Here is a 72089-nt window from a genome sequence, read left to right on the forward strand (position 1 = left end):
AACTGTGAAGTTGACCCTGTGTAGGAGAATTTGTTCAAAAACTCACAGAGTTTCCTGTGCCATTTTTTGCAGGATCTCCTCATTGGCCACCCTCATATCCTATATCTCTTTCTCATATTTCTTCTTTTCTTCACTCCACTCTTTGTTGTCACCTGTTTTATCAATTTGCTTTGAAGGGGCATGCATATGCAAAATGATTGCCTTATTTTCATTGTTAGGCTAACCTTCCAGCTTTCCTCTCAACGTAGAATTCTCAATATATATCCTATTTATTTCATCATTCATATCCTTTTGCCCAGCCTCTAGTTCATGTAACTTTCCTTCCATTTCCTTTACTGCATCCCTCGTAAACATTGCAGATTGCATGGTCATTGTAGCGGCCTCTAATGGAGATGTTTCTTTTTATGGATTTAAAAAGTGCTACCCCCTAAGTTTCCTTTACCAAATCAACCAACTTCGGCTTACGAGTACTTTTTGAGCTCTCCCATAAGGCTAATATCTCAATTTTGGGATTATACCCTCTTCCACTCACCCCTTCATCTGAATCAAATTCAACAATTAGCATGGGATCATCCTGTTGCCTGACCTGATCCAAAAAGAATGTTTGTTTCATGGTCATTCTCGGAATTATGAGCATGCTACTGTTTAAAACCATTTCTCTTGCTTCTGCAAGGGTCAAGTCTATTTCATCCAATCTCATTTCTTTCAAAGTTTGAGAAATCACCTCTTCATGTTTCGTTTCCTCTACTCCCTTGAGGTTCACTTGTTTCCTCTCTTCAAATTCCTTCATTTTTGTCCTTAATCAGAAATCTTTTAAATTCTTGACTATGGATGAAATTGTCATCATCAAGGAACCTCATTGACATGGCCACTCTTTCATCGCTAGTATTAACAAGCTTTGCCTCTTTTGTTACTTGGGCCTCATAGCCATGTACCTCTTCCTGGTACCTAGGTGGAACCATATTTGATTGATCAAATGGCTCCTCTGTCCTTGGGGCCCTCAATGCAGCAACAACTTCAAGTCTATCGTCCTACTCTTCATGCACTTCTCCCATGGATTTGTTATCCATTACCTCTTGAATTGTAACCCCTATGGGTTTCTTTGGTGGACCCTTGACCTTATATGGTGGGGCTTCCACACCTGATGATTTTCCATATATCTTTTCAAAATTTTGGAAACACGATTCTATTCTCTCCAACCCATCAGTCACACCAACATAGAACCTAGGGAAATATGGATCCTTTTGTTTCTTTTCCTCTTTTACTCTTGCTATGATTTCCCACTTCTTCCTTCTATTCATAATTTCTCCATTTGATGTGAGATTTCTGATCAGGTCTTTTTCTCTCAATAATTCATGTGAAACTAACTTAATAACACAACCGATGTGATTTTCAGGATCACACATTCTTTCCTTGCCATGTTTTAGCTTGAAATTGATGTTTAAGTAATTTTGTAACTTTTCGAGCATGTTGGGTCCAATTGAGAATCCACCAAATGTCACATGATGAGGCATAAATGACTCATTCCTCCTTCGAACAATCAACTCTCTTTCCAACCATAACATCTGCCATATAAATTCCAAAATTGCAAGCCTATCCGGTACAAAAATGGGCAGCAAATGGGGACTCTGAGGACAACCATCGACCCTAATAATAGTATATTCCCCCATGTAAAACCAATCTGCAAACTTGTGAGTGTGACCCTTCTTAGGGTCATGGGCCAAAGGTCTCAATACTTTCCTTATTCCAAGAGACAATCTATCAACCACTATGTAGAAAATAACAACAATACTACAAACAAAGGAGTCGTAGAAGACCTTGTAATCTGAATCCCTGCATCTCTTATCCCACATGTAACACCAAAGTTGAATTGGGAGCCTGTATCCATTTTCGTTCACTATTCCTAATTTCAATCTTTCTACAAATGCCTGCCCTTTTTGAAACAAGATAAGATGACATAATAAGGAATAGTGGTGGAAATCACTGCTTTTCTTCTCCTTCCACGCCACCATCTGCCCTCCTATTCTCCTCTTAATTTCTGAAGCAAAATCAAACTCTAGATTGACATCCGAGTTTTGAATTCTCATAGCCATGTACATAAAACTCACTAGCATCCTAGGACTCACGTCCTCCCTAGAATTCGACACAAGCCAAAGTAGGTTTTCTGGAAATAACCAAGGAAATCATCGATGGGGAATGGCTCGCTCCCTGTAACCATCAACTGTTGGTTGTTGACACCCCTTCTCCTATGATATGGGAGCTCATCTTTCCTGTATGTCCTCAAAAACTTTTCATAGCCCATTTTAAATTGTTCTAGGTCTACCTTAGTGAGGGGTTCTTTGTTCAATGTGAAACAATCAATAATCCTAGACCTAGTAATTACCACCAAAGGTTTCCCACTCGGCATCCTCACAATATTAGTGATAGGGTCATACTTTTCAGCTAATACCCGAATCAACTCATGGTCTACAAACACATTTAGCATGATTAATTTGGCTACATCGTATGTCCAAGCGTTTGATATTGGAATTTTCTCATTTATGTTTTTTATAGAAAAACCAAAACAGGTCTTTTTCCAGAAACTGGGATTAAAGCATCTCTGCAACCCTCTAAAGTGTCTTTAAAAACACACTTAGCTGATTTATCTGCAAAACCAGGCAATGCATCTAACCATGATTTTCGCATAGGCCTCTTGGCCGGGTTTACCATCCTAGGTTTTTTTTTCTAGGTTGACCTCCCATTTTGGACTTTGTCCGTACTCGGTTTTCCCTTTTCATTTAGGCATTTTTTCTCCGTATTTCTTACTTGCAAACACATGTCTACAGATATCAGGTTGAGGAAGAGACTGTATACTTACTTGCAAGTCACCACTGAATTTTGTCCCCGAATTCTATCGCCAACCCTGACTCGTGAATTTCCGCCCTCAAATGAGAATTTGAAGCTGAAAATAGGGTTTTAAATTGTCAATTTTTAAGTTGTGTTATCGATTACTTATGAAATTTTTAAGTTGTGTTGTCAATCACTTACGAAAGGTCTGTGTCAGCTATAACATGGCGTGTTATGCACCTTCACTGATTCACGGATTGCGTGGCTGACATTTTCTTTGGCATCATGAAATGGCAAAAGCGTTTAATATAGCGTGTTATGTGCCTTTGCTGACTCACGAACTATGTGGCTGGCTTTTTCTTTGGCTTTGTGAAACGGCGAAAGTGACTAACATGGTGTGTTATGTGCCTTTGTTGATTTGTGGACTGCGTGGCTTGATTTTTATTTGGCCTCATGAAATGGCGAAAGCGACTAACATGGCGTGTTATGTGGCTTCGTTGTTTTGTGGACTGCGTGGCCGCCATTTCCTTTAGCCCCGCGAAACGGTGAAAGCAATTAACATAGCATGTTATGCAGCTTTGCTGATTCGCGGATTATGTGACCGCCATTTCCTTTATCCCCATGAAATGGTGAATTCGACTAACATGGTGTGTTATGCGGCTTCACTATTTCATAGACCACGTGACTGCCATTTCCATTATCCCCATGAAACGACGAATTCAACTAACATGTCATGTTATGCACCTTCGCTATTTCGCGGATTGTGTGGCCGACATTTTATTTGGTCTCACGAAACGGTGCATGGGACTAACATAATGTGTTAAGCTCCTTCATTGTTTTGCGGACTGTGTGGCCAACATCTTGTTGGTCCCATCTTGTTTAGCATGTTTGAGAACTTTGTCTATAATTTCTACTATATGTAATTTATATTCAATTTTTAAGTTGCGTTGTCGATCACTTATGAAATTATTTTATAGTATGTGCTTGTATTATACTCAGAGTCTAGTTCTCTCTGTTAGCACATAATTTTTCAAATTATTTATGCTATTGAGATACTATTTGCTTATGTTTTAAACAAGCATTTTTTTATCATGAGAATAGTTACTGCTGAAATTTTATGTGCAGGAGTAATCCTACAACATCAATTCCCATCCATCTGTGATCTATCTCTAGAGAGTCAACCATCAGTCAAGCAATTAGCGGGTGGCACTAAGTAAAGATAAGGTTTTCACTTTGACAAATTTAGCCAAAGAAGCAAGATCTATGTAATATCTCAGAGGTTGAGATTGTGTAAGGTTTTGTTCAGTTTATATATAAGAAATCATAAACATGTGTATTTCATTAAGGGGAGCACATTTTATAAGCATATCAAACCATCGGTGTTTCTTACCTTGAACAAATCACCTTAGCAAAGTCAAAGGTCATCGGGAAGTGATTAATTATCGCAAGAAGGGGATAGGAGGTATCTCGATACCCGATAGACACGTCGAGAGGATATACACCGACTTAGTAATTACTAAAGTATCATCAGTGTATCTTTCACTATTGGAACATGCGAATTAGTATTTTGCCGATAGTCGATAAGGCTATCAGTAAAACTTACACTGATAGGAAGAGAGACATTAGTTATCAGCATAACTTAAAGAGATCGGGATGTATCATTTCAAGCTATCTCGATACCCGATGGAAATAATAAAGTAGGAGGTTCATCAGAGAAAAAATAACTATCGACATAAGCTATTCAAGGTTATACTGATACCCAATGGAGGCATCAGGAAGACACACGATGATAAACAACAAAGTAACTTAAGGAATGAAACATTGCTGATGGTGCCAAGGGAGTAATTCATCGGGAAAGCAAATACCGATGAGCTGTTACATATGCAATTCAAAACTAAAACCAAAGCAGCCTATGTTTAGTGCTTATAATTGAGTAGATTGATGGCTCACATGAGGCGATTTAAGAACCAAATTCAGACTGCATCTTAGTAAAAAACACGCAAGGTGAGAATTATTGCTCACAGTTCTTCACGCATCATGGAAGCTTCAAGTTCATCAGGAAGAAAGAGGAGTGCTAAGGGCTTGGAATCCACATCTAAAAAATAAAAAATAACAGAAATCCCTCCGCACGGAAACTGAATCAAGACATTATTGATCAATTGCAGTCTCTAGGTCCAAAATCAAGAAGGTTGAAACAACATTTGCCCATAAAAGACCAGCTTGAAGACAACTTTAAAGGGGTTGGAGACGTATGGAAAAATGTGAGGGGTTATGAACTCTTCCTATTTCATTTTCTGAGAAAAGACAGAGAAGTACCAATTTATAACCCATGGATAACCAACTTAGGTAAACTGGTTGCTCCAAATGTTTTCGTAAATATCAGACTGATGGAAGTCTTGGTCAAAAATTATAATTATGTGAAGAGATGCATTCAGTTTCCAAATGGCGAGGTGTTTATCAGATTTAGCCGTGGCACCATAAATGAGGTTTTTAGCTTAGATCCTAATCGTGATGTGCCCTTGTCATTTGAAGAACTAGAAGAAGAGTTTGTTAAAATGGATACTACTTATAAAGGGTGGAACTTAGCCTTCCACGGGGTTGAGAAGGGCATTCTGACCGAAGAGGATGGTCCCCCATTTAATATGGATATGTTCAGACACTACTTACAATACACCTATATGTCATGTGAATAGGTTGGAGGTATAGAGGTCCTTGATGTAGCTAATATCGGGCTACTGGTGTTGGCAACAAATGTACAAATGTATGAGCTGAGACCCTTTGATTATGCTAATTATCTTGTAGAGAAATTACATGAGGGTTTCTTGAACCTCAGAGATAACAGGGAGCCCACTTTTAAATTTTACTCATTGTTGATGCATTTGACTTTATTTTATGGAAGATTTCGGGGCATGTGGCCAATGAGTTTAAAATTAAACATAGTGGACAGAGTAGGTAAAGAACAACTAGTGCAAATATGGACATCAATTTGGGACTCACGATATGTGAAGTCAAACTACATTAAGTTTGAAGAGATAATAGTAAAGCCACCATACCAGATGTATGGTGTCTCGTGTGAAGGATCTATTTCCACTAAAGTTAAAAGATTTCAGAGACTTGTTGCTTTTGATGAGAGAGGTATTCTCAATCACAACTGGGGTGATTGGTTTGTTCATAAGGATTTTACTTGCTTCAGGATTTATGGTTTTGAAGGAACCCCATATGTGTTGCCAAAATTTGTGCCAGACAGGATTGCTTATCTAGAGATTGTAAGACAGTTAAGTGTTTCAAATGCCAAACATTTTGGAGACATGCGTAAGCAAACTTTCCTGCCTGGGACTCTTAGTTTTGGCGATTTTACCATTGTATCCACAAAAAGGCTTATGAAGCCATTGATAGGAAATTGATTGAAGAATACAATTTGTTCAAATATGCTGCTAGGGTCAATTATGACCCTAAAGGATATGCTCACAATTGTAAGAAAAGTCAAAATCTGGGAGATTATTTTCATGTTTACTTGGAAGCAGAGGATATGTTTAGAAACATGGAGGAGGAAGAGGCTTAGTTGGCCATTGATGAATTAAACAAAAAATTGGAAGAAAAGAAAAAGAGATTGCAAGAAATGGAAACCGAAGAAGAGGAGAGTGAAGGAGAGTCAGAAGAAGTTGAGATAATATCTAGGCATCAAGCACCGGACACAGTAGAAGAGTATGACTTACAAGAACAAATTGTTGCTAGGATAAACATCCATAGTGATGCAAGATACGATGAGTATTATGCCTTTGTGTCTGATGATGTTTTTATTAAGTCAGAAGAATTTAAATCCTTTTTATATAATTTCAAAGGTAAAAAATTGAGAGACTCTATCCCAAACATAACCCCTGAAAAAGAATTAGAACTGTTGGAGAAACTAAAGGAAGAAATCAGTTTAGAATTGACCATTATAACCCCTCAAAGGGGAAGACAAATTTTTAGTGAAGCAGGCATCATCATCTTTCTAGGATGGGATATGAGTGCATCATTTATTTTTGATAGCATGTTACATCATGAGAATAAGGAATTAAAATTGGATATTCATGGAGTGAATGATGTGTATATCGGCTCTAGATTTGACCAGAATGAAGAGGCTTTTCTTTTTGTGGGCTCTTTACCCTCCATATAAGAGGTCGAAAATCATTGATGTGGACAAAGCTTTTCGTCACTTGATGAAATTAAAAGTGGGTGAAGTGGATCTTATTGTTACTACTGACATGGGCATTGATATTTCAAAATTTAATAAAGCACAATTAGTCAAAGTGATTGGAGAAAGAGATCAGTACAAGGGACTATATGAAGAGTTTCTAACAAGAGGAGGACAACATGTGCCACAAATCCATGATGGGTCCCAATGGAAAAAGAAATGTGAAGAAGTGTAATTGGAAAATAAAAGGTTAAAAAAGAAAATGTAGAGTGTGAGGGTTGATGCAGCCTCTGTTTTACTGACCAAAAGATTTGAAAAGTTGTAGGGTCTCCTTGAAGATTTTTGGGTTGTTTATCAGAAGAATATGGATAATGTAGTATCCCACAACCGGATTTATAGCAGACTAGGAACTCTATTGCATGATAAGACAATGGCCAATGCAGATGCTAAAATTATTGAGGGAATACAAAGGCTGTTAAAAAGGCATGAAGACTTTGACACATAATTGCAAAATGATTTTGATGAATGTAAGGAAATAGTACAACATGGTTTTCCAGAGATTGAAGATTAGAATGGATAGATTAAGGATAAGGATAAATGGATTGTGGAATGCCAAAGTCTTCTCAGTGCTTCCCTTAACATTGCTTGATTTGATGGACTTGACATGACAGAGACAATTGAGCACATGGAAAACTTTGTCACTCTAGAGATTGTGGTCAGAGATATTATCTACGATGAAGATACCTACAAATCAGAGGGATAGTTGAAGCACAATTAGAAGTGTGATCAGATGCTTGGAGACCAACCATAGATATCAAAAGATGTTCAGAGATGTGATTGTGTATTTTATAGTTTCTAGTTTGTTAGGACAATTTCTAGGTAGTTAGTGTCTAGGTAGTTTTTGTTAGTTTTAGTTTTAATGAAAGGGTATGCCCTTTCATTTTCAAAGTGAATCCTCATCTATATATAGTGGATCTTTTAGGAAAGACATCTCTCTCAAAAGTTTGTATAGTTTTACATCAAGACAAATCTTTTATGCATTTCTTATGAACTTGTTGTCTAGAAGTACCAAGTTGATGGACGATATGCACTGAAATCAACCGGTTTAAGCATTTTATTTTCAATATAAAGATTCAAGTGTTTTTTATTCATGATGGTATTTATCTTTTCAATGGATTGATCAGTTCCCTAGATAAATCTATTTATATAGATTATTTCATTGTGCAATCTTATGTTGTTGTAATTAAGATTGATTTGCAGTTTGAATATCAGTTTGAAGGATTGGTTGGCAAACTTTGAATTGTCTTATTGGTCTTTCAAAGTAAAGCTAAATTCAGTAAGACTAACTGGATGTTACATTTTAATTGCAATTCATATGGAAGCCTTTGAGATGATAGTCTTGTTTCGTTAACAAGTTATTAAAATTGTCTCTAAGGTTAAACGTAGGATTTTTCATTTGACCTCGTTCACAATTTCGCGCATGACCTCTTCGATGCATTCTCTACTACTGCAAAACAACGATGAAGACTAACACCGTGTGTGATACGCTTTCACAATTTTGTGACTTCATGGGTCAATGCCATTTGTTGACCTGTGAGACAACTATTGCGACAAACACACTGTGTTAGCTGATTTCGCACTTTTGGACAAGACCTGTTAAACGCGACTTTATGTTGGCGACTTCTAACCCTAACGCGACCAATCGAAAACCTAATACGACTTCTAACCCTAACACGACTTCTAACCCTAACGCTGCTAACCCTAACCCAACTTCTAACCCTAACGCAACTAAACCTAACGTGACTTCTAACCCTAACGTGGATTCTAACCCTAACACGACCAATCGAAAACCTAATGCAGCTTCTAACCGTGGGGCGGCTTCTAACCCAATCCCAATCGTCTAATCGAAAATCTACGATTACAAAGATGGGACTAACATCATGTGTTAGTCCCAATTGGTTCACTACTTCGCGGATTAAGCCCAACATGTTAACTCGCGAAACGGCGATAACGTGATCTATTCTAAATCTAACCCTAACCCGACCAATCAATGACTGCGTCTATTATGGCTTCAAAATAGACTAGGATTGTCTATTATGGTACTTAATGCGGAAACCTATGGTTCAAAAGGGGCGACCGACTACCATCGCTTGTTAGTCGAGAGTCGTGACGTAAGGTTTTTTAGAGCCATCATACACGCGTCTCGAGCGGTCTCTAACCCTAACGCGATGGTACGCATATATTTTGGCTCCAAAACAGGCAAATATTCGACATAGGTTGAAGCTATTCTGGCTACATATAGAGGCAAACAAGAAACACAAACAAACAATGCAAACCCTGATGATTTTAAACAAAATCCAAACCAAAATAGGAAAAATATGAGTTATAGAGGCGGATTTCAACATACCTCACGTCTTGCTGCCTCTCCCACGAAATGCTTGTCCAACCCAAGCCGCAGCATGACACAGAAAACTGCAGTCCCAGAAATCTGCCCTCCACTGTTGTGAAATCGGATGCCCTTCAACAGTCAACTTGTTTTGTGCTTCAACAATAATGTTTTCATTTGCGCATTAGTCTTCCTTTTTCCACGTTAGGGAGATAAAAATGGCACCATGTTTGACTATCATTTGATGAAGGTACATTTTTTAAAGCCCACGCCCTCTTTTTCCCATCGGTATGTCGTCCAAATGCGGTTTCTTCAATCATCAGCATTTTTAATTTATTTTCTGCCTTTTTTTCCTGTCGGTATGTCGTCCAAATGCGGTTTCTTCATTCGTCGGCAGGGTTTTTTTCGCTTTTAATGTGCATGTTATGCACAAAAAACCACCGCTAACCACCAAGTGAGCTGGGACCGTCCTCCGGCATGTCCACGTAATTTCGCGTGGGCCCCAAAGATTGAAACCGACCAATCCACGACAACTCCGCGTCACATACCGTGGGTCCGGTCGCTGCAAAAAAATGGCATGGTATGCATGTCTCAGACATGTATGTCGATGCATGTCATTGGTACGACAAGTCCCTTTTAGAGCCATAATAGATGCATCCTAAAAATTGATGTTTGTGATTACCATCCACATGCTAAATGCTGACCAGTCAAGACACCCATGCAAATTCTTCCTTTGAAACAAAATAGAACTTGGAACTCACACCCATGCAAATTCTTCCTTTGAAACAAAATAGAACTTGGAACTCATTTGAGTTTCTTTTGTGATCTGTACAAATAATACACTCCCTATATTGCTATTAATTTCCCAAACCCATGCAACTGTTTCCTTATGAAATGGAGGTAACATGTAACTTTAAGAAAAATAGAACTCAGAAGTCGTTTGACTTTCTTTTGGCATCCTACAAATAACTCACTTCCCATATTGCTATCAAGTCCCCAAACTAGACTATGAACTATTTTTGACATTATTATTTAGACTTCAAATCAATTTAGAAACCCCTCATTATGAGATTAAAATTTGTGCTAAACCCAAGACTTCATAGAACCCCAGTCAACATTTTTATTATGCCAAAACTTGGCATCGCGTAAACATTGCTATGGAGATCCACATAGTACTTAACTCTAAATCACAATTCTTACACTGTAACCTGCTCCTTCAATTTCAACTATGGCATTGTAACCTCAGAAAGGCAAATCACAATTAAAATACCTTTTAAAGACATCATTCATGGCTGCAAAGGAAATTTGTTATCACCGCATCAAGTTAAAAAAAGGGGTCAAAATATCCAATCTCAGACTTTCCCCATTTGTGCCAACATTCTCCCGTTTTAGGATATATAAAGATTCCCTATCATTCTATCCATAGAGTGCGAATTGGGCATCAACATTGCCTTGATGAGAAATTTGATGCTTGCAAGAAAGTAAGAAACTGCGTCTCATTCTGTTTACTATATATCCACTATTTTCTTCGGATTGGCTTTATCAAATGGTGCCTAATTGCCCATTAATTTCTTATAGTTCATTTCAAGCTTTAATCTAACTATATGAGACTTCAACTAATTTGCATTCTAATTTAACACTCACCATTCACAAATAACATATTCAATTATCAATATGGTTTTCAATTTCTATATCTTTATGGTTATCATTTGAATGTCTGTGTAGCATATCTCACTGGATTTATATAATTTCTGTTTGGATGGAGTATACTTCCTAATTTTGTAAGCCTTGGAATGCAATATTTAAATTTTTTTGTTGTTGTTGCTTTCATTTTTTTAAGATAATGCTATTCGGGAGTAGACCATATTCAGATGCCTTAACTTCTAATGAATTGAATGTATTTTAAATGAAACAGGGTACTGAATTTTCTGCAGATGAATAGTTTGCTCTTCCTATAACTAAGATGAATACTTTGCTTTTCCTATAACTGAGTTGTGTATGCACTGCATGCATAAATTATTTGGAAGGTATAAGTACTTGACTGTCGTGTGGACTACTTAGGGCTTAAATTGTTCTTCTTGTGCATAAATTAATATGTTTTGAGTTTTGACCCTTCCCAATCACCAAGAGATATATTTTGCATTAATTAATATGTTTTGAATTTTGACCTTTTGGCTAACGGGTGGATGCTCTTGCTGAATGGTATATATTATAATCCAAACTGTTTCAACAAAATCTTGTTTGTGTATGTCATTTTGTAGTGTGTGGCTGCCAGTGCATATGATATAATTTTATTGCAATGATGAATCTTTTTTTCAAGATAATTTTAAATCTTCAAGTTGACCAAAATTTTATTGCAGCGTTGAATCTGCTTTTCCCAGATACAGTGTCCTAATTGCTTCTTCATTGCGAATACCTAGGAGACTCGCTTATCAGCTAAGCTCTAAAGTTTGTTGTTTGCCACATTTGTTACTAAATATGTTGATCCTTCTTATTCTTTTTGTCAAAAATAGTTAGTCTGTCACTCTTTATGAGTGTAGGACTTTAAGGTTTGAAGGATAACACCATTTTAGAATCTTTCTTTTTTTTTAAATTTCTTTGTTTCTTTCATCAAATGTATGCATATTTTTTCTTTTTTTCTTTCATTTTTTTAGATTGCAGGAATCGAGTATAGCATCTCTCTATAAACTGCAGTGCGTTGGGTAAACTTAAACTGCAGTGCGTTGGGTAAACTTTTTAACGTGACATGTGACGTTGGCGCTACACGTCCTCTGATACCATTTGGACTGGGGGGACTAGACCTCGTGACCTCATGCTTCACTACTAAAAGCTCTCATCAATCGAACTAAGCCCCCAACCCCAATGCACGCATATACTTGGGACTGAATGATTTTGTAGATTCTATGCATTGAATATAGATTTTCATGAGTTCATTTCAAGCTTGACCTGCTTACTCTGCTCCACAGAAGTAGGCACAAAGTGGCTTCAATCCTGTTCTATACAAGTTCTAACTCCACAAGGACCTTCTGTCGCCATGGTTGCTGCATTTAAAAGAGACATTTTGACTCTAGTGGCAACACAATGTAATGGTTTGTAACATTTTCTCTTGTGAGCAATATTTTTATTGCATGAATTTTGACTCTCGAAACTTTAAACTTGTAAGACTTCAACACGAGAATGTCTTATTTTACCATCTAATGGATGCATGTTTCCAAGTTATTAGCATGATTATCATAGAGGTGTATTAAGTGATATGGTTTCCTGGCTATTAAAGTTGTAATCAATTGGATAGTATCAGTTCTATGGTTAAATGGTCATCTCTCTGTGAACAGATATTAGGATGGAAATTTTTTTTCTTTCTAGTTACCTTTACCTACATGTTTTTCAATTTACTTTTTGCAGGTAAAGATGAAAATAGCAGGGACTACATGCATTTATTTTATTTTACCATTACCATTCATGGTTAAGAAACCAGTCTCTGGTGAAGCGTCTAAAGACCTCTTTGATAATTTTTTTCTCTTACTAAAAATAATGATAAGTTTGATAAGATCACTTTTAATTGTTAACTCTTTTGCAGATGCACACGACACCAAAGAAAACATTCGAAGTGTTGTACAGAAAGATTGCTTTAATTGTCTTCATAAAATCCTTAAAATTCGACTGTACAGGTATGTTTTGAATTCCTCTGCATTTTTAAAAGACGCAAAAAATATAATTCAATATTTGACGGGATTAATGTACTCTAATTTTTAAAGGTTGATTGCATTGAGAAGGATTCCGCAAATGGGTATGCATTGAGAATGATACTGCAAAAAGTTGTTAAAGGAGAGTCCCAAGAGTAACAACCGCACGCAATCCCTAATTTTTGAAGGTTGATTGCATTGAGAATGATGCTTCTGATGTTTTCTCCGTACTACAAATTTTAACACAGGTAGTGATGAAGTGAGGCATTTCTTTTTTAGATTTACAATTGAGATTTAAAGTTTCGATAAAGAAATCTAATTTGGCTTAGGTATTTTGTTCTTTTTGAATTCATTTTTTTTGAATTTATATTTTTCTGATGTAAGTTATAATTGCAAGTAAAGTAAGTTTGGTTGTGGCTTATTTTCAACTCTCTCTTTTAAGTCTTACTCTACAGATACTTGAGACTCCTAGTCTGGCTCTGACAGCTCATATAGACCAGTTAGGACTTGAATTTAGGATCTCTTCCATTTGCAGTTGGAGAGCTCTCTTCATTTGTAGTTGGAGAGCTCTCTCAACTAAAGTACTGATCCCTCTTTGATCAGGCCATCGTTGAATCGAGCATGACTTATTTTCAACAGAAATTTAGATGCTATTCAATTTAATATTGAAGAGGTTAAGCTATATAATATTAGTGCAATTTATTTTTGGCTCATATGGATCAGTTAGTACTCGAACCTAGGACCTTTTGTTTGCTATTGAAGTTCTTCACCAATTTTGCTATTGGCCCATTTTTGGCTTATATTGTTTTTTTCTCCACAGTCTTGAAATTTAAACTTTGAGTAAGAAGGTATGCAATATTTGTAGCATTTGTGGACCATCCAGGAAACACAAGTAGGGAAAAAAATAGTTTTCCATTGTATCATGGTGATATCAATGACAAACACACTAAACACATGCACATCAGAATTCTAGAAACTAAATAACACAACACACATAAAAATCAATATAATTGATCTCTAAAAACTTGAACTGCAAACTTAACAAGCATACATGTTCAAAATAAACATAGGAAATTATATATATGCAAATACATACATACATGTGAATCTCCCACATAGCTTACATCTAGATTGACATAAACTATACAAACATCATTTTTTTTTTTTCATAGTTTTGAAATCAAAAGTTTGTGCAAGAAGGTATGCAACAATTGCAACATCAACAGAGCATATAGGAAATAGAACTATGGAAGACAACAATTTTCTAGCGTAACATGGTGGCATTAATGGCAATCACAGTAAAACATGCATATCAGATTTGTAGCAAGCAAATAACAAAAAGCACACAAAAAATTAATAAAGTTGGGCAATACAAACCTAACCTTGCAAACTTAACAACCATACATGCAGAACAGACAAACAACATTAATTCTTTCTTTTTTGCAGACTTCATGTGTGGGCATGTGTTGGAAATGCATATTAAAATTGTTCATTTTACAAGCCATTAACTCAGCCTACACAGAATCAATGCAATAACGTGATAGTAACAGGCTGGACATAATATAGATACAGACACACACACACATACATATATGTATGTATGTATGTATGCATGCATGCATGCATACATGCATATGGATATATATATGATACATATATGTGTGTGTGTGTGTACATATATGTATGTGTACGTCTATATTAATATGTATATATACATATTGATAAACACATATGTATACATGTGCATATAAATATGTATGTATATATGTATATGCATGTACATCTGCAATGTATGTATGCACCTATATCTATACACATATATACATGCACACACACACACACACACACACACACACACACACATACATATATGTACATGCACATACTCCTATGTCTGTGCTCATAGATTTGTATATATTGACACACATGTATATTGCCACAATGCACATATTAAAATATGCACATTTTAAGATAGCTATCGCCACGTTGTCTACTCAGAACCCGATGACAAGACAACCACAACCACTTCATCTTCTACTTTTCCTAGAGGAACGATCATACATAAATGAGCATGCATACATATGTACGTATAAAAATTTTTGTATACAAAAATGTTTTATATGTATATAGATGCATCTGCTACATACATATTGATATTGATGTATATAGGTGTATACACACACATATATAAATGTGGGCCTCTACAAAAAGATTTACAACATATTTGTATAAGTATATACATATAGATACATATTCTAACATGTATGTGTATATATATACGCATACAGATATACGTACATACATATAGAGACACACACACATGGGCAAAAGCATGGAGCTGTGTCACACTTTGGGCCAATTGAGGGTAGTCCGATCGGACTACCCCTAGGTCATGTGGCACCTGCATGGTGCTAAAATAGCGTAGACAGTCTGGCCAGTTTGAGTTCGGTTGGACTTAGTTCGATGGACTCCCTTAGTTCAAATGTTGTCAAAGAATTCATTTTTTTTTTTTATTGGTAGAACTAAGGTTAGTGCGGTCGGACTGAATTTGATCGGACTAGGTCCAGTCGAACTCAGTCCGGCAAGACTAGCCTATGTGTCATGTGAAGTGGCACAAAAAAGGTGAAAAACTTTGTATTTCTGAAAATTTCCACTTCTACTCAATTTTTCTTTAAGCAAAATATTTTTTTACAAAAATTAAAAAAAAACCCTTTTGTAGAGCTCGAAGTCACGAATCTAGACATATAATTTTTTTAATATTTTAATTAATTTAAATATTTTTTATTAATGAAACATTGCGATAGATTTTTAAAGTTAAAAAAGAGGCTGATTAGAAAAAAAAATTTAAAAAATATTAAATGATATTAAAAATTTTTATTTTATTTTTCACTAGATGAGAGAATCTTCTCGAAAAGGGTATTTTTTGTTTTTGGTTAATGATAAATTTAGTAGTCAAAAGGTGACACCGAATGAAAACTATCAAATTTAGCTATGTTGGACTTCAAAATATTATAACGAGAAAAATATACATCAAAATTAATTTATTTTTTAACGTTGCATATATATGTTCTCTATTTGAAAAAATAAAGTCCGTTTTCATTTTATTTGGTGACGCCGACTAGAACCCTTGATTTTTCAATAATGAAAAATCTGTCTTTGAATTTATAAAAAAATTATCAATTTTTTTTTTAAATTTTAAAAATAACAGACCTAAATTTCATTAATATTTCTACATTTGATCAATTTACATCATTTCAAAATTCAATTTAGAAATGTCACTTTTATGCGATCGAAGTTAAATAGTTTTAGTTGTGTTGGTTGGTTCCTTTATAAAAATGTGTGGCATAGGTTTGTGCTTTTATGAATATACATATATATATAGACAGAAACATACAAATAAGCACACACATGCACACACAAAAAGAGAATAGGTAATGCATGGCCATTTAAAAAAGAAAAGGACAAAGCACCAAACAGATACAAACAACACACATATATAAATATGTGGGTCTCTACATAAATAATTACAACATATTTATATAATTAACCCACATATTTATATAAGTATATACATATACATGCATATCGGAACATGTATATGTATATATAGAGAGAGAGAGACACACACACACACATATAAATATGTATAGATAGAAACATACAAACAAGTACACACATGGAGAATACAAAATGCATGCCCATTAAAAAAAAGCAAAGCACAAAGCACCAAACAAACACAAACAATTAAAAAGGGGGAATCCCGAGACCCTAAATGCGCATACAACCTATAATTCACTCACATAAATAAGAAAAAAACACAAAACCTGTGCAATGCACTTACATTGATTGCAACCTATAATCTAAGAATGGAAAAAACCTGTAACAGATGCATAACGCAAGAGTTTGAAACCCAAAAAATAATGGGAACATGAAAAAAAACCCACCCATGTCGATGCCCATACCCTAAAAAACGCAGGAAAAAGTATCCGGGGACTTCGAATTTTCTCGGCCCACCATGTTGTATCTTTGTCGTTGCACACGCACACACACACACGTTATATCAACGAAATATATTTCAATTCATACACATTTATTTTATCATAGCTATACTAAAATGAGAGCTATATTTCTAAAAACTACAACTAAAAGAAGAAATATAGGCCGCAGCACATGGTAACAGGGCCTAAGGATTGGATAGAACTCCATATCCGCATTATATCACCGATATATATTTCAATTCATATACATTTCTTATATCAATTATATTGGAATGAGAGCTATATTTCTGAAAACTATAACTGAAAGAGGAAAGATAAGTTGCAACACATGGTAACAAGGCCTAAGAATTGGATAGAACTTGATATCTCATTTCATTAACCAAAAAAGCATAGAATATAATAGAGAGAACCAGAAATAAACGTTCATAAAAAAACAATGAACATAGCAAAGTCAAACCCTAAATAGGTTGCACAAGTAAAATAAAAGCCCTCACATTGGAACGAAAAGGTATATTTCTGGAAACTATAACTGAAAGAACAAAGATACGCCACAACACATGTTAACAGGGCCTAAGAATTGCATAGAACTCAATATCTCATTTGACTAACCAAAGAAGCATAGAAAATAAGAGAGCGAATCGGAAATACATGTTCATAAAAAACAATGAACATGGCATGGGAAAAACCCTAAATAGGTTGCATAAGTAAAATAAAAATCGTGGAATCACAGAGGAGTTATCAAACTGCATAAAACTCGAAATCTCATAAACCCTAAATACGTTGCCAAAGTAAAATAAAAACCCTCACATGTAAAAAACAAACCTTGAAATAGTAGAACATTTGAAAAACCTTTATTCATTTTTTAGCTAAATAAAAGAGATGGACTCATAATGTACCTGTTTTAGGCGACCAAAATGAATTACCTCGCTTTGTGAAAAACCAAGCATTTAATCCAAACAGACCAAACAATGAACAGTTAAATGAAAACAACGAAAACCCTTAGGAAGGCCACACACCATGAAAACAAAGTGTCCAGACAAAAAAAACCCAAAATTAATTGTGAATTGCATTTGTGAACATAAGTAAGCTAAATTGCAGAGAATGTAACCCTAAATTAATTAAACTATGCCCTTTGAAATGATCAAAAAGACTAACGAGTTGCCCAAGCACACAAGTAATCCCTCACGACAACCACGTTTGAAATATTATTCAATGTAGGTTGTTTGCGTGACCGCCAAAGCAATGAATACGAGATGTGCTAACTGAGATACAAACTCACCGCCACGTTCCTCTCCACTTCCTCTCCGTGAACCACATGGTTGTTCTTGTCTTGTCATCCTTCTCCGAGGACATGATGTGGCGATAGATATAATTATTGTGGATGACGTGGTTGTGGCTGTCTTGTCATCGGGTACCGAGCAAACGACGTGACGGAGCAGGAAAATTTGTCATCGCTGAAAACCTGTCAAAAATCACACCTCGCTCGAAGGTTGACACTTTGGCGGGCAATAACCCGCACTAAGAGCCTATCGGCTAATGCGTAGAGTTTATAAGAAAAAAATATGAAACCCTACCCCAGTATAATTTTTTGAAAGTAAGATGAACCAAAATCAATTTCCATATAGTTGTTGCTTTAGTCTATCAACAATAAACAAAAAGTGGATATAAAATACTAGGATTTTAGGTTTGTTTAAGATTTCATGTGCGTGACTAAAATCTGATTTGATTAGATATTTAAACATTAAATGTGAAAGGCGAGGAAAGGTTTAATTTCAAAGATAACTTCCATATATTTGTAAACAACCACCTCAAAATTGTTTAAGGACAACTTATTTTTGATGGGAGACTTGTTTCTAGTCGAAACCCAACCCGTTATGAGTGTGAGATGAGGAATGTTCCAATCGATGATACAACTATCACATAAAGTAAACAGCGACTTAAAAATTATTACAGATAACCTATTTCCAAAATGAAACTTGTTTTCAATCAAAATTCCGACCCATTGTATTTAGAGAATGACCACTCTTATTTTCCCTATTTAAATGTGCATTGTGATATCTCCTCCTACATTTTGGTAAATTGTGATCATTTATTAACTTTATTCCGATTAAAAAACCAAACATAGAAGCACTACCTACCACTCGGAATTTTACACCCCATGTGAAAATGATAGACGTAATAGAAGAAAACATAAATACGGAAAAAAATTATTAGAAAAGACAGATAATGGAGAAGAAAATTCAATAGAAGTGGCCCCGCTTGTCGCGAGTCTCACTCAATGTTGGTAAAAGTAGTCGTTGAACATGTGAAGAGATCCTTTTCAAGGTTTTGCCGTCAATTCCAACACTCCACTGTACTCGCACTAATTGAGTATGAATAGAAGTTGACATGACTGGTGGGTTTAAAAAACTAATAAAACTTTGCTGTCATTGAACATGACATGACTGGGCGAAGAAAAAATGAACAAAACTGGGTCCACGGCGAACACACATTGCATCATTGCCGCCAATCGCTTCGGTAGTGGGGAATCTCTTGTAGAGATGTACAGCTTGACACCCAAACACAGACGCTTTCCACATCTTATTGGAAATAGCTTGACATTAAGTGGGGCTTTCCCTTATATCCAGCTAAAGCTTCAATTAGCATTATACAAAGTAGCACCGGATTGCCTGCTAGGACTTCGATTTCTATATAGCTGTTTCGGTTCAATCCTCTCTGCCATTCTTTTCTGTTACAACTCTTAACATGGAAGATATCAAGATTGAACAATACATGCCTTCCACATCTAAAATTCCTTTCCACAGCGGTAAGGAATATCATGTGTTTTTGAGTTTCAGGGGAGAATTGAGAGACTCTGGTTCATTATCTCTATGAAGCTCTCACTGCTGCCGGACTAGATGTCTTCGTAGACAGCCACAAATTGGAAAAGGGAGAAATAATTGAGTCGAGCTTGGAAAGGGCAGTGAAGGGCAGTGCCATACGCATTCCTATATTTTCACAAGGCTATGCACAGTCTGCATGGTGTCTCAGGGAGGCCGCAACAATGGTGAACACCAAGGGCTTGATCATTCCTCTGTTTTATGATGTGCTTCCAACTCATGTCAGATTTCCTCTCAAGGAATCCAGTCCGTACAAGACTGCATTTGAAAAGCATTATGCCCAATCATACCATAAAGGAGCAGATATTGATGGATGGAAGGATGCCCTTCACCAGATCTGTTCTCGGTCAGGGTGGTCCATGGATTTAAGTGGAGGGTAAGTAACAAAACCTACCTTCTATCTATAACTGCTTGCTTTTCTATACAAAGTAGCATTTATTTTAGGATAGGGCAGTTATTTTAGTAATAGGAATTTATGGAATGGATTTTTATTAGTTGAACCCAAAGGATGCTCAACAAAAAAATCAGTTATTTAAGTAAAAATTTTTAGTCGAACTATTACAACAAAGAAAATTACTTTTTCAAAAAAAAAAAAATATTAGAAGTTTAAACTTAATTCAATTATATCTTAAAAGATAGGATTTCTTATTTTATTTTTAATTAAAAATATTTATTAGAATTAAATAAACTCACAAATATCTTCATAAGATTGAGGTTGAAGCAACATGTTATATGTACATACTTAGATCTCTAGTTGTATGTGTAGGAGAAACATGCATGAGGGCATCTATTGTGAAAATTTTCATAATAGTGAACAAAACAAGTTATAATGTAAATTCAAAGGGCTAATGATACTAAACTTGCTATAAACATTGCAGTAAATCAACACATATACATGATTAACCAAATATATGATAGTCAAAATATTTAATAAAAGAATCAAACAACTAATTTTTTTTGTAGTTTAAATTGATTTATGCTGAATTCATAGATCAATAGAAATCGTACACATAAATAATTTTGGATACATGTGCAGTTGTGTATATACATAAATATTCTTATTATGTAGACCATATTGTTTACAAATCCTTAGCTTTGCCAAATATATTGAGAGTCTATATAGTTGTTTGCGCACTTTTTGAAGCTTTGTGTGCATTTTAGTTTACATCTAAAATATAAAATTGTAAAAGATTTTTAAGGTTGGAGATATAAATATGCATATATATGACTATGCATTTTTAGTTGCATTTTAACATATTCTAGTTTATTCCTACTTTTGTTTATTATTATTTTTCAATAGATGTAAATAAAATTCATTAGTAGTATATAAGATTCTTTGTTCATTTATGGATGACTAAGGAATGTTGTAAAGTTTCTTGATTCTTAGAATTACATTCAAGTAAAATTAAAACTAGATTGGTGGGATCTTATATGGAAGAATTATTATGTTTTGTTAGTTGTTTCGTATTTAACTCCCAAATTTATAGTTGCATTTGCTAATCTATTTAATTCTTCACTATGTCACCAATAGAGCAAGGCATTGATACTCTTTTGATAATTAATCAATTTTTACAATGAATACACCCTTTATTCTTTTTAAATTATTGGAAGCTACGTCCTATTAGTATGCATATACTCATTAGTACTTATGCCAAATATTTTATAGATTATTCTAAATTATAAATTATTAAAAGCTACGTCCTACTAGTATACATATACTCATTAGTACTTACATATGCCAAATAGTATTTAAGCTTCAATTTGATACCTATCTTTAGATAGTTATGCATATTTTGGATTTAAAATAAATTGGACATATTTAAAATAAGTAGACAAATTTCAACAAGGAACACACCCATAATTTAATTTATATAATAAAGAGGATTCCATTTGGATAATTTACTTAATTGAATTTTCTAAGAAATGATGTTTAAAATGCATGAAATTGTATTATTGAAGTGCTAAAATTTTAGGGTCTAATTAGACAAGTGTTTTATTATTTGTAAATTAGTTATCATTTTATTTGGTTCAAATATATGCATGTATATTTTAGACACAACACTAAGATGCATGAAATTGTTTCAAGAGATCAAAAAATGACGCTTAAGGTGTAAGAACTATATTCACTGCAATGTCAGAATTTTAGGGTCTGATTATAAAAGTGTCTCAATATTTGCAAACTAGTTGGGTTTTACTCTGGTTGAAATATGCACTTGTAGATTTGATCTTCCAATGTGAACTTGAACTTGTATTCACGCAATTAATTGAAAATTGTTTGTCTTGGTCATTTAATATCTAAATTCAGTAATGATTGGTGATGTTGTACACACATTCAAGGAATTTGTTGAATTTTGAATATCATGTTCCCCTTTGTTAGAGCCCTTGTGTATGGATTCAACAATTTTGGAACAATGATTGACACCAACAATATCACATGCAATGGACCAATATGCTGATATAATGTCGCATGGATATTCTCATTAATTATCCAATGATTCGTAGGTCATCCTTGTGATTCTAAATAAACAAATATCTCTTTAAAAATAATAATGTAAGACAAATATATATTAGGTCAGTTCACAATAGCTAGTAAAAAGGTTGTCAAATAGGTCAACAATATCTAAATTTCAGTTTTCAATTTTAAAAGGTTAAGGGTCAACTTTGGACATGAACAAGGACTTGGATGAATTCCCTATTTGCATATCCAATCTAAAGTATATCTTTAATGATTTGTAGGTCATCCTTGTGATTCTAAAGAAACAAATATCTCTTTAAAAATAATGACACAAGACACATGTAAACACAAATATATATTAGGTCAGCTCACAATAGTTAGTATAAAGGTTATCGAATAGCTTAACAATATCTAAATTTCAATTTTGAATTTTAAAAGTTTAAGGGCCAACTCTCAACATGAAAAAGGACTTGGGTGAATTCCCTACTCGCATATCTAATCCAAAGTATATCTTTAAGATTCGTAGGTCATCCTTGTGATTCTAAATAAACAAATATCTCTTTAAAAATATTAACATAAGATACATATGAACACAACATATATATTAGGTAAGGTCACGATAGCTAGTAAAAAGGTTCTCCAATAGTTCAACAATATCTAAATTTCAATTTTAAATTTTAAAAGTTCAATGGTCAACTTTGGACATGAAAAAAGACTTGTATCGATTCCTTACTTGCATATATGTAATCCAAAATAATAAATGATATATTTAAAAATCAAACTAATCATGAACCAAATTTATATTAGAATATTTGGAAAAATTGTCAATAGACCTTTCATTTGATGAGTACCAAGGAAAAAATAAATATATTATTTTTATTGTTACAACTCTATAACTCCCATAACATATGTTCTAATAAATTTATTATAATTAGTATAAATCTATTATTGAATGTTAAATTATTTTTAACATTAACTTGTATTTCTCGCTTGCGCTTTCATAATTTATATAATAATGTTTTTTTATTTTCCAACTTTTCTCTTCCACTTGATATGTTTTCATACTTTTGATACCTTTATGTCTTTTACTGCTTTTGCGTTTTGTAGCCTGTTTTGAGAACATTAATTTAAATCTTCTTTTAATTAAATCGGCCATGTGCAGCTCTGAAGCGCAGCTAATAAAGACTCTAGTGAATGACGTGATTAAGACATTCGACAGAGTGCATTTCCAAGTTGCCAAGCACCCTGTGGGACTCGAAAGCATGACCGACCATCTCATTCACAAATTCAAACTCAATTCAGAGGGAGGTGTGAATAAAGCTCTCTATAATCAAGTTTCTGCTAAATTTGACGCTGCATCTTTTGTGTTTAATGTCCGCTCTACTGCTGCAGAATTCCTGGGCCTCACAAAATTGCAGAAAAAAATTCTAAAAGATTTAGCCAATCATGATGGAGAAGTGGACAGCGTTGAGGAGGGCATATCTTTGTTCAGGCATCGTTTGAGACAAAAACGTGTGCTTCTCATTTTAGATGATGTGGATGGTGTTGAGCAATTAAATGCTTTGGATGGGGATTGGCTGGCCCCTGGTAGCGGAGTTATCATTACTTCCAGAGATAGGCACATTCTCCATCATGCTGGGGTCTCATCTGAATGCATTCATGAGATGAGTGGATTATTGATAAATGAAGGTCTCCGACTATTTTGTTGGCACGCCTTTCTCAGAGAACTTCCAACTCCCACTCACAAAGATCTGTCAGAAAGAATAGTGGAGGCTTGTCAGGGGCATCCTCTTTCGCTGGAAGTCATTGGATCCTTGTTGTATGATAAGCAGAATGACCCAGATTGCTGGACAGAAGCCTTTCACAACATTACTCTCCACCCAGGCATTCATGAAAGACTCAAAATCAGTTATAATGCTCTTACTGAAGAGGAGAAAGAGATATTTCTCGACATCGCTTGCTTCTTCATTGGTGAACACAAAATGCTTCCCATTGTTTTCTGGAAATCTTTGTATAAGACGGTACACACAGCTGTACATAATCTTTCCCTGAAGTTACTAATAAAGATTGATGACAAAGGTGTGTTTGATATGCATGACCATTTGCGAGATATGGGGCGAAGCATAGCAGCTGAAAGAGAGAGAGAATGTACCCGGCTATGGAATGCAGATCATTTAAGCAGGGGAGTATCCAATAACAACAATTTCTCTCGCCTTCGACTCAACGGAGGTAATTCACAACGATTTGAGACGTTGTACGGATCAGTTCTTAGATTACTTCACTTGGAGAATGTGCCCATTGCCGGTATCACGCGAGCCATGCTTCCTCCAAGTTTGATATGGCTACGGTTGCAAGATTGCAAGAAGCCATCTCACTTCAGTCTTATGCGTAACATGTGGCGCTTTGCAATACAGCGGCCATTTCACTTCAGACCTGTGGATTTGAGAATACTGCAAACAGACGGGAATATTTCCAACCTCCAATATTCTCTTTCTTACATTCTTGGCAACCTCTCACAGTTACAGCATTTACAGTTGAGAAACTGCAGAAAATTAAATAAGCTCCCTCGTACCATTGACAACTTGTCAAAGCTGCAGAGTTTAGATTTGAAACAGTGTACAAAGTTAAAGAAGCTCCCTCTTACTATAGGCAACCTATCACAGCTGCAATATTTAGATTTGGGATGGTGTACAAATTTAAATAACCTCCCTGATACCATTGGTAATCTATCACAGCTGCAGCATTTAGACTTGGTAGGGTGTAAAGATTTAAATAAGCTCCCTGATACCATTGGCAACCTATCACAGCTGAAACATTTAGGTTTGGGATGGTGTACAAATTTAAATAACCTCCTTGATACCATTGGCAACCTATCACAGCTGCAGCATTTAGATTTGGGAGTGTGTAGAAAATTAAATAACCTCCCTGATACCATTGGCAACCTATCACAGCTACAGCATTTAGACTTGGGAGAGTGTACAAATTTAAATAACCTCCCCGATACCATTGGCAACCTATCACAACTGCAGCATTTAGGCTTGAAATGGTGTACAAATTTAAATAACCTCCCTGATACCATTGGCAACCTATCACAACTGCAGCATTTAGACTTGGGAGAGTGTACAAATTTAAATAACCTTCCCGATACCATTGGCAACCTATCACAACTGCAGTATTTAGGCTTGAAACGGTGTACAAATTTAAATAACCTCCCTGATACCATTGGCAACCTAGCACAGCTGCAACATTTAGACTTGAGAGGGTGTAGAAAATTAAATAACCTCCCTGATACCATTGGCAACCTATCACAGCTGCAGCATTTAGACTTGGGAGAGTGTACAAATTTAAATAACCTACCCGATACCATTGGCAACCTATCACAGCTGCAATATTTAGATTTGGGGTGGTGTACAAATTTAAATAACCTCCCTGATACCATTGGCAACCTATCACAGTTGCAACATTTAAACTTGGCAATATGTACAAATTTAAATAACCTCCCTGATACCATTGGCAACCTATCACAGCTGCAGCATTTAGACTTGAGATGGTGTACAAATTTAAATAACCTCCCTGATACCATTGGCAACCTATCACAGCTGCAACATTTAGGCTTGATAGGGTGTATAAATTTAAATAACCTCCCTGATACCATTGGCAACCTATCACAGCTGCAGTATCTAAATTTAATTAAGTGTACAGGTTTACAATACTTCCCTGATACCATTCGCAAACGAGTAGAGCTGCACGAACTTGGCCATCAACTACAAATAATAACATCAGTGAGGAAGACTCTTATTGTTGGGTTGGAAAGAGATTGAAGGTGAGGTAGGTACACTTCAAATATGTGATAAGATATAAGTGGTGTTATTTTCTTTTATTTAGAGTAGGAGAATATTAATACAAACTTTTTTCGTTTTCCTAATTTGACGCATTAGTGTTTGGTGATGACTTTGCAGAGATGCAGTCAAGGTTGGAAGTTGGGAGGTTAAAGCTAACCACTTTTATGATGACCAATCGTAAGCTACTTTTTCAGTTTATTTCTATGGGAGAGTAAATGTTAGGGTATATTTTAGATTTATTTTAGTTAGATTGTTATTTTTTTTCATATTCATTAATAATAAAAATTATATGTTTTTTAAGAAATATAATAAAAGTGTTATATATATAGGATATCTAAAAATTTTAAATGAAGTATACTTATAAATTTTCTAACTTAAATTTTTTTATAAAATTTAATAATTTATATCAACAATATTTTTTATATTTATTTAAATTATTATTTATTTTTTATTATTTTATTTTTTGTTAATTTTTTTAATATTATATATTTTTGTTCTTTATTGAAGATGAATAGTAGTAGAGAGATCATATCTTACAAAAATAAAATTATTTATTTAAATTTTTATATAATTATGTTTTAAATATATGTATAGATAAATGGGTTTGAGAGTTATAAAAGTTTTAAAATCGCTTTATTTATAATTCAATAGTTATTAATATAGAGAAACATTCTACAATGGTAACAAGGGGCATAATGTAATGGTACGAGTGTATTAACAAACACTTTTATCTTTAAAATCTTAAATGTGATAGTCATTCTCATTCAAAATATCATTATTTTTAATAGACATTATATTTCTAAAATAAACAATTAATAAAATTTATCATAAATAAAATAGTTTGAAAGTTAAATAAAATAACCATAATTGAATATATCATAGATTGTTTTAGAGAGATTTATTCAAGATGTCTATAGTAGTTTATTTTTTAGTACTTTCTTCTTATGGAAATTAAAAAATACAACACATGAAAGTAATTATAAAATAGTTAAACTGGCAAAGTGTGACTTTAATGAGGTGTGGACCTTGGAGATGTTGCTATTTGCAATTGGTTGAATGTTCCTCTTTAGGGAGATGACCCTTCTCTTGAAGGGAGGAGTGGTAGGCAGGTCATGTAGAATAGATGCAAACATCCTTTGTGGAATATAAATCGAGAGGGTTGGTGGATCCCTCCTCAACAGTTTTGAAAATTAATATTGATGGCTCTTCTTGGGGCAATCTTGGTCATGCTAGAATACGCCAAAAGAGAATTAATTTCTACTATTCTTGATTGAAGGGCTAGCAGGCATATCAATTTCAAATTAACTACTACTATTTTAAGGGCTAGCAAGTGAATTAATTACTGATTAATAAGGGGGGCTTGACTAGGGCTAGGAGGCTGATTGTGTGCATGTACAGGGAATTCTAGTTGATGGGTGGGGGGTGGGTGGTTCTCCGAAGTTCTCACCACCCGACAACCCCGCCCTCCCCCCCTCTGCCCCTTCCCAACTTATAGTTATGGTAGGGGCAAAATCATTGAAAATCTTGGAAAAATAATAGACACATGGTGCGACTGATGGCTGGTATTACGTATATAAAGGATGGATAGATGGGTGATGTTGTGCCCCAGGCCGCCGAGCCTCTTCTTTCTTCTATTATAAGGTTCTTCATATGAATAATTATATGGAGGAGGCTCTCTTAATTTTCTATTCTGTAGAGTGATGTTGTATTCTTGGTTGGAAAAGGATTATTTGTGAATTCAATTCTCAAGTGGCGGTGACTCTATTGCACAAGTAGGGGCTAGATGATGTCAATTGGCATTTAGCTTTGGGTATTAGATGGATTCTCAGGTTGCGTGGCTCTTTGAAATCTTTTACTTTTATTTGCATTCCTAGGGAGTGGAATAGAGTAGTAGATTGTCTAGCCAAATGGGCTTGTGATCAAATGTATAGTTCGAATATTGTAGATAGGGGCCAATTATCTTCAGAACTATTTCACCTGTTGGATCAGTTAGTGGATAAAGACAAGGTTGTATAGTGCTCTTTTCTTTGTTGGACAGTTGGCCCTTCTTGCTTTCTACTTCTCTTATTTTGAATAAATTTTTACCCCTCTATTTAAATAAATAGTTAAATAAAATGAGATATGTTTGAATATTTTAGAGTAGTTTGTTGGAGGGTTTGTTTTGCTAATACAAAAGTAATTATAAGATAGTTAAATAAAAAAAGGCATGTTTAAATACATTGGAGCATTCTATTAAAAGATTTATTTTACTAATACCTTATAACGTTCACGTAATTTCAACCAATTCATAATTGCCTTCTTATTTTGTACATATTCTATTATCTTGTTAACTTTACATTTTGCATGGAGTTGAGAAGTTTTCCATAAATTAGAGGTCATAGATGATGTGATTATGGGCCTAACAATTGTAGATGGATTAAAATAGTCCCATTTGTATGGTGAATTTTTTTCAAGAAAAAGCTATCCTCTATTTATAAAAGTGTATTTGTAGGTATTCAAAAGACTAGTAGAATTATAAAAAATAGTTATAAAAGAACAAACATGCTTGATGCACAAAAAAATAAGATCAATTTATAAATATTTTTAATAAGAACATGTGCTCTTAACTTATTTTGTACAAAGATTACAAACACAACGAACATAACATTAGCCAACACATAGACCTCCTACTTCTATTGTTTATCTGCTATCGTTCATAGTGTATATTTGTAAACTGTTTTTTAAAAAGGAAAGATGCATGACAATAATCAATACATAAAAAGATAAGAATAGCTGTCAAAAATTGAAAAGATTTAATTAGAAGATCATGAAAGATTTAAAGCGAAGGAGAGCTCAAGTAGTTTTGGTAGCTTGGGAATGAAGGTATAACTCTCACATCATCTCTTGATTGGAGATGTAATTTTTATTTGATTACTGGTATTGATGAGTCTGAATTTGTGCAGGTAGCAATGAATATGGGTGATTTTATGTCTTGGAGATTGGCTATAGTTGGGTTGAAGAAGAATGACTCATGGGAATTGTTACCCTTGTTAGAAGGAAGAAGAGATTGTTGCATGTAAATGAGTGTTCAAGAAGATGATCAATTTACGTGGTAATGTTGAAAAGTACAAGGCAAGATTGGTCGCAAAATGATATTCTTAAGTTATGAGGATAAACTTTCATGTGCTTTTCTTCTAGTGGCTAAGTAGACATCTATTGAGTTTGTGTTATTAGTAGCATCAACTTTTGATTTAGATTAGGTAAGAGATGTTGATAGCAAAAGATTCACTAGTAGATGTGTTTAATTTACTTGGTGACTTCATTAGTTGGATGAATAAGTGACATTTTGTGGTCAATTTTTACACTATGGAGATTGAGTACATGTTTAGCTACTAATGCTTGTAAGTAGGTCATTTAGCTCAATAGTTTTTTTTCATATGTAGGGAAAAATAAAGGAGCTATCAATTTTTTTTTGGATTATTGCCATATATTTGGAAAAGAACCCAAACTTTCATGCAAGGTCAAAGTGCAAATATGTTTTGTACCATTTTGTTTGTGATTTGGTAGAAAATGGGAGGGTCATGTTGAAGAAAGTTGACACTTTGCAAAATATTACAAATGAGAAGTTCAAGTGGTATAGTAAATCTATCATGGGTCTCGCTATCCCTACCAAATACTTCATAGTGTTGGTATTCCATTTGATATTGCAAGGTGTTCTACCAGTGAAAGAATGTTAGGAAAGTTGTCTCAGTCTTAATCCTAATGATAAGAACAAAATAATGTAATTGTTGGACTCCACCATAAAAATTAAAAAAAGATCTCTAGAGGTCAATTTAGACACCAAAAATATCAAAATGGGTCTTAATTGGGGCAAGTAGTTTATGACGACGCCAACCTGTTTCAGATCTACAATTTTCAAAAAGGGAGCTTAATTGGCTTCTCATATCAAAAGTTATACCTTTCAAAAGTTGGGCATCCCACATTAGAAATGTAAGAACATCTATAACATATAAGAACACTATAAGGGGTACTTATACTTGTTGACCAACTTATGATGGATATTATGAAACATCGACAAGTATCTTTGAATGGAGATAATGGAGCCAAAATGGAGCACCCAAGTTGTTGAATGGATTATGATGAGTTTATGCCAAATGGAAGGAATGCATTATTTTTAGCTCGTGTACTCATCTTAGAACTTGGGTATTGTATTATTTATGATTTTAAGTATTCATTTATTTGAGATGGAGGTTTCATGATGAGTTTTGTAGATACCTTTTTATTACCAAAATTACTCTAGATATCTTATTGGTGATATTTTTGTAAAGCTTTAGTCTTTGCAAGCGTATTATAACCATTGATTAATGAATTATTCATGATTTTTTTTAATGTGAAATTTTATTCCTAATTTTTTTTCATATATAAATTATTATGTTATGACAAATTGTTTTATATTTATTTTCTTATAACTATACAATCAATTTAATTTTTATACACACCTCTGCTCTTAAATTAATGTAAGAAACTTATTTCACATATTTAACACTTTTAAAAAAATTGTAAAAAATTGAAAGTGGAAAACTGATTGTAATTATATGCTTACATGTTAAATGCTGACCAGTCAAATGCCACCCATGCAAATGTTTCCTCATTAATCAAAAATAGAACTTGAAAATGTTTGAGTTTCTTTTGACATCCGTACAAATAACAAACTTCCCATATTGCTATGAAGTCCCCAAACTAGAGTATCAAACAATTAGCAAATTGGCTTCGCGTACACACTGTCATGTAGATCCACATTGCACTTAATTCTAAATCACAATTCTTACAGATTTTGAAAATAGAGGAAAAAATACATAAACATAGAATGTTTTCCCACACAGTTAAATAGAATGTTTTCCCACACAATTAAAACTTTATTCAACTTCCAGAAAAGGTTACACTTTGCGGACTATTCAAATTCATGTAATAACACCTAACATGTACTGGGTGATCAGGTGCGTCCTTGTGGACCCCTAACCGCCCCAATACTATCGCATGTTTAGAACCCCACGCACGTCTTAGCCCCTCTCCCCTATATGAGAGCAAATAATTTGTATATGGTATGACAGTACAACCCAACTAATAATTTCCATATTTTTATTCAAACTTTATTCAAACTTTATTCAACTTCTAGAAAAGGTTACATTGGAGCCTCTGAAACTGATTGAAAACAAGAGCATGCATTACATGCATCATTCTCCCAACTCATTGAAACTAGCAGATAAGCGATGCAAACAAAAACTATTAGGCTCATGCATCACCTGTCAACAAAGCTGCTCCTTAAAGTGATGCACATCATCTTTTCCCCAAAGGATGAGTAATACCCTAAAGAAAGCGGGAATGATTTGTCTCCTGCATTGCACAATCAATTTTTGATTTTGTGCATTGCAGATAAGGATCTTTCTTACTGTGTAGGTACTTATAAGAATTACATTGTTGTATATGGGAGAGCAACATACATTCTTTAGAAATCTCAAGAAAGAGGAGGCATTCTTGCATGGAAATTATCTTCAATCTCAACTATGACATTGTAACCTCAGAAAGGCAAAATAACATTTATCACCGCATTAAGTCAAAATATCAAATCCCATACTTTTCCCGTTTATGCCAACATTCTCCTGTTTTAGGATATATAAAGATTCATTATCATTCTATGCATAGAGTGCAAATTGGGGATCAACATTGCCTTGATGAGAAATTTAATGCTTGTAAGAAATTAGGAAACTGTGTCTCATTCAGTTTACCATATATCCACTGTTTTCTTCGGATTTGCTATATCAAATGGTGTCTAATTGCTTAACAAAGATTTTGTAGCATTACGAATCCCATTCATTTCTTAGATTTCCTTTCAAGCTTTAATCTAACTATATGAGACTCCAACTAATTTGCATTCTAATCCAACATTTATCATTAACAAAAACATATATATTATTCAATTATCAATATGGTCTTCCATTTCTATATCTTTGTGGTTATCATGTTCAAATGTCTGTGTAGCATAGGTCACTGGGTTTATGTTATCGTGCACGTTTCTTGGCTGATATTTTCTGTTTTATACTTCCCAATTTCGTGAGCCTTAAAATCATGCAATATCTCATTTTTTTTGGTTGTTGCTATCATTTTTTTCAATGTATTTTCTGCAGATGAATTGGATGGCTTAACTTCTAATGAATTGGATGTATTTTCTGCAGATGAATACTTGGTGGATGAAAACTTAGCTCTTCCTATAACTGTGCTTTGTATGAACTGCATGCATAAATTATTTGGAAGGTATAATTATTTGATTGTTCGTGTGAACTACTTAGGACTTCAATTATTCTTCATATATTTTGCCTAAGGCCCTAAATAAATATGTTTTGAGTTTTGAAGTTCGGTAAACGAGTGGATACTCTTGCTGAATGTTGCACATTGTGATCAACACCGTTTCTGTATGCAATTTTGTAGTGGGTGGCTGCAAGTGCTTATGATATGATGAGAAAATGGTTTGAATCTGTTTTTCCAAATTCCAAGATACAAGTTGTAATTGCTCCTCCATTAGGAATAACTGGGAGTCTTGCTTTTCAGCTAAGCTCTGAGGTTTGTTGTTTGCCTCATTTTTCACTAAATCTGCATCCTTCTTATTCTATTGTCAAATAGTTAGTCTGTCAAACTTATGAGTGCAAGACTTTGAGGTTTGAAAGATAACGCCATTTAGAATCTTTCCTCTTGAAGTTGCTTTGTTTCTTTGATCAAATGCACGCATGTACTTGGGACTGAATGATTATGTAGATGCTATATTTTGAATATAGAATTGCATGACCTCATTTTGAGCCAGACCTGCTTACTTTGCCCCACAGAAGAAGATACCAATTGGAATCCAGATACCGATTGGATTCATGCTCCCGCATTTATGGGAGATATTGCAACTCTAGCTACAACACAATGATTGGTTCGTAACATTTGCCTCATGTTCTTATTCTTTCTCTTGAAGTTTCTTTATTTCTTTGATCAAATGCACGCATATACTAGGGACTGGATGTTTATGTAGATGCTATGCTTTGAGTATAGAATTGGATGACATCATATTAAGCTTGACCTGATTACTCTGCTCCACAGAAGCAAGCACCAAGTGGCATCAATCGTGTTCTAAGCAACTTCTAATTCCACTAGGATCGGCATTTATGGGAGACATTGTTACTCTAGTGACAAAAAAATGTATTGGTTTGTAACATTTCCTCTTGTAAACAATTTTTCTTGCGTGAATTTTGTTGCTGGAAACTTTAATGTTTACCACCTGACATTTGGACCTTAGTCTAGCCAAGTCTTCAACGCGAGAATGTCTTATTTTAGCAGCTAATGGATGATGTTTACAACAAATTAGCACGATTATGATGGACGTGTATTAACTGATTTGATTTCCTGGCTATTAATGTTGTAATCTATTGGAAAATGGAAAGTATAGGTTGTGTGGATAAATGGTCACCTATCTCTGAACATATATTAGGATGGAATGTTTTCATCTTTCTAGTTATCTTTGCCTACATGATTTTTGTTTTACTTTACGTAGGTAAAAATGAAACTTGCTCGGATGACCATATAGAAACTCTTTGAGGTATTTGGGACAAACCATTCCACAAGATTGTTGTAGCGGTAACTAGAACCAAATGTTTATCCTAATGATGCTTAATGTTGCAAGCAAAAACCATAAGATCATTTATATACTAAGCTGCATCTAATTGTTGTTCTTCCTGTACAGATAGAGACCACGTCAAGTTTGGCAACTACACTGCCTGTCCCATTGCCTACTCCAAAACTGGCTGTGCAGTTATCAGCAGTAGAAAATATTCTTGCTGAATGGTGTATATTATGATCAGTTTTCAGCAGTTATATGGTAAACTGAATGAGATCAGTTTATTACTGTGTTGCATTTTGACAAGAATATTATGTGCAGTTATCAGCAGTTTAACCATATAACTGATACTTCACAATATGAATCTGCTTTTTCAAGATACAGTGTTTTAATTGCTTCTTCATTACGTATAACGAGGCTTACTTGTCAGCTAAGCTCTGAGGTTGGTTGTTTGCCTCATTGGTTGTATCAAGTTTCCATCCTTCTTATTCTTTTTGTCAAATAGTTAGTCTGTCACTCTAATGAGTGTAGGACTTTAGGGTTTGAAGGATAACCCCATTTAGAATCTTCCCTCTTAAAGTTGCTTTGTTTCCTCGATCAAATGCACGCATACACTTGGGACAGAATGATTATGCTTTGAATATAGAATTGTATGACCTCGTTTTAAGCTTGACCTACTTACTCTTCTCCACACAGGCTGACACCAAGTGGCATCAATCCTGTTCTATGCAAGTTCTAACTCTACTGGGATCTTCTGCGTCAATGGTTACTGCATTTATGTGAGATATTGCGAATCTAGTGACTACGCAATGTATTGGTTTGTGATATTTCTTTTTGTCAGTATCAGTTCTATGGTTGAATGCTCATCTATCTCTGAACAGATACCATGATGGAATATTTTTTTCCTTTCTAGTTACCTTTACCTACATGTTTTTTCTTTTTACTTTTCGTAGGCAAAGCTGAAACTTGCATGGATGAAAATAGTAGGGACTATATAGAAACTCTCTGATGGTCTTCGGGACAAACCATTCCACAAGATTGTCAGCGGTGTTTTGGAAACTTCATGGTTAAGAAACCAGTCTCTGGTGAAGCATCTAAGGACCTCTTTGATAAATGAAATCTCTTGCTGGGAGTGGGAATAATGATAAGTTTGATAGTATCACTTCTAATTGTTAAGTATTCTGCAGATTCACACGACACCAAACAAAATATTCGAAGTGCTGTACAGAGACCTTGCATCAATTTTCTTCATAAATATGTGAAGATTCGAATATGCAGGTATGTTTTGGCTTATTTTTAACACCTCCTTTAAGTTACTCTGCAGATGATTGAAACTCTTAGTCTGATTTTGATACAGTTCATATAGACCAGCTAAGATTGTATCTACAACGTTCCATTCCCTACCGAAGAGCTCTATCAACGAATCACTGACCCCTCTTTAATCAGCCAATCATTAATCCAGGTACGACTTACTAAATTATTTTCAATAAAAATCTACAACTTCAGAACCTTTACTCCTATACACTTTACTAGAATCTAGTGAATCCTAACAAAATGTCCTTGATTTTTTATTTTATAATTATGTTTGCTTTTGTGGAGGCTGAAGAAAGTTCACAGGCATAGCCAACCCTGATAATCATGTCTTTTTTTTAGAGGCTGAAGAAAGTTCACGGGTATAGTCGAGCCTGATAAGCATTTCTTCTTCTGTAGAGGCTGAAGAAAGTTCACGGGTATAGTCGAGCCTGATAATCATTCCTGCTTCTGTAGAGACTGAACAAAGTTCACAGGTATAGTCAATCCTGGCTTTCATTTAATATAAAATTCCCTTAGGAATTAGTTTTTGTAGAAGAAAAAATTGAATTAATGTTCACTGTGCTATTCAATTTAATATTGAAGAGGATAAACTATAGAATATCAGTTCAATTTATTTTTAGTTCAACTTCATATGGATCTTAGTCCAGTTGTACATTGCATGTGTTTAGGGATCTTAGTAAGATTTGATACAACATTTCAAGTTGCAGTTCATGTGGGTCAGCTATGATTTGAACTTAAAAATTTCTATTTGTTAATTGAGCTATTGACTCTTCATTAAACAACCCATCGTTGGTCCAGGTGTGACTATTTCCAATATACCCCTTTAAGTCACATTATTGATTATTGAGACTCTTAACCTGACTCTAATACCACATGCTCACTAAATCATGAAGCAGCTAATATCTAAACCTAGGAACTTCCATTTTTTGCTGGAGTGCTCCACCAGCTGAACTTCTATGTTCTCTGTAATTCAAAGCTGAACTTCTATGTTCTCTGTAATTCAAATTTTAATACAGGTAGTTATGAAGCAACACTTTTCTTATTCGAATTTACACTTGAGATATAAAGTTACAATAAAGAAACGTAATTAGCTTATTTTGTTCCCTTTGAATTTTTCTTTAATTTATGTTCTTCTGATGCATATTAGTTAAACTCACAGGTTAGTTCAGGTGTGGTTTATTTTCAATACCTTTCTTAAATCATTGCTGACGTGCTGGGACTCTTAGCCTGATTTTGATACCACATGTTGAAATACAACTTATATATCTAAATGGTACAACTTATATATCTAAAATCTTCCATTTGCTGTTGGAATTACTGATCCTCATGATCAAGGTATGACATTAAGAGCTTTTACAGTTTTACTCTATACACTTTATTAGAAGCTAGCGAACACCACAAGCTGTATCTAAAAGTTGATTTTCCTGTACAGATGGAGACCATTTGGGAACTACTCTGCCTAATCCAAGACTGACTGTGCAGCCATCAGCAGTTAAAAGTTAAAACTAATGAAAACTCTGATGACGATCTGGAGAATGTAGAAGATGGTGATTGGGACAATTTTCAGTGTTTTCCAGTCTCCACCACAGTAATGTCTGAAGACACGTATTGGTATGAACCAATCTCAGAAGATTCAATTCCAAAAAGGGAATTGATTTCCCAGCTGAAGACTGATGATTTTTAAGACATTTTGATTAATACTATTTGTAGCTAACAAGTCAAATTAATCAGAATGATGGTCATTCTTTGATCAAACAAATTCCAGATGAAAACAATCCAAAGCCAGATATAACTGGTGCAGAAGAATTGAAGGATGGATGAGGTCTCATTTTGTTATTCTAACAAAATACCTTAACATATGCAATTGTAATTCTGCTATTGTGGGTCGAAATGACATGTGAGGACATGTTTGACAGAGTACTTGCAAGATCAAGAGTTGTAAGAAATGCTCAACAAGATTCAAGGATCCATTTCGAGATCATGTCTAAATTGTAGAATCGTAGGTTTTTCTACCTATGGATTAAGTTACATTTTAAATTTCTCAATCCCTTTACACTCTCCTAGTAGATGGCATTGTCTTTTCTCAAATTTGTTTTGTAATTCTTAATTGACTTATAGGTCACTGGGTTTATGTTATCGTGCACGTTTCTTGGCTGATATTTTCTGTTTTATACTTCCCAATTTTGTGAGCCTTGAAATCATGCAATATCTCATTTTTTTTGGATGTTGCTTTCATTTTTTTCGATAATGCTATTCATGAGGAGACCATATTCAGATGGCTTAACTTCTAATGAATTGGACGTATTTTAAATGAACCAGGTTCTGAATTTTCCGCAGATGAATACTTGGTGGATGAAAACTTAGCTCTTCCTATAACTGTGCTCTGTATGAACTGCATGCATAAATTATTTGGAAGGTATAATTATTTGATTGTTCGTGTGAACTACTTAGGACTTCAATTATTCTTCATATATTTTGCCTAAGGCCCTAAATAAATATGTTTTGAGTTTTGAAGTTTGGTAAACGAGTGGATACTCTTGCTGAATGTTGTACATTGTGATCAACACCGTTTCCTTATGCAATTTTGTAGTGGGTGGCTGCAAGTGCTTATGATGTGATGAGAAAATGGTTTGAATCTGTTTTTCCAAATTCCAAGATACAGGTTGTAATTGCTCCTCCATTAGGAATAACTGGGAGTCTTGCTTGTCAGCTAAGCTCTGAGGTTTGTTGTTTGCCTCATTTTTCATTAAATCTGCATCCTTCTTATTCTATTGTCAAATAGTTAGTCTGTCAAACTTATGAGTGCAAGACTTTGAGGTTTGAAAGATAACGCCATTTAGAATCTTTCCTCTTGAAGTTGCTTTGTTTCTTTGATCAAATGCACGCATGTACTTGGGACTGAATGATTATGTAGATGCTATATTTTGAATATAGAATTGCAAGACCTCATTTTGAGCCAGACCTGCTTACTTTGCCCCACAGAAGAAGATACCAATTGGAATCCAGATACCGATTGGAATCATGTTCCCGCATTTATGGGAGATATTGCAACTCTAGCTACAACACAATGATTGGTTCGTAACATTTGCCTCATTTTGTTATTCTTTCTCTTGAAGTTTCTTTATTTCTTTGATCAAATGCACGCAAACACCAAGTGGCATCAATCCTGTTCTATGCAAGTTCTAATTCCACTGGGACCTGCATTTATGGTAGACATTGTGACTCCAGTGACAAAAAAATGTATTGGTTTGTAACATTTCCTCTTGTAAACAATATTTTCTTGCATGAATTTTGTTGCTGGAAACTTTAAAGTTTACCACCTGACATTTGGACCTTAGTCTAGCCAAGTCTTCAACGCGAGAATGTCTTATTTTAGCAGCTAATGGATGATGTTTACAACAAATTAGTACGATTATGATAGACGTGTATTTAGTGATTTGATTTCCTGGATATTAATGTTGTAATCTATTGGAAAATGGAAAGTATAGGTTGTGTGGATAAATGGTCACCTATCTCTGAACATATATTAGGATGGAATGTTTTTATCTTTCTAGTTACCTTTGCCTACATGATTTTTGTTTTACTTTACGTAGGTAAGGATGAAACTTGCTTGGATGACCATATAGAAACTCTCTGAGGGTATTTGGTGCAAACCATTCCACAAGATTGTTGAAGCGGTAACTTGAACCAAATGTTTATCCTAATGATGCTTAATGTTGCAAGCAAAAACCATAAGATCATATATATACTAGGCTGCATCTAATAGTTGTTCTTGCTGTACAGATAGAGATCACGTCAAGTTTGGCAACTACACTGCCCGTTCCACTCCCTACTCCAAAACTGGTTGTGCAGTTATCAGCAGTTAAAATATTCTTGCTGAATGGTGTATGTTAAGACCAGTTATCAGCAGTTATACGGTAAACTGAATGAGATGCAGATTATTATCGAGTTCCATTTTGACAAGAATATTAGGTGCAGTTATAGGCAGTTTAACCATAGAACTGATACTTTACAATATGAATCTGCTTTTTCAAGATAAAGTGTTTTAATTGCTTATTCATTACGAATAACTGCGTGGCATGCTTGTCAGCTAAGGCTCTGAGGTTGGTTGTTTTCCTCATTGGTTGTATTAAGTTTTCATCCTTCATATTCTTTTTGTCAAGTAGTTAGTTTTTTACTCTAATGTGTGAAGGACTTTGAGGTTTAAAGGATAACCCCATTTAGAATCTTCTCTCTTAAAGTTGCTTTGTTTCTTTGACCAAAGGCACGCATACACTTGGGACTGAATGGTTATGCTTTGAACATAGAAATGCATGACCTCATTTTAAGCTTGACCTACTTACTCTGCTCCACAGAGGCTGACACCAAGTGGCATCAACCCTGTTCGCAAGTTCTAACTCTACTAGATATTGCGAATCTAGTGGCGACGCAATATATTGGTTTGTGATATTTCTTTTTGTCAGTATCGGTTCTATCTCTGAACAGATACCATGATGGAATATTTTTTTCCTTTCTAGTTACCTTTACTTACATCTTTTTTCTTTTTACTTTTTGTAGGCAAAGATGAAACTTGCATGGATGAAAATAGTAGGGACTATATAGATGGTCTTCGGTGCAAACCATTCCACAAGATTGTCAGCGGTGTTTTGGAAACTTCATGGTTAAGAAACCAGTCTCTGGTGAAGCATCTGAGGACCTCTTTGATAAATGATAAATGAAATCTCTTGCTGGGAGTGGGAATAATGATAAGTTTGATAAGATCACTTTTAATTGTTAAGTATTCTGCAGATTCACACGACACCAAACAAAATATTCGAAGTGCTGTACAGAGACCTTGCATCAATTTTCTTCATAAATATTTGAAGATTAGAATATGCAGGTATGTTTTGGCTTATTTTTAACACCTCCTTTAAGTTACTCTGCAGATGATTGAAACTCTTAGTCTGATTTTGATACAGTTCATATAGACCAGCTAAGATTGTATCTACAACGTTCCATTTGTAGAATTTTGAACCTGACCTATCCTCTCTGAACCAACTGATTAGCAAACAATAACAGCAAAAAGAAGAAAAACACCAATATCTTTATTGAAGCTTAATTAAAAAATTACATAGAGGCTGTATATATAAAGAATTTGTAGTCTAGAAGAATAAATAATAACTGCAGTTCTAAATATATTCCTAGCTTTGCATGGAAAGCTACTAAGGCTCTCAAACTAAAAAAAGCAAACTACTCCCTAAATTAAGAATACAATAAGTGCATGCACAACATACTTTATTTACTAAAAACAAACTCATGCAAAAAGCAAAACTAAAAATAGTCCTAAGGATTCATGCATGCTGGAGTACATGCTTTATTTGCATGAATAAATAAAAAAACTATTAACTAAAAATAGCTTATGCATGGTGATGAATGGATAGCTTCATGTCCAAACTGGAGTTGCATGGAGCTGCATGCTAGAGTAGCATCACTTATCAACATACTCCCCCTTGATGCTGAGAGGGCTGACAATCTTATCTCGTAGTGCTATAAACTGAGCTTTCGCAACCGCTTTGGTGAATATATCTGCTAGTTGATCCTGGGTGTTGATGTGCTTCAATTCAACATCCTTCTTTTGCACCAAATCTCGTATGAAGTGATATTTCAAATCAAAATGCTTTGTTCTGCTGTGATGAACTGGATTCTTAGCTAACTTGATGGCACTCACATTGTCACAATAAATTACTGTAGGTTGAATTTGTTTTTCTCCAATTTCTTCCAAAACTTTTTTGAGCCAAAGGGCTTGTGTACCTGCTGAGGTAATTGCAACATACTCTGCTTCTGTAGATGAGAGGGCAACAATACTTTGTTTTTTCGAGCTCCAGGTAATCAAACCAGAACCAAAAGAAAAATAATTTCCAGATGTAGATTTACGGTCATCCATACTACCTTCCCAATCTGAATCACTAAAGCCTACAAGATTGAACTTTTCAGAAGAGTAGTAATGAATACCAAAACTTGAATTCCCTTTCACATACCTCAAAATCCTCTTGGCTGCCTTCATATGTATTTCAAATGGATTTGTCATATACCTTGAAACAAGTGAAACTGAATAAGCAATATCTGGCCTTGTGTGGGTTAGAAACATCAAGCTCCCCACAATACTTCTGTAAGTTGTCTCATCAACTAAATCAGCACCATCATCTCTACATAACAAATCTCCATGAGCACTTGGAGTGGAGGCAGGGTTACAATCAGTCATATTAAATTTCTTCAGCATATCCTGTGCATACTTTGTTTGACAAATGAAAATCTCATCCTTACTTTGATAAACCTCCATTCCTAAAAAATATTTCATTAGACCAAGATCTTTCATCTCAAATTCTTTCATCATAGCAGCTTTGAATTCATCTTTCATCTTAGAACTACTACCCATATACAAAAGATCATCAACATACAAACTTATGATGAGAATATCAGTACCTTCTTGTTTGTAGTAAAGGGTAGGATCACTCTTACTTCTTTGGAAGCCATTCTCTTGAAAATATCCATCAATCCTGACATACCACACTCTTGGTGCTTGTTTGAGGCCATACAAAGCCTTCTTCAACTTGTAGACATAATTATCTTTTCCTTCCACTTCAAAACCTTGTGGCTGCTCCACATATACTTCCTCTTCTAAGTACCCATTCAAGAAGGCACTTTTTACGTCCATATGATGTATGCTCCACTTCTTCTGAGCTGCTAATGAAATCAACATTCGTATGGTCTCTTGTCTTGCTACTGGTGCAAATGTCTCTTCATAGTCAATTCCATATTTCTGTGTGAAGCCTTTAGCAACTAATCTTGCCTTGTGTCTTTCAACACTCCCATCACTGTTAAATTTGGTCTTGTAGACCCATTTGGTGCCAATCCTTTTTTTGTCATGTGGAAGTTCTGTTAACTCCCAAGTGTCATTCCTGTGAATGGAATCCATCTCTTCTTCCATGGCTTTCACCCAAACTTCATTAGTACATGCATCTTCAAAACATGATGGTTCAAAATCAGCCTTGGCTAATAAAGCAAAATTCGCTGTCTCACCTATTGGGTTTTCTTCATGTACTTGATTTCCACTCTTTTGGTAGATATCACTCAATCTCTTTACTTTCCTTGTAGAACTTGGAGAAGAAGCTGGACTTGAACTTGGTACTAAAGTACTTGATGAAGGATTGCTTGGTGCAGTTAAACCACTAGATATATAGAAACATTAAATGGCTGTTCATGATCAATATCAGCAATTATATCATCATTCAAAATAGATTTTGGCTTCTCAACATGGCCTTTTTTATGACCATAAACTCCCCCCCTTCATCAAAAATCACATCTCTTGAGACAATAAGCTTATTAGTGAGGGGATTATACAATCTATAAGCCTTGCTTTTCTCACTATACCCAATAAAAATACATGACTCACTCTTTGCATCTAACTTCTGTCTATTCTGATCAGGTACATGCACATAAGCCAAACAACCAAAAACTTTGAAATGATTAACATTAGGCCTTTTACCATACCAAGCTTCATAAGGAGTCATCTTTTCTAGTGCACTGGTGGGCCTACGGTTGAGGATGTACACCACTGTAGCAACTCCATCTCCCCAATAAGAATTGCTCAATCCCTTGGTTTGTAACATGCACCTTGCCATTTCAACCACAGTACGATTCTTCCTTTCAGCTACTCCATTCTGTTGAGGTGTGTATGCAGTAGTAAGTTGCCTCTTGATGCCATTAAAATCACAATAACTTTGGAAAGCCTTTGAGCAAAACTCTCCTCCACGATCAGTCCTTAAACATTTGATCTTGCACCCTTTCTCATTTTCCACAAGGGCTTTAAACTTCTTGAATGTATCCAAGGCTTCATCTTTGGCCTTCAAAAAATATACCCAACAATTTCGTGAGTAATCATCAATAAAAGTAATGAAATATGATGACTTACCCAAACTCTTAGTCTGCATAGGACCACATATATCCGAATGAACAAGCTAAAGTGGGTGATGAGCCCTCCATGCATTTCCCTTTGGAAACTTTTCTCTTGCATGCTTTCCTTTAGCACAACCTTCACAAACCTCCTTGTGTTCCTCAACCTTGGGCAAACAAGAAACTAATGCATGTGAGGTTAGAAACATCAAATTATGAAAATTTAAATGCCCATACCTGAGATGCCATAACCAACTTGAATCCTCATAAGCCATATTTGTCAAACTGTTGTTATGTTCATCAAACCTCAAAGGGAACATCCTATTTCTTGTCATAGGAACAACAATGATCACCCTATTATCCTTATTCTTATCATAGATAGTACAAGTCTTATTCTCAAAGACTACTTTATAATTTTTCTCACATAGCTGCCCAACACTTAACAAATTGTGCTTCAATTGTGGAGTATAATAAATATCATGAATACTCTTTATACCTTCTTTTGTTTGGACCTCCATAGCTCCTTTGGGAACAACCTCCAATGATTTATCATCACCAAGCTGGATCTTGGATTTGAAACTTCCATCCTTTGTTGAGAACAACTTCTCATTCCCTGTCATATGGTTAGAGCATCTAGAATTTAGGTACCAAACATTTTTACTAGTATTTTCACCCTTGGCATAAGATAAAAATAAGTGATCAGGAGGATTGTCACTACTTTCTTGAGCATAGTTAGCATTTTTACCTTCTTTCAATCTGCATTCTCTTTTAAAGTGGCCATACCTATTACAATGGTAACATTGAACATTTCTCTTATCAAATCTGCCTCTACCTCTTCCTCTGAAACCACCACTTCCTCTTGAGCCACCTCTTCCTCTACCTCTTGAAGAATTTTGGCTTTGCCCTTTACCTTGGCCTTGATTGATTTTGGCACTACTGCTGCTTGTATCTTCATCTTTTGTGATTAGCAATTTAGAGGAAAACGCTTTCTCTACACCTTCAAAAGAATCTTTCAATCTTTCTTCACAAGACATCAGGGATCCAACCAATTGATCAAACTGTAGTTTTGTCAAATCTTTGCTTTCTTCTATGATTATTGCTACATGATTCCATCTGGGTGTCAAAGATCTCAACACTTTTTTTATCAAAACTTCATTGCTTACAATTTCCCCAAGTGTAGCCATTTTATTGACCACATCTTTGGCTATGACATAATAATCACTTATACTTTCAACTTCTTACATCTTCAAATTATCGAACTCTCGCTTCAATGTCTGAAGCTTGACCACTTTAACTTGATCACTACCCTGGTAAGCTTCTTGTAGAGTCTTCCAGGCATCTTTGGCAGTTGTTGCTCCTGATATTCTTGGAAATAAGCTCTTATCAAGAGCTATCTGAATGTGAAACAAAGCTTGAGCATTCTTTTTCCTTGCTTCCTTTCTTGCTGTTCTTTCATTGGCTGTAAGGGCATTCCAATCAGTTGGCTCTTCATAACCTGATTCAATAATCTCCCACAAATCTTTTCCAATCAAAAAGGTCAGCATCTTAATGCACCAATAATCATAATCATTCCCATCAAATTCTGGAACGGGCATATGGTTAGAATTCGACATGATTAACTTTGGCGAAATTCCAACAATAAAACTTTAACCCAAAACAATTTTACTTGCTCTTATACCACTTGTAGAATTTTGAACCTGACCTATCCTCTTGAACCAACTGATTAGCAAACAATAACAGCAAAAAGAAGAAAAACACCAATATCTTTATTGAAGCTTAATTAAAAAATTACATAGAGGTTGTATATATAAAAAATTTGCAGTCTAGAAGAATAAATAATAACTGCAGTTCTAAATATATTCCTAGCTTTGCATGGAAAGCTACTAAGGCTCTCAAACTAAAAAAAGCAAACTACTCCCTAAATTAAGAATACAATAAGTGCATGCACAACATGCTTTATTTACTAAAAACAAACTCATGCAAAAAGCAAAACTAAAAATAGTCCTAAGGATTCATGCATGCTGGAGTACATGCTTTATTTGCATGAATAAACAAAAAAACTATTAACTAAAAATAGCTTATGCATGGTGATGAATGGATAGCTTCATGTCCAAATTGGAGTTGCATGGAGCTGCATGCTAGAGCAGCATCACTTATCAACACCATTCCCTACCGAAGAGCTCTATCAACGAATCACTGACCCCTCTTTAATCAGCCAATCATTAATCCAGGTACGACTTACTAAATTATTTTCAATAAAAATCTACAACTTCAGAACCTTTACTCCTATACACTTTACTAGAATCTAGTGAATCCTAACAAAATGTCCTTGATTTTTTATTTTATAATTATATTTGCTTTTGTGGAGGCTGAAGAAAGTTCACAGGCATAGTCAAGCCTGCTAATCATGTCTTCTTTTGTAGAGGCTGAAGAAAGTTCACGGGTATAGTCAAGCCTGATAAGCATTTCTGCTTCTGTAGAGGCTGAAGAAAGTTCACGGATATAGTCGAGCCTGATAATCATTCCTGCTTCTGTAAAGACTGAAGAAAGTTCACAGGTATGGTCAAGCTTGGCTTTCATTTAATATACATTTCCCTTAGGAATTAGTTTTTGTAGAAGAAAAAATTGAATTAAAGTTCACTGTTCTATTCAATTTAATATTGAAGAGGATAATCTATAGAATATCAGTTCAATTTATTTTTAGTTCATATGGATCTTAGTCCAGTTGTACATTGCATGTGTTTAGGGCTCTTAGTAAGATTTGATACAACATTTCAAGTTGCAGTTCATGTGGATTAGCTATGATTTGAACTTAAACCTTTTTATTTGTTACTGGAGTACTCTTCGTTCATGTGGATTAGCTATGATTTGAACTTAAAACTTTGTATTTGTTACTGGAGTGCTCTTCTACCAATTGAGCTATTGACTCTTCATTAGACAACCCATTGTTGGTTCAGGTGTGACTATTTCCAATATACCCCTTTAAGTCACATTGTTGATGTTTGGGACTCTTAACCTGACTCTAATACGACATACTCACTAAATCATGAACCAGCTAATATCCAAATCACATTGTTGATGTTTGGGACTCTTAACCTGACTCTAATACGAGATGCTCACTAAATCATGAACCAGCTAATATCCAAACCTAGGAGCTTCCATTTGTTGCTGGAGTGCTCCACCAGCTGAACTTCTATGTTGTCTGTAATTCAAATTTTAATACAGGTAGTGATGAAGCAACACATTTCTTATTTATGTTTACACTTGAGATATAAAGTTACAATAAAGAAACCTAATTAGCTTATTTTGTTCTCTTTGAATTTTTCTTTAATTTATGTTCTTCTGACAGGTTAGTTCAGGTGTGGTTTATTTTCAATACCTTTCTTAAGTCATTGTTGAGGTGCTTAAGACTCTCTAGCCTGATTTAGGTGCTTAGGACTCTCTAGCCTGATTTTGATACCACATGTTAAAATACAGCTTATATAGACCAGCTAAGACTACAATCTATGATCTTCCATTTGCTGTTGAAATGCTCTATCAATTACTGACCCTCATGATCAAGGTGTGACATTTATAACTTTTACAGTTTACTCTATACACTTTATTAGAAGCTAGCGAACACCTCAAGCTGTATCTAATAGTTGATTTTCCTGTGCAGATAGAGACCTTTTGGGAACTACTCTGCCTACTTCAAGACTGACTGTGCAGCCATCAACAGTTAAAATTGATGGAAACTCTGCTGACGATCTGGACAATTTTCAGCGTTTTCCAGTCTCCACCACAGTAATGTCTGAAGAGACGTATTGGCATGAACCAATCTCAGAAGATTCAATTCCAAAGAGGGAATTGATTTCCCAGCTAAAGGCTAATGATTTTCAAGACATTTTGATTAATACTATTTGCAGCTAACAAGTCAAATTAATGAGAATGATGGTCATTCTTTGATCAAACAAATTCCAGATCAAAATAATCCAAAGCCAAATATAAATGGTGCAGAAGAATTGAAGGATGGATGAGGTATCATTTTGTAATTCTAACAAAATACTTCAACATATGCAATTGTAATTCTGGTATTGTGGGTTGAAATGACATGTGAGTACATGTTTGACAGAGTACTCGCAAGATGAAGAGCTATAAGAAATGCTCAGCAAGATTCAAGGATCCATGTCGAGGTCATGTCTAAATTGTAGAATCGTAGGTTTTTTTTCTACCTATGGATTAAGTTACATTTTAAATTTCTCAATCCCTTTACACTGTCCTAGTAGATGGCATTGTATTTTCTCAAAATTGTTTTGTAATTCTTAATTGACTCTGTTTATAAACTGTATGTATTTGCTATTATTAATTGATATCATTTTATAGTAGTGAATTTTGTATACACATTACTTTTATTTTAGTTTTCTGTATATAATGACAAATGACTTTAGTGAAAAGTTAGGATCATGTCTGTGGAAATGGCTATACAAACCCTTGAGATGAATCAAACATCTATTATAATGTATTAATAAAATATGAAAGGTATTAATAACTTTTTTATCCACTTGCATACACATATTCCTAGACATCTATCCATTTATACACTCTTATACATTCATCATATATGTTTGTTTATCACAACTATCTACACATTGACCTTCATTTATCCATTTACCAGTTGGATCTAACCACAGTTTCATTTAAGGACAAGTTTGTGGATATGGAGGTGATCTCATGGTTGTGAACTTGTCCCTTTCTAATTTTAAATTTGGCTGACTAGTGCCCTGTTGCCCTTCTACCTTGAAACAACTAAACATATTTTTGGTGTAATTTGATGCTACATGTTAGTATCGAGAGACATTCAATGCAATCATTCTACTAATCTCTCTCACATCCTACTCCACATGCCTACGAAAGATCAATCATTTTAGAAAGTGATTAATAGCAACGCAGTTCAATTTCATGCAGTAAAAAGAGTAAAATTTTTACATCTTTAGTGCTTGTTATTATTTTTTATGCCATTCAACTTGAATGGGTTGATCAAGGCATAGTGATCTCATGACTTAGTCATATGCTGACCTAACAAAGTATTTATAATAACACTAGTCCCCAGTTCTAAGAAATATAAGAGCAATGGATGAAATATTAGATAAAATTATATCATGATAAATCTGAAACAGAAGTGTATATTTGTAATCATAAAGTAGTCTCAAGCCTATAATTATCCTTTGATAAGAAAAGATTTAACATAAGATTATAGGAAGTTATATTGAAAAAGATGCATCATTTTTTAGGATTTTAGAGAAACAAAGATCTAGAATCATACCTGGCATTCATAAGTTATTGTTACATATTACTCGTATATCAATATTGTAAGTGACATAGGATCTAGAAACATTTATTTAGTTATTGTTGTAAATTATCAAAACATCAATATCGACTTCATTATTATTTATTTAACTTAATCAAGCCTATACATATGTATTTTATCTGATTAACTTCAAAGATTAGAGCCAAGGAAACATTATTTTCCCCCACTTTTTTGGTGAACACAATTAATCCTTAACACAACTTATGTTTACTTTGTGATTTCTAAACTAACATCGAGGCTTTTTAGATATGCTATTTTTTATAAATCAAATCACTTTTATTAGATCTAATCTTCATTTGGTGTTATTGGGCTTTCTTGACCTATATTTTCCCTTAAGAGTTTGGTGCATTTTCAATCTTCCTATCTGTTTAGTGTTGTAATCATTCTTGGATTAGCTTTAAGTTATATGTTTTACACACTTTCTAAGTTGGATGTAGGATTAATTTGTGTGTAACTAATTAGGGGTTTTGAATGCTTAATTTATAAACAACTACAACATCAAAGTTGAGCTTCTTATTCTAGTTATTGATGATTTATTAGATGAATTGAATGGAGCTATGTTGTGTTACTCTTATCACACATTGGATCAGGAAAAGCAAGACTCTGTGATCACAGTGGCCCAACAGGAGTTTGAACCTTGGTGGCCACAAGAACACCACCACCACTTAACCAACACACTATGGGAAGAACCCTATAGAACACTAATTTTTAATTCCTCAGCCAAATTTTTATTGAGTTGGAGTCCCTCAACTATTCTCTCTCTCACACACACATGCACACACACGCACACACCCACCCATATGCACACACACGTGCACACCCACACACACCCACACCCACCCACACACCCTCCCCTTAAACATTATTGTTTTGAGAATTTACTTTTTATTCTTGACATCTATTCATTGTGCTTCCTTAAATATGTTTTTTTCCAAGGCAAAGCACATGCATAAAGATATATTATTAATAATATGTATAAATAGTTATAAAGTATGAGTAGAGATGAGAAAGCTTGTCAAAGTTGGAGTGAGCCATGCTCATACACCAAACCAAATTGACTAATAGCTAAAACACAAAAACCAAAAAATGAAGCTATTAGAGAATGATTATATAGAGGTTTTACATCTGGGCCAGAAACCCATTAATTATAAACAACCTCAAATAAAGTAACAAAAGAAAGTATAAATAGTTATAAAGTATGAGCAGAGATGAGAAAGCTTATCAGAGTTATAGAGAGAAATGCTCATACACCAAACCACATTGACTAATAGCTAAAAATCAAAAACCAAAAATGAAGCTAGTAGAGGACAATTATAGAGGGGTTTTACATAGGGGCCAAAAACCCATTAACTATAAACAACCTCAAATAAAGTAACGAAGGCAAAACGAGAAAAAATTGTAAAGGGAGCCACCCAAAATTCAGTCCCAAGAGACAAAAAAATCATAGATCTTGGAAGAAAAATAACATAGATGAGCCCTCAAACTAACCTTGTGGGTTACTTTTCACCACTCCTTCTTCACCAACTTTGTCCTCTTGAGGAAGAATGTCACTAAACTTGTAGCCCACAAAGTTTTCCTTGGGGTTTTTCATTTGGTACATGTTTAGGAGCAATTTCTCCAACTTTTGGTGATGAGGTTGATGAATCTTGAGATGATGAAGAGCATTGAATAGATTAGAGAAAAGGGTAGCCTCAAATGGAGAGATGAGCTCTGAAAAATCCCTAATTCACCCTAAAATTTCTTGCAATTGTTTGACTCTAGGCTGATCTTCATTACATTGTACAAATTAAGATATTGGGGTTTCTTACCCAAAAAACTTCTTAGAAAATATCCCCTACCTAGCCCTTACCATTGAACAAACCATACAGGTTCTAGTCGCCTTCTCTGGATTCTCACCAGAAACAATGTCTTTCTTGATATACTCTAGCCACATATGCAAAAAAGAGCCCTAATTTTGCAGAATATCGAATGCATTTGAAAGAAATGCAGAAACTACTTGAGAGGGATAAAGGTGCCTCGGGAGCCTTGGGGTAAACTAGTTCTTTTTCTCCTTAGGACCTTTCTCGAGAAAGTGATTGATGGAAGATTCAATTGTGTTTAAGACACCTTTCAGAATAAGCAGCACTGACATGATGTAGTTTGGAATTGTGGCCAAAACAAACTTAATCATGAGGATACAACTAGCTAATGAGAGCCAATAATTTTTCCATGAAGAGATTCTATTTGGGAGAGAGAAAGAAATGCTTGACCAAAAACTACTCTAGTTCCTCCCCACAAACAATGAGATACCTAAGTATTTGCATAACAGAGCATCCAACATGAATCCTAGGAAATCAGTTAGCTTAGTTGAAAGAAAAGGGGGAATTTTAAGAAAAAAAACCTTAGATTTGGAGGCATTGATCTTTTTACCTAAAATGGCACAATAATTATCCACAACTTGCTTGATAATTTTAGCTTTCCTCAATGACACCTCCCCAAATAATAATGTATCATTGCAGGCAAATAGTATGTGTGTAGATGCAATCTGCATATGGGGCAGGGTAATTCCTTTCCATAAAACCTATAGATGGTGTGCTTATATTGATTTTCTTAGAGCATCTATTTGGTCTAGAGTTTTGAAAACCCAAAGCTTAACATCACTTGTTCTAGAAATTGCCAGTTGACCCTATCATAAGCTTCCATCATATCTAATTTAAAAACCATTGCTTTAGATTTAACTTGATTCATAAAATGAAGGATTTAATGGGCAATAAGGCCCACCTCAGAAGTCTCTTTACCTAGGACAAAACCCCCTTGCTCATTCGATATGAATTTAAGAATTAGTTTTGCATGGGGAAATGAGCCTAAAATCTATAAAGGAAGCTGGAGATTTTACTTTGGCGATGAGAGAAATAAGAGTAGTATCGAATTTATTGATAATACTACCATTATTCCTATATTCCTCCATTACTTTTCAAATATCTTGACCCACAAAATGCCAACGTAAATCTAAAAAACATGCTTGAGAAGCCATTCAAGAGAGGGTTCTTATTGTTGAACTTACAAAACCAAGTCTCCAACCTTGGTAACCATGCTAGAGAGGGTTCTTATAGCATTTCCCACGTGTGGAGTCTTTCTAGGGCGTTGGACAATCCCTAACTCCATCGCTAATCAAATTAGGACAAAAGTTGTCATGACAACTTTTTGCAACTTTGCACTTTTTCACTCTTTGGCCTTCTCAACCTATGAGGCCTATTCTAAGTCATCACACATGACTTTTAAAACATGTCTAAGACTAATTTAACCCTCCCTAATGCCTATACCAAGTTTTGACACTTTTGACCATCAAGAAGGTCAACTACCCACTCAAACCATTATTTATGCACAAAATGCAAACCTAAGAAGAATGAACTCAACCTAGGCCTACATTGACTCTAAAAACTAACTCTTGGACCCTCCTAGAGTCTTTATTCACTAACTAACTTGGCTAGGGTCAGTACAAGCCAAAATTGAGAAATCAATACTAGCCTAAGTCCTAGGTGCTCCTGCACGATTCTCCCAAACAAAAGAAAATCATGTCACCTCCTTGGGAATCAGATTCTGATCAATTCCTAGCTTCTTAAACTCTATCTCAAGCACCCATGTAGCTTCAGTTTCATCCATACCCTACCATTTGATTAGGTGCTCCCAATAGGCTTGATGCCTTGTCTTCTTGGCGATCCTTGAACTCAACACCTTCTCGGCCTTTGGAATTGGTTTGGCTAGTAACTAAAGGTTGTTCACATCATCTAATACCTCTAAGTGACTGCAATCTGAGCCTTGAATTGGTCCCTTATAGGAAACTAAGTCTGCTATGTTGAAAACTGGTGACAATCCTATGTCACTAGGTAGATCCACCTTGTATGCATTTTCTCCATACTTGGCTAGAATGGCACATGGACCTATCCTTCTCATTTGCAGCTTGTTAGGCACTCCTTGCTATAGCCTTTCTTTGTTTGGGTGCACCATGACAAGATCTCCCTCTTGAAATTGTAGGTTCTTCCTTCTTTCATCAACTTTTTGTTTGAGTTTGCATGTGTTTTCTATCAATGCTTGCTTGACTGTTTCATGGACATCCTTCATTGATTGAGCAAAGTCTTCTTCATATCCACTTCTTGTTGCTGCAATTCCTAAGTCTCTCAACTCCAAAATACCTCCGGGGTACACACCATAGACCACTTCAAAAGGGCTCTTGCCGGTAGTCCTATTCATGGTATCATTATATGCATATTCAGCTTGTGAGAGTACTTGATCCCATGTCTGACCATATTCTTTGGTAAGGCATCTCAATAAGTTTCCCAAGCTTCTATTCACCACTTTGGTCTGCCCATCTGTTTGAGGATGGTAGGCTGATCCAAAAGAGAGGTTGGTGCCAAGCTTTTGCCAAAGTGTATTCCAAAAATGACTCATGAACTTTGAGTCCCTATCTGAAACAATGCTCATGGGTAAACCATGTATCCTCACTACCTCTTTGAAGAACAAATGAGCTATTTGGCATGCATCATGAGTAGTCTTGCAAGGCACAAAGTGAGCAATTTTGCTAAATCTGTCCACAATGACATAAATGTTGTCATATCCCTTCTTTGTCCTTGGTAAACCTACTACAAAGTCCATACTAATGCATTCCCAAGGTCTATTTGGTATGGGAAGACGTTGGTATAAACCGGCATTTGAAGAAGTACCTTTGGCCTTTTGGCAAACTATGCAAGTCTCCACATAATTTTTCACATCTTGATTCATCCTTGGCCAATAGTAAATCTTTGAACCAACTCTCGAGTTTTATTGACTCCAAAATGTCTACTAAAGCTACCATTATGCTTCTCTTGTATGAGATTTTCTCTCATTGAGCCTCTAGGCACACAAAGTTGCCCACCTTTAAACAATAGTCCATTTTGCAAAGTAAAATCAGAATACTCACTATGGAAGTAATTTTGATACTCCTTACACACCTTGTAGGCAATTGAGAAGTCTTCATCCTCTGGGGAAAAGCCTTTAAAACTATCAACACCTATGCTCCTCAATTGGATTTCTTGGACTATCAAAAGTCTCCTGCTTAATGCATCAACAACCCGATTTAACTGCCCTTTCTTGTGCTTAGTGGTGAATGTGTAGGCCTGCATGTACTCCACCTATTTCATGTGTTTATGACTGAGTTTGTCTTGTGAGTTTAGAAAACTCAATGCTTGGTTGTCCGTATAGACTACAAATTCCTTAGGAAGGAGACAGTGTCTCCACTTCCTCAAAACCTGCACTAAAGCATATAACTCAAGATCATAAGAGGAGTATTTCCTCTTGGCATCACTTAGCTTCTCACTATGGAAGGCTACTGGTCTTTCTTCTTGGCTTAAAATAGCACCTACTACAACATTGCTTGCATCACATTCCACTATGAAAAGTTTCTCAAAACTAGGCAACACTAGCACCGGTTGAGTAGCTATCTTCTCCTTCAAGGTTTGGTTGTTCACTCCACTGAAACTTTGCCTTCATTCCACCTCTAATGGTTTCTAACATTGGTGCACATATAGCACTGAATTGCCTAATGAACTTCCTGTAGTACTAAGCTAGTCCATGGAAGCTTCTCACCTCTGTTGCTGACTTAGGAGTAGGCCAATTTACAATGGCTTCAACCTTGTTGGGATCCATCTTGAGGTTTCCTTGAGACAACACAAACCCAAGGTAAACCAACTCCTACTTAACAAACTCACACTTATCCAAGTTCATGGTTAGCTTTTCATCATACAATCATTGTAATACATCTTGCAAATGATTAATATGATCTGCCCTATCCTTACTGAAAATGAGAATATCATCTAGATATACCACCATAAATTTACCTATGAAATCCTTCATCACCTCATTCATGAGTCTCATGAAGGTTCTTGGAGCATTGGATAAGCCAAATGGCATTACAAGCCACTCATAAAGACCCTCTGTCGTCTTGAATGTAGTTTTCCATTCATCACCCTCCTTAATCCTAATTTGGTGATATCCACTTTTAAGGTCAATCTTGGTAAAGTACTTGGCTTCTCCTAAACAATCCATTAGGTCTTCTATTCTAGGAATTGGGAACTTATATCTGGTGGTGATCCTATTTATAGCTCTAGAATCAGTACACAATCTCCAAGTACCACCTTTCTTTGGGGCTAACACGATAGGGACAACACAAGTGATAATGCTTTTCCTAATTAGGCCTTGTTCTAAGAGCTCTTGGATTTGCTTGGAAATCTCAACATTTTGTTGGGGAGTCATTTTATAAGCCACCTTATTAGGCAAGGGTTCTCTGGGAATGATGTCTATTTGATGGCTTATGGTTCTTTTAGGAGGTAAGGTGGCTGGTTGTCCATCACTTACTATGCCTCTGAATTTCTTCAACAAATCTTGTACCTCTATTGGCAAATCTAGTTGCTCTTTCTTGTCTGCCTCTTTGGGCTTCATTACTAGTGCAAACCCTATACCTTCACCTTCCTCAAGTGTCTTCAAGAACTGTTTTTCACTTACCAAAAGAACATTAGGACCTGTTGCCCTCTTTTCACCTTCCTCAAGGATAGATTGGATCTTGAATGTCACTCCATCTTTCTTGAATGAGTATGCATTCTTGGCTCCATCATGAATAGCTTGTCTATCAAATTGCCATGGTCTTTCTAGTATAAGATGGCATGCATCCATGGGTAGGACATCACATAACACCTTGTCCTTATACCTCCCAATGGTAAAATCCACCCATGCTTGCTCATTGACTAGGACATGTTGGCCTTTGTTCAACCAGGTGACTCTATAAGGATTGTTGTGAGGTATCCTTTGCAATTTGACCTTACTCAGTGCCTCTTCTAAAACAATGTTGTCTGTAGACCCTGAATCAATGATTACTTTACAAACTTTGTCCATAATCTTGCATTTGATCCTAAATAAGGACCTTCTTTGGCTTGGCTCTTCTCTGACCGGTTCTTTGATCAAAGTTCTCCTTATCATCAAGTTGTCACCTACCTCTGACTCTAAGGCAACCTCTGAAGTCTTTCTGCTTGAAGACTCTTCTTGAAGGTAGTTCACTCTTCTTTCACTACCATGTGATGATGTTCCCTTCTCTGGACACCTATATGCTGGATGACCAAGTTGGTTGCAATGGTAACACTTCATTGTTGCAAAATATGAGGAACCTCTACCTTGTCCACTAGATCTTCCTCTAAAACCACTGTTTGATCCCCTTCCTCTATTGAATCCTCCTTTACTAGTCCCACTCTCTTGTTGTTCAGTGAGTTTAGACTCTCTTTGTGTTCTTTGTTCATAACTTCTTCCTCCAAAGCCTCCTCTATGGCCTCTATTGTCTTTTCCTCTACCCCTACCCCTACCCCTATCGCTTCTTGAGTCATGTCTTCTTTTCATTTTTTCCTCTAGTTTAAGGGCAAGTTGATAGGTTTGATGGACTGTTTTTGAGCTCATTAAACCGATTCCTTCTTGGATGTTCCACCATAGACCATTTAGGTACCTAGCAACCTTGAGACTCTCTTCTTCCACCACATGAGATCTAAGGCTAAGTTTGTGAAACTCCTCCGTATAGCTATTGACATCAAGGTCTTTTTGTCTTAAGTTTTGCCTCTTCGTATGAATTTGCACTTCATAGTCATCAGGGAGATAGACTTCTTTGATTCTGACTAACATCCCTTTCCAAGAAGAGATGGGTGCTTTGCCCATTTTCTTCCTCTCATCTTGCACAAATTTCCACCATATGAGAGTAGCTCCTCTCATCCTTGACTTGGATACCTTCATTCCTTGGGCTTCAGTTATGCCTTCACATTCAAAATGGTTCTCCATGCCTTCTATCCATTCTAGGACCACTTCTGCCTCCATCTTACCAGTGAACAATGGCAATCCTTCCAGTGATTTACCACTCAAGGCCTTCAATGCCTTCAAGAAAGGTTCTTGTTCTAGGATGGGATCAAGTTCAGGTACTTTGTCTATCTCTAACACTTCTTTACCCTTCCCTTCTGCTCCTTCAACCTTTACCAACACTTCATCTGCCTTGGTTTCTACCTCACCAAGCTTACTCTCCAATTCTAGCAACTTCTCCTTCAGGAGTCTATTCTCTTCCTCCTGATCATCCACTTTCTATTCCAACTCTGCATTGGTCATCATGATGTTATCTCCTCCAGATTCTACTGAGAACATATACTCACCTAGCCCAAATCTTATAGGCTCGGATACCAATTTGATAGGGGTTCACCTAGTTTGCTAACACTTCACGTAGATGGTGTTGCTCAATTCCACCAACTCACCGGGCCTAGTTGCTCTCTAGACCTCCAAGTCCTTCTCAGTCTCTTCTAGGGCTTGCTTCTTGACCACTCCAAAGTGTTTGCCTCAAGTGTTTTGGCTAGGAACCCTACCAATTCACAATACTTCCCATGTGCTCTTTATGGCTTTCTTGGCTTCAATTTGTCAAATTGACCTCCTACTGTTGTGAGTGGATGGAGAGGTGTGGAGGTGTCTTCTAACATGTTTTTAATATCTTTTGGGTCCATTTGAGGTTTTCAATCTTTTCCCTCCTTTTCGATTTCACCATTTTGCCTAGAAAAGGGCTACAAGGAATTAGCCCTATTAGGCCTCCAAAATCCGATTTTCTAGGGCTTGGAGGAAAACAGTCCAAAAGACCCCCTAGAAAGTTTGGATTTTCTTAAAAGATACACCTAACCTCAAGTGATTTTTGTGGTTTTGGCTCCTTACTCCATCGTACAATATGCTAACCCCAAAAATGAGGGTTTTGAAGGGTTTCTAGGCCTTCTAGTTGGCAGTGACTGGTCAAGTTGGTGTTTGGGCATCAAATGATTTTGTCAAAGCTTCTCCTTGCATTGGAAACTCTATCCCAACTTCATGGACCCCTCAAAAAGCTTAGATGGTGGTTTGGAATTCACCCCTGCACTTTGCACTTCAATTTCACTTTGTTTCCTCTAGTCGGGTTGCTCCTAGACTCGCCTAGAACAAGGTGACAGTCATATTGAAAATCATCTCCAACATTGGTCCCTGCATATGTACACTATACAAGTGGTTTCCCTTCATGTCCCAATAGGTCGTGATGGTAGCACATGTGGAATTCATGGGGCAACCATTTTACATAAAACTGGTTGTGTGCAAACATAAACAAGAAAACACTAATGTAAACTATCTACAAAGCTTGAAATGGAACTAACAACTCAGTAACACACCAAAGAAACTCAATCCATTTCTGGATTAATGGGTTCAATCCATTTGCATTTATAAAAATGAACAAAACAAGCCAAAATGCTGCCAACTAGTCTCAAAATGAATAGTTTCAGATTGTTGAACTTATAAAAGCAAGTCTCCAACCTTGGTAACTATGCAAGAGAGGGTTCTTATAGAATTTCCCAAATGTGGAGTTTTTCTAGGGCGTTGGACACTCCCTAACTCCATCGCTAATCAAGTTAGGAAAAAAGTTGTCATGACAACTTTTTGCAACTTTGCACTTTTTCACTTTTTGGCCTTCTCAATCTATGAGGCCTATTCTAAGTCATCACACATGACTTTTAAAACATGTCTAAGACTAATTTAACCCTCCCTAATTCCTATACCAAGTTTTGACACTTTTGACCATCAAGAAGGTCAACTGCCCACTCAAACCACTATTTATGCACAAAATGCAAACCTAAGAAGAATGAACTCAACCTAGGCCTACATTTACTCTAAACACTAACTCTTGGACCCTCTTGGAGTCCTTATTCACTAGCTGACTTGGCTAGTGTCAATACAAGCCAAAATTGAGAAATCACTACTAGCCTAAGTCCTAAGTGCTCCTGTACCAGGAAGAGTCTTGAAACCACATATGCTAAAATTTGAAAGATGAATTGGGTTTGGTGGATTGAGAATAAAAAAAAATTCTAGTTGGATAGAAAAATGATTAGACTTAAAGAGAGGCAAAATGTGAGATGAACACGGGCCAAATTTGGATACCCATATTGGATTAGAAAAGAACCTATCCAATCTCTTAGTTATTTAAAAAAAAATTACTCATTCTGTTAGTCCAAGTTACATTGCCATTGATAGGAATCCAATCTTTGAGAGCATTGTTTGAGACAAAAGCATTAAAAAATCTCCTCCCAAAATGAAAGGTTCCTTAGGGAATGAGGCAAGGATTGTTGATAAAGACTCCCAAAGCTTTTTCTTTCCAACAATTGAGCTTGGCCCATAAACATTTAGTAGATGGAAGGAATGGTTATAGACAATAACATTAGCATGAATAAAATTTGCCTTGACCTAGAATTTATGAACTTGAATTTTCTTTGTACTTCATAAAATAGCTAATCCTCATGAAGCACCCAAATAAGAGGAGGCCACATAGCCCCATTATTTCTATGAGTAAAAGGCCTGCAATTTCTCATCTTTAGAGAACTTGGTTTCCTAGAGGAGAGTCAGATCTGCCCCACAAGAATCTAGTTGAGACTTGATAAGATGGTGTTTGTTAAGGGAATTTAAGCTCCTAACATTCCATGAGATTGTCTTCATTAGTGGCATGGATAACATCATGTTCTCAAAGGTCTCATTTTGTCATCCAAAGTTGTTTGGATGTGTGCTCTTATCTCATCCTTTGTTTTTAGCATATTTAGCCTATTACTCTTTTTACCTTTTGACTTCTTTGTAGAAGGTGTTTCAAACACCACTAAGAGCGTTTGGAGAATAGAAGACTTAATGGGAGGGTTGCTCACAGAATCATCTAGAAAAATATTGTCTCATGCTACCATCTCTACCTCAAGAGGACTATTGTTTGGTAGGGGATGCCCAACTTGCAAATTTGTAGGCTTAAATTGATTGTTTAAAGCAACACTATCATCTTGAGACCCATTTGAACCATAAACATCTAACTCCACAAGAGATTCATCCTCTTGGGATACTTCATCTACAATTACAGTTGCCTCATGCATACTTTGAAAAGCATTTCTTCAATTTAAGTGCCAAAATTTCTAGCAAGGAAGGGGCCTCTAAAGGCTTCAAATTATAGAACTAAAGTATTAGGACTAGAAGAAGCCAATCCGATAGCAGAATTAATTGACTTACCATCCAAAAGAGGAGGGTGAAATGACAACTTGTCTACTCTCTCCGTCCCAGATATGGAGAATATATTCTTAGCAAGAGTGTGCATATTACTTTCTTGCTTACTAAAGCCAGGTAGGGGCAATGAGGTGCACCCAGTAGACAAGCACATATTCTAAAAGAGGAATTTAGAGATCAACAACATGTAACTCCCCTTCTACCACTAAAGCTCATGAAAATTGATTGGTACCAAAGAGGAACAGTTGACCCTACCCATGAAGCTCTGAGAATTAAACAAAATAAGGGGACCATGTGAAGGGAGAAAGAAACTATCTGAGAAGAGGAGACATGATGGCTCATTGGCGATCAACCATCGTTTGTAGGGCATTCTGAGAGGGTGATTTTGGAGAACAACAGACAATCCTGCTCTTTTGCTAGAGATCAAATGTAAGGGTCTGATATTGGATCCTCACATACATTTTATTCTCCCTCTCCAGGAGACATACATGTAGAGGTAAAATTCCTTGACAAATTAACATTTGGATGCACCATATGGGGGGCTTCCTAAATGATCAACTGGGAGCAGCTCCCAAACTTTGACTGGGTATGGAGTTCCTTAGGGAAGGGTTTGAAAAAATCCATCAACATAGAGACATCGACATGAAGGTTTGTATATTTGAAGGGCCAAAGATCATTCTTAAGAAAAATGCCATTCTGGTTGGCCAACATTTGAACAATATCCAATCTTGTTGGCCAATCATGCTTCCTTAACTAATTTTAACATGTTCAAAATTAAATGTTTGTGAATATTAAAATTAACATATGTTTATGTCTAGAGGCATCTACAATGACATCAAAATGTCCTAAATAAAAATTCATTTTTGAAACAATTTGACATGCAAATGACGGGTGAATGCATGAAATATGCCATGTTTCAGCTTTTGTTGAGGTGTTAATTTATTACTCCAAATAAAATAGAACCCTCGCCACTTGTCTCCAGCTAGATTCACAACTTTTTGCATGCAAGACTTTAATGGATTTGTATTCTTGGTGTTTAGTATTTTAGAATAACATTTATTTTTGAGATGATTCCCTTCTATTATAAGATATCTCTCGGCATATTTTACATATATTTTTTAAATATAAGTATACTAGTTGGTAATTTAATGATATTTAATATTATTTCACTTACTTACTTCACTGGAGTGAATTGAATATATAGAGTTTCTATAACGAGTATTGGTTTATGCATTACACTTTATAAAATAGTTATTTGATTTTAAATTGATTTTTATGAAATAAGTTTTCCTTAATAAATTTTTATATTTTGAGGAGATTGGTAAATTAAACTAGCATACCTATATTGTATAAATAAAATTTACATAGAAGACCCTGAGAGATATTAAATTTAAAAAATCTTTACCTTTAGCATAGATTAATTAATTTCATATGGTTAATATTTATTAGAATTTATTTTTACCTTTTAACATAGACTAATTAATATCATATTGTTAATATTTATTAGAATTTAGTCGAAATGATTTGCATGAAAAAAAATAGAATAGATTTAAAATATAATTTTTAGAGTCGAGTCTTAGAATATGAAATTATTTGCATGCAAAAAATAAATAAATAGAAGTTTCTTTTAAATCGAGATTGAAAAACATAATTTTTTAAATTAGAAGTTTTTTAAAATATAGATTTAAAATATATATATATATTACATGTAATAAATAATAATAATTTAATAAGTTGATTTTTAATTTCGATTTGTTTCTTTTAAATTTAGACTTAACTTTTTCATATTTAATAAATAATAATAATAGAAAGTTGCTTTTTAATTTAGATTTTACTTTTTATAAACTTATTTTTAAATTATCCATTGTCTAGTCATTTTTTATAAATAATAATAATTGAAAGTTTCTTTTTAATTTAGATTTTAGCCTTTAATTTATTTTTTAATTTTTTAATCATTAAAATTACACAGAAAAAATGGGCGGGTGCCACTATAGTGTTAATTAAATGAATTATTGTATTGAATGAATCCATATACTAAGTAGCTATTAAATAATAAAAGTTTAGAATTAAATTTAGGTCTTATTATGTAGTTGGATCCCTTTTAGTTTTTTTATAAAAGAATAAGAGAGTGTCTTATAATGGCATGTTGAACATGATTGTGATATTACTCAAAGCCTTAAAATGTTTAGAAGAATAGGGTTGTGTTATTGTTCATTAGTGTAAAAAGTGGGCATGACACAAACATACACAGACCTTATAAAATGATAGTTAGAAGTACAAGTTGTCTGAGCCTTTAAATGATGTGGGTGTGAAAATAGAAAGAACCATGAGGAATAAATTCTAATAGGAGTTGAAAGTGTATATGTCTAGTTCTCATGCAAAAACAAATAAAACTTGATGGCATGCATAGTATAGAAAGGGAGATATTATGTGGATTAAAGAAGATTTAGGAAATAAAAGACATTATGTCAAAAGATATACTTGATGGTTTACCAGTATTGTATATAATTATTCATGTTATGGATCTAAATCATATATCGAATTTACTAAATAAGGTGGCATGTTGAATGACATTGATAAAGAACAAGTGAGGAGGCAAGTACAGGAGATACTTGTGAATTGGTTGATCAAATAGAGTTTGGTCCCACATTCAATTCATATAATGTTAGTGTTGAATAAGTATGGAATGTTTGTCAATATTGGAATTTTGTGATGATTAATTTGTGGTGTTGTTTTTCTTGCAAGGTTCTAAGCCCACTAGAGTGCTATTGTTGTTTTTAATTAGAAAAGCAACAAAACAAGGGTTTTGACACTATGCAAACTCGAGCGAAAAAGGTCATTAACAACAAGTCACAAGCCTACTATTAGCAGAACAAAGGCCAAAATAGACATTCAACTAAATACTAGCAGCACAACTAGGAACCCAACTCAAGAGTGGGGATAAATTTCACCCACAACATAGGGAAGAGTTTGGGGGGAGAAACAAACTTTTTTGCCTATGACAAACAACAATCTAGACAATACTACTATTAGGAGCATCATTACAAGTGGGATCAATAGGGGAAATCCTCTGAGAGGATCCTTTAGCACCTAAACTAGATTGTTGACCAACCAACAAAGGTTGTTGCAAAACAGGTGCAACACGAGTAAAATCCATAGGGCCAAAGGAGGCCACACTAGTAACAAAAGAATCATGATCCATGGGGATTGAGGAGGCTATTGTTGAATATTTAAATGAGAATGAGGTCTTTCATTTATGACATCAGTGGTTCATAACACTGAATCAAAGTGTTTACCCCTCTTGTTTTAAAAGAAAAGAAAAATGTATATAAAGTTAAGGATGTGCACTAATTTTAGGGTCATCAAAAAATTATTAATAAGTATATATTTTCATTACCATGTATGCATGTGTTAATGGATTAATTTAGTGAAGAATTATGTTTCATTATGATAAAAATTAAAGAGATTCCATCATCGTATTAGGATAAAAGAAGGAAAAGAGTAGAAGGAAATGTTCAAGAAGAAAGATGGATTGCACTAATGGCTAGTGATTTCATTTAACCCAATTAATGCACTATAAAGACAAAACTTTGCAATATATAATTATTGCAACTTGCATTTGTACATTCACACAAAAAACACATCAGTAACAATTACATACATTAAGGATGTCAACAAGAAACATAATTAATAAATTTCACAATCTTTTCTATACTCCTGATGCCTACAATCTTCAAGTCTTCATGCCTTCACACCTTCTTGTCTTCACTCATACTTTGAATTCTATTTTTTTCAACATTCTACAGCTCTCATTGCTGACTTGAACACCACAAATATACCTCCAATTTCTTCTTTCTTTTCTTCTACCTTTCTTCTCTTAGCAAGCTAATTGGCTACACTCTTCCTTATACAATTCTCTAGAGAAACTTGCAAGTTCTTTCTCCAAACTTCTATTTGTTGATTGATTCTTCTTAGTACCATTGAAGGTTACATTTTATAGATATAAGAACCCTTGAGAGGCATCACAAAGAGACACTCAAATATTCCCTTTCATTTCCCTCCAATTGTCTTTTGAAATTTCTATGTGTAGTGTCATAAATTGTACACCCTTGCTAGGGTGGTACAATTTCACACTTAGGTTAGCGCCCGCTTTAGTGTGTTTGCATCTTGCATTATTATTTCCCTTTAAGTATTTAATTAATTAATTTAATTAAATATAAAGTCATATTTCATCACTTCATACATTATAAAATTGGGCCCTTTACCCTAAGTGTGCCTCTTTTTATTTTATTCCTCCAATAAATCATTTAATCATAAACCCTAATTATGTCCTATTTCAAAATTTAAGGATCGATTTCACATATCAAAACACCTTCAAATCAGATGTAACTTTTGGATTCACTCTAATATCATCATATCTAATGGCCCTGAAAATTTGGTGAAAAGTTGGTTAGATTGTGGCGGAAATGCACATGGTCCTCGGCTTTTTTCCCAAAATTTCGGGAGCACAATTGTATGAAATTATAGTGATTAACCCCAAAAGATTGGCAGGAAATTTAATTCCTAGGTCGGCCTTAAGGCGGAATTAAGTCAAAATTAAGATCTAGGGTTTCATACATAAAAGCTCTCTTTCTTCATTTGAAGGTAACTAAGAACTAGATGGATGGATCTTTCTAAGAATCTAAGAGTAGGTTTTTTGAGCATAAGGAGCCTTCTATGTAGTGAAAGAGAAGCCTATGTGGATTCTTCAATGATATTAAAGAATATTCATCAAGCATTTATCAAGCATTCATCATCAATTAGGAGCCTTGAAGACATTGGAGATTAATAGGAGATCTTGTGGCAATATCTCTCCCTTGCGGATTGGTATGGTTTCATGTTATTTTAATGTCTTTGGATGAGCTTCTTTACATAAATTTGCATATTTACATTCATGTTTTAGATCATTTAGGATATTTGGTTTGAAGCATTGCCATTTACATTCATATTTACACTTAGGGTTTACTCTCATTTGTAGGGTAGCTCTAGTTTCTTTCATTTTAGGATCTTGCATACACACAAGGTTCTAGCACACACATTTTCAGTACATTATTGGTTATTTATGGAGGTGGAAATAACCAACACAAGGTTTTGACTAAGGAAAATCCCCATATATCCACCCAAACCTTCCCTTTTCAGTTGCAGGTGCAGAAACAGGTACCCGGAGGCACTTTCAGCTCAGTAAAAGGCACAGGAACCACCCAGAATTATTAGATATTCCCTAATCTACTTGGTACAAGGGTGTGGCACCTTGGTCTTTCCTAAGAAAGTGGTGTGGCACCATGGTCTCTCTTCTTTTTAGTGCTTTTTAGCAAGTTGCAACTTCAAGTCATCAGATTTGTAGTTTCTCAGTTGCAGCCTCCTATCTGCAGAAACAAGACAGTGACATGGCACCCTGGTCTACGTCAGATTTGTTCAATTTGCAACATTAGGTACACATCCAAAATTCTCCCCCTTTTATGCTTTCAGTATCTCAGTTTCAGATCTGCAAGTTTGTGCAATTACGAGTTCATTTATGCTTCATTCTTTATCTCCTAGTCTAGTTAATCATTCAAACCCTAGTTTTTCTCATCATTTGCAACAAGAGGAATATAAACCCTAAGATATAATCCTTGGCTCTCTCTTTCTCACAAGAAGTAGCCAAAGTGGTCTATCTCCCTAGGCTCTTTCGTATACCCAATGTGTTGGCAAAAGTAGGATTAGGTCCTAGTCACCCGATCTTACTTTTCTCGCCACCACACTATGTATATGCTTTAAATTTGTCATTAAATGCTTCCAAATATGACACCCAAGCTTAATAAAGTATATCTGACAAATTGTTATTGTAAATTCATTTGAAAAATGGAAAAAAATATGAATCGAGTCATGCTCATTTGAAAAATGACGAGTCTTTAAATATTTTCTCAAAATCACTAGTTTTTCCCTTCATTTGAAGATCTTCAAATGAAAGAATACAATAAGAATGGAATGTCAAAGGTCACTTTCCTTATGAAAGATTCTTTAGTCATCCAAATTGATAAGATTAATTTATTTTTAATTTATAATATGCTAGTGAATCCCTCCAAACCTTAAACCTTGAAATTATGTAATATTATACTTTGAAAATCATATAAAACATCCAATATGCCTCTAATTTTTTAAATGTAAGACAAGTATTGATAAAATAAATATTTTATCCTTCAAAACTCCAAAGCATACTCTTGAAGCTCCAACCTACACCAAGAAATGCAAAACATGAAGATAAATATAAAATATATTTTTGGTGATGCAAGATTACTTATGAGACCAGATGCTTCTACATTAGATACATTTGATAAGATGTTTGTGAGCATATCTCACAAGTGGAGTTGATTAGTTGGACTACCCTTCCAAGCTAAAAACAACTTGCAACATACTTCTATGTTGTGATATGTACCTATTAATTTACTTTCGTTTTCCTCTTTTTCTAATAGTTACTTGGAACTCTTACCAACTTTATTCTTTATAAGTGGTCCTTTTTTCTATCATATCCCTGTTAGGAAATAATGCTTCACATAGTTCATTTAATCTTGTGAGAATTTGCCAAGATCTAGAGGCAATGGAAAGCACAAATAAGGGATAACAAAATGTGACAAGAATAAATTGTATTCCTATCAATGATGCAAAATGTGATCAACTGGATCATGATTTATTGTTTCATACAATGTAGATGAGCCTGCTCATAAAGGCAAGGATAGGAGACAAGAGAGCACACAATGATGACATGTGGCTCAATGAGATGCAAGGGTAGGTAGGGGTAGGTAGGATAAATAGTAAAATATTCCACATGAGGTCGATCACCCACCGAAGGTAGAATTATCACTCCACAATAAGTGCATATGATAAGGTAATATCAAAATCACACCATAAAAGGGTGGAAATTCTCCTACATACACACTCCATATGTATGCACATCTCCCTAAGTGTCTCATATGCAAACTACAATGTGGTGCATGTACCTAAGTAAACTTAAGTAAAGTTTAATTATATCCAAGATAAATAAATGATTATACCAACACCACCCCTTAAGTGCAACTTAGGGGAATGCACTTAAGTCTACAATACAACTAAGCAATGCAAGATGGGTCCCGACTATGAGGCCATGTTAGGTACCCATGTACAAATGCAATCTCTCACAAACGAAGAAAGAGAGAAAAACTACATGGGAAAAAACTCCCCCCCCCAAAAAAAGAGAGATGATGAAAGCACACAATGCTCTTAATGATGAATAAGACAGAAGAACAAAACCTCATGTGAGGAAAAAGTCTCCCCCATAAGAGAGAAGAAGAGACCATGAAGCCCCCCCTCAATGTAAAATTTCATGCAAAGATGGTCCAATGATGTTGACCAAAACACCTTCCCATTAGGAAGAAAGAGAGCCAATGTTGTACCAATAATGTTAAAGTGTGATAAAACCAGGTACCAAGTCGATGATGATAAATCACTCGCTGCAACAAAATGAAGATCAGGCATGGAGACAACCTACTTTGAGCATCAACTAGATACTCGTAAATGGCAGAGATACGAGTACAATCAAAGTCTCACGGGAGCCATGCACAAATGTGTACAATCTAAGTCTCAACTAGAGCCATGCACCAAGTCTCACAAGATATTCCTAATCTAAGTGTACAAGAGGATTACATCAAAATATACCATCAAAGACAAGATACAAAGAGGTGTGGCATTTTATAATAATGCGAGTATGACATTGCTCATGCAAGAGCATACAACATGATATAGTGCAAATCTAGAAACATGAAGATGATGCCACCAAATCTGGAAAAATAAACTGTATTCTTATCAATGATGCAAAATTTGATCAATTGGATCGTCAAGAATTATTGTTTCATACAATGTAGATGACTCTGCTTATAAAGGCAAGGCTAAGAGACAAGAGAGCACACAATGATGACATGTGTCTCAATGAGATGAAATGGTAGGTAGGGGTAGGTAGGAGAAATAGTAAAATATTCCACATGAGGTGGTTCACCCACCGAAGGTGGAATTATCACTCCACAATAAGTGGATATGATAAAGTAATAACAAGATCACACCATAAAGGGTGCAAATTATCCTACATACATACTCCCAATGTATGCACATCTCCCTAAGTGTCTCATATGCAAAATACAATGTGGTACATGTACCTAAGTAAACTTAAGTAAAGTGTAATTATATCCAAGATGAATAAATAATTTGTAGCATCCTAAAATTGTGACACTTGCAATTTTGACTGCATTTGGGTCTTCACGATGGCGACGCAACACTGAACCTGAATGGAGACCCTGAAACTTGTTCATGAAATCAAAAACTGCATTTTTCAGCACCTTGGCCTAATCCTCCTTGCACCCTGTTGTCCCTGGAGGTGGGACCATGGCGCCCAACACCTTGGTCCTTCAGGACTAGGGCGCCCAGCGCCCTGGTCCCTGGCCCTATTTTGGGCCCGGTCTCTTTTGGGGCATCGGGTCTTCAAGTTTGCAAATTGGAAAATATTGTTTCCTGGTCAGCCCAAGGTCGGAAAAATCAGTCTATCAGCCCTAATTGACAAGTATATAAACTACATTTCCCCTCCCATTTGAGGAGGCAAGGAAAAAGAGAAAAATATATGCAAGCAAGAGGCGGAAGCGATATTCAAACATTCAAACATTCAAGCATTCAAGCATTCCTTCAAGCAATTGAGCATTCTAAGTCTCCATTCAAGGCTAAGTGTTGCATTCAAGACAAGGATTCAACCATTGAAGAGGAGATCACATACCACATACAACATACAACATACAACAACATTACACCTTTGCATGTAAGAATACAAACATTCTTACAACAAGGTATCAGTACTTGTTTACATTACAAACATTTACATTTACAACATTCTCATTTCTTGGTTAATTCCAAAACTGAGGTTTGACCTAAAGGCAAACCCCTAATCCCTAACCCCCCAATCATCCTCTCTTTTCTGTGTGTAGGTTGCAGGTACATGGCTCTAATTGAAGATCTGGAACCCTTGTCCAGAGACGAACAGATCCCCCTTCGTTTCGTGGATTTTTCGGAGGACCGTGTGCACGCCGAGCACCATCGTCCCGTCAACTTTCGCCCGAATTTGCAGAACAGCATCATCTCGACATTTTACTGCTAATTCTAGGTCCGCAGCTTCATCCCGTATCCCTATCTCTGTTTATAAGCAAATATTTCTTGCTTCTACATACATTCCTAGTTCAATCTTCTATCTACATTCTTTACAAAAGAGGGTATCCTTGATGTCACAACCCTTGAAACTCATTTAGAATCCAATCCTGCATTGTGTGGGATTGGATCTTGTGGGTTTCAACCCCTCTTTTGAATGTAAAGTCCCTCCTAAGTGAAAACCATCAATCCTAGTGACCCCCTTCTCCTTGGAGTGGGGGAGAACACCTAGGTTTCGATTTTCTGCTTTACATAATTATACCAACAAATCTATTTCCTACATAAGTCATGAGAGAAAAGAATGCATACAAGTTTAGAGAATAACCATTATGTGTAGATCAACTAGATAAGATACAAGATATACCATGAAATCCTCGTGAGGAAAAAACCTAGCCTCCAAAAGTATCCATACTCCATCAATTATTTAGAAATAAAATAATACAAATAACTTATAGAGTTAAAATAAATAGTTTTGAAACATAAAGCCCTTCAATGCATCCTCCATGTGTTCGAGCATGAATCAATACATCCCATTTCATGCACTTTACATATGCACTCTTCATCAAGACTCGATAATGACAACCCATTTAAATAGCCAACCTCAGCAAATAAACATGTGCTTGCTTATATAGAATCAAGCTCACATAGATACAACCAAGTGGTAAGATTATACCACATGCCACAAAACCATGTTAGATTTTAGGTACTAAGTTTTCACTTTTGAAATATTTCCCCAATATTAAATTAAATATATTTCTTCTACTTGCATTCAAGTATCCCAATTTGAGATCCACATTAAATATATTCCCAATGTTACTATTCAACACATAAAGTGGCCCCAAATTTGATTAAGTATGATAACTCCCATCCCTCGCACCCTCGCCGCCCTCTCCACCCTAAATTTTGGCACTTTATATAGCAATGTATTTTACAATGTGAATAAGTCCAATTGATAGGAAATGTCAAATAATAACTTTTGCAAAAAATGGTACTCAATTTCGAGCATTGAACAAAAGTTATATAGGCAAGTTCCCATAAATTGGCTTATTTTAATTATAGTCGCACTAATAGATTTAAAAATTTATTAAGCAAAGATCAAATATAGGCATCTAGATACCCATTAAAATCAAGGAAAAAATATCTTTTTAATGACTATTCATATGCAAAAGAATACTTCTTTTGAAATTCATGACAGAAAAAAAAACTTTGCCCAAGAAAATAACTTTCAACCTTACAAATTTTTGTGATTACTAGAAAATATTTGTAATAAACTTTATAAGAAAAATTTAAATGTTTGGTAAGTTCAAATAATAATAAATGTTGAAAGATAACCAAACATGAATTCCCACCAATGCCCAAGTCAAAGGTAAAAATGATGCTACTTTCTCCAAATAGTTTCTAGCAAAAGCTTCACGTAAAGAATCCTTTAACAACAATTTTTCCTTTAAAAAAAAATTGATAGAAAGTGGCAAATGCCAAATTTACTCACTCACATCCTAAGGGTTCTAAAACAAATCTAAATTTGTGCTTGAAAAGATATCTTTGACTAGTGTGTTGTTATTATAGAAATGAGTAGTAAATCATTGTTTGGTGATGTGTGTTGTTCACTTTTGAATGGTACATTTGCAAGTCAATTTTTAACGCCTTTCCCAAGGATCGATGCAAATGTTGAAAAAAGGCAGTGGTATTAAACACTTTAATGGAGACACGTTTAGGGAATGTAGTTACAAAAGTAACATTTGTAACACTATCAAAGGAAATGATGCCATGATGTGGCCTGCGAAAAGTGTGAAAAAGGCAAAAAAAAACACAAATTTGATGAAGCTACCAATAGAATTATGTGGTTGTAGTAATAGAAAATAGTATCATAGAATAGATGATTTTTTCAACTAGAATCAAAGTTGACATTTGTACCTTTCAAAAGATAAAAAATGGCCACTATGAACATTGAAAACCCCTACAACAAAATCACAAATTTCTTCAAATAGGACTGATATGCTAAAATTGTTGCAATGCTATCCAAAATAGCAGATGGACTGTTAAAGAAATTTTAAAACTATTAAAATTTTCATATAATAAAATTAAAAAATAAAAGATTTACCAAAAAAATTCGTTGATAGGCGTAGCTTCTAGAACCACCAAATAGTTGTAGTTAGCAGTGCACTCACGACTCTAATCAATAGTTGTAAGACACAACATAAAAATAAGCCAAATAAATATCATAAACATCAAATAAGTCAAAATCCAACATGTTCATTACATATTCAAATGAGAAAAACACGATATATGGAAGATGGGTGTGACGTGAGATAGTCCAAACCAACTATAACTAACCCTCAAATGTCAATGACATATGTGCACACGTGGAGGGTAATGGAAAAATGTCTCTAACCTCCGATAAGATGAGGAGAGAATATCACCGACTTCTAATAAGGTGAGATGAGCACATTTGGTGAGACAAAAAAGTGTCTTAACATATAAAGTGAACTTTAACCTTTAATGTCAAGGTTAAGTTAGACCTAGCCACTAAGTGTGAATTAAGCCCAGGTGTTGGTTAGGTAAACCCTAAACTATAGCAGGTTGTAGAGGAAACTTTTAGAGCCAAAACATGTGGTCTTATATATTAACAAGAGAAAAATAAAAGGATGGGATGTTTGAAATGAAGATTCATCTTTAGGCACCAAATTTGGTGAAAAGAGCTCTTTACAACTCTAAATTTGGCTCTTTGGATGTAGAAAATGTGCAGAACTATTGAAATTAGACTTATACCAATGGTGCAATAGCCTAAAAGGGATCAATTCGGAGCACAAAGAGTTTGTTGATAGATACACGTGTTTCCATTTTGGAGGCAAAGAGGAGAATGGTAGTGTGTGATAAAGTTTAATCTTGTTTTAAATGTAATGCATTCTTAGCCTCTCTTCTTAGTGTATTTTTTCTAGAAAGGGGTTCTCCACATAAATCATCTACCATGGATGCTTTTATGTTTCTGGTATGTGCCTCTTTTTTGCTATCTTATGGTGATGTTATCTTTTATTGATTCTTGTAATAGGTTCACATAAACTATAATTGTTAAGCATGTTATGTTGGTTGATTATTAGCATCATAAAAAGATGAATCTAATCATGTTAATTCAACATTAAGGTTACTTAATTTTAGTTTTGCATGCAATTTTAATATTTTAATATTTTAGTAGTCCAAACCTAGTGTCTCACCAATTAATATAATATGGGAATAAATTGTTAGTGTTAATTCATTTGATAGATATTAAAAATTTCCAAAAATGGACCCTATAATTTATCACTAGGTCAACATA

General features: G+C 35.1%; 1 protein-coding gene across 36 annotated transcripts; it reads left to right on the forward strand.

Annotated features, from left to right (window-relative positions):
- The first annotated feature begins 19715 nt into the window (after positions 1-19715).
- Positions 19716-47365, forward strand: LOC131076428 (disease resistance protein TAO1). 36 transcript variants are annotated; one of them, XM_058013729.2, is made up of 31 exons: positions 19716-20325; positions 23567-26232; positions 26364-26423; positions 29189-29337; positions 32459-32537; positions 32712-32843; positions 33104-33195; positions 33363-33461; positions 33814-33858; positions 34003-34137; positions 34255-34318; positions 34573-34655; positions 34830-34961; positions 35064-35154; positions 35234-35338; positions 35530-35663; positions 36350-36525; positions 36623-36801; positions 36956-37012; positions 37107-37189; positions 37510-37606; positions 37781-37912; positions 38173-38264; positions 38784-38867; positions 38974-39107; positions 39546-39629; positions 39748-39869; positions 39979-40069; positions 45546-45679; positions 46600-46684; positions 46781-47365. In XM_058013729.2, exons 1-2 carry the CDS (start codon positions 20114-20116, stop codon positions 26223-26225), a joined length of 2871 nt encoding a protein of 956 aa, XP_057869712.2. In that variant the 5' UTR covers positions 19716-20113; the 3' UTR covers positions 26226-26232; positions 26364-26423; positions 29189-29337; positions 32459-32537; positions 32712-32843; positions 33104-33195; positions 33363-33461; positions 33814-33858; positions 34003-34137; positions 34255-34318; positions 34573-34655; positions 34830-34961; positions 35064-35154; positions 35234-35338; positions 35530-35663; positions 36350-36525; positions 36623-36801; positions 36956-37012; positions 37107-37189; positions 37510-37606; positions 37781-37912; positions 38173-38264; positions 38784-38867; positions 38974-39107; positions 39546-39629; positions 39748-39869; positions 39979-40069; positions 45546-45679; positions 46600-46684; positions 46781-47365. The 36 variants fall into 36 exon arrangements, 35 of the variants coding, with proteins under 35 accessions (XP_057869712.2, XP_057869616.2, XP_057869662.2 ...); XM_058013633.2 differs by adding an exon at positions 35989-36206 and having other exon boundaries at positions 36623-37189; XM_058013679.2 differs by adding an exon at positions 36087-36206 and having other exon boundaries at positions 36623-37189.
- The last annotated feature ends 24724 nt before the right edge of the window (positions 47366-72089 follow it).

Source organism: Cryptomeria japonica, chromosome 10 (assembly GCF_030272615.1).
Source record: "Cryptomeria japonica chromosome 10, Sugi_1.0, whole genome shotgun sequence".
Taxonomy (NCBI): Eukaryota; Viridiplantae; Streptophyta; class Pinopsida; order Cupressales; family Cupressaceae; genus Cryptomeria; species Cryptomeria japonica.

What these genes read in the sequence shown, in the direction of transcription:
- LOC131076428 (XM_058013661.2), top strand. Translation starts at nt 20,114, where the DNA reads ATGGTGAACACCAAGGGCTTGATCATTCCTCTGTTTTATGATGTGCTT. An exon ending in TCCATGGATTTAAGTGGAGG is followed by an intron (nt 20,326 to 23,566) that starts GTAAGTAACAAA and finishes GGCCATGTGCAG; the next exon opens with CTCTGAAGCGCAGCTAATAA.